Here is a 72,089-nt window from a genome sequence, read left to right on the forward strand (position 1 = left end):
GGGAGGTAGCCGTCCGGCTCTCTCATTTAACAGGACAAAACAGAGGCCCAGAGAAATACCTCGGATAAACGGCTTTTAGCTGTTTACATTTACAGCGAACTTTCTCCAGTCGCGATTGCCTTTTTTTTTTTCAAATTTCCCCCTTTAAAAAAACAAAAGGAGGGCACTTTTGATGATTCAAGCCTAGTATCAGAAGATTTGGAAGGCATCGGCCTTATTTCCCTTTCTGGGTGAACTCAACAGTTAAGACTTTTGGTAACTATACACAAGCGCTACCCTTCTCTTAAAACAAAAGGTTGGGGGTGGGGGAGTTTACCGGGAGAAGCAATCAGAGATAGGACGCCTCCCCCGTGCCCCGCCCCCTCACTCCTGACCACAGTAGCAAACGCCGGCGCTCGCTTTCCTGAACTCGGCCAATTGGCTGCGCCGCTGCGGGCCCTACCGAAGGGGCGGGGCGGCCGTTGCCAGAGAAGCTATTTGCCGGTTACCAACCCGGTTTTGTCCCGATTGCTCCCCGTTGGGCATTCTTCCACTCAGGCCGTTCTAGGAATTCGCCTGCTTCCAGAGTCGCGTCCTTGCCTTCCTTCCTAGCTTTCATCCACTGCACTGCCCCCCGCACCCTGCTCCCTCCCTGCTGGCCCACCCAGGGCTGGAGAGCACAGGTATGCTCGCCAGGGTTTGCACCAACGTTCACCCAACGTCAGCCTTCGGGGCCCCTGCGGCCCGGCGGCGGCCTTACGTCACGGCGGCGTGATGACGCAGTGGTGGAAGCGACGGCCTGCTTTTGGAGGGGAAAATTTGGGCTTGGGCGGCGGAGGGTCGGTTACCGCGGGTGGCTTTAAGGGTCCCGGGTTGGGGCCGTGGCCGTGGCCTTGGTGAGTTACGGAAGTGAAAGCCCCTCGCGTCCACCCAAAATTAACCTCAGCCCCTTTCTGCCTACACCTCCCACTCGCAGCCTGGGCTTGGGAAAGGCAGCGAGGAAGGGTGTGGTCCCTGAACAGCCTGGCAGATCGTCGTGAGGTGGGCTTGTCCAGGACGGAGACGTAATCCAGAAGGCCCTGGTAACGGCAGCGCTTCTTTAGGAAACACTGCCCGTTTACGTATTCGGCTGATTTTGAAGTGCCCCGCTATATAATAAGCCAGACTGTAGTAGGCTCCGGGCCTCCTTTAGTAAAGAATACTTCAGGCCTCGGGAAATCATTTCTTTTCCAGGGTCCTAGATTTCCAGCCTCTATTCTTTAAAGTGTGTGGTTTGGACAAGTCACTAACTTCTCTGGTTTCAGTTGCCTTATTCGTAAAATGAGGGATAAGTCACTTTCGAGTGGTTGTAATAAGATTTAAGTTAACCAATGTCAGGTTTTGAGTAGGTGGTCGGTAAGTGGTGCTTGTTTAGTGAGAAAACCATAGCCAGACTTTGGCTGGTGTTGGGGAGAAAGTATTGCAAAGACAAAGTTTCCCTATCACCTCACACACAGTTAGGTTTCAGGTGTTTTTGGATGAATGAGGGCTTCCTTGATGGTTCAGTGAATGAGGTTCTTGGAGTAGTTTTAAGTACCACTTGGTTGGTTATGGTTTAAGGAATAGACTGCAGAAAGCCTGTCTACTTTTAAAATGAGTTTAATACCCTCCTGCTTACAATAAGATTGTCACGGTCATGTTTGTTATGGTCCTTAACAGCCAGGTATCCATTTTCTTGCTTCTCTTTTTCTTATTTCAAAATTGATGTGTATTAGTAAGGTAGTTTTTGCATCGGAAACTCCCAAAGGTATGAGAAAATGGCTTTGTTTACACCGCTGCTAATCACTGCTTAGTTTGTGCAAATGATTGAGACCCTAGAAGCTGGGTATAGCAATGAGGTTAACAAAACATCTATTCCCTTGGGCACAGTTCTGTTGAAAGTCATTGATCCCCTGGGCCCTGGCTTAGTAGAACTCAGTTTTTTACAACACTGAAGATGATTTGTAATAATTCTGCAAGAATGATTTTTGAAAGAATTATTTTGAAGTTGAGTTGATTCTGTACGGATAACTCTGAGAAGGAAAAAATAATACATTTATTTTTTAAAGGTTTTTTTGATATGGACAGTTTTTGAAGTTTTATTGAACTTGTTACAATGTAGCTTTTGTTTTATGTTTTGTTTTTTTTTTTCGCCATGAGACAAGTGGGATGTTTGCTCCCTGAGGAGGAATTGAACCCATACTGCCTGCTTGGAAGGTGAAGTCTGAATCACTGGACAGCCAGGGAAGTCCTAATACACACTTTTAAACGATTTTCTTCAAACTGGTCTAAGTTAATTTTTGTATTTAACGGAATAAGCAGTCATTTTCTGCAACTTAAATATTGAGCATCCATTCAGATGGTCATGAGTAAATGAGGGGTTACATTTGATCATTTCCATACTGATCTTTTGCTTTTCCTGTATTCTAATTCCTTCATTGTTTTCTGTGGGGTTTTGTTTGTTTGTTTTAATCACCAGCAGGAGCAACTTTTGATTTTTTCAAAAATTTTTGTTGCAATTTCATCTCTCTTGAGAGTATTTCTACTCTCCTCCATATGCCTAGTCTGTTTTCCAAAACACCACTGGGTTTATCTTTAAAAGATGCACTTCTGATCTGGCATTCTCCTGCTTAAAATTATTTAATGGTCTGTCTGAACCTTTTGGAAAAGAAACTCAAGCTCTTGAACTTTGCATAGAATTACTGCTTTCATGTGTCCAGTCAGTCTCATCATTTGCCAAGTGCCCTTTCAAATCATGTTCTGTCATGATTCCTTGTTCTTGCTGGTACTTTACTCTCTATCTGGAATGCCTTTTTCTTTTCCCTCCCAGCCTCAGATGTGTTCTGCTGGACTCTACTGCAGATTCACCTCTGGGAAGTCTCCCAGGATCCTGCTCGTTGCTTTCAGGGTACCCAGTGAGTCCCTTATAACCTTTAGCACACTGGATTTTAGTTGTCTGCTCTCGGTCTTCTCTGGGGCTTCCTAGGTGATGCTAGTGGTAAAGAACCTGACTGTCAATGCAGGAGACATGACACATGGGTTCAAGCCCTGGGCCAGGAAGATCCCCTGGAGAAGAGCCTGGCAACCCACTCCAGTATTCTTGCCTGGAGAATCCCATGGACAGAGGGACCTGGCAGGCTGCAGTCCATAGGTTCGCAGAGTCGGAAACAACTGAAGTGACTTAGCACGCTCACAGTCTTCTCTCGATTTAGACTTGCCTGTGCCTTCAAGGAGCTCAGTCTTACTCATCCTTTATTTCCTTGTACAGAACAGTTTTCATTTTTAAAATATAAACTGAATTTATAAGAGTATTGTTAAAATACTTATAAAAGAGAAGTTTGTATGTTACTTTCAGCTGTGTAAATTCTTACATTTTATTATCTGCTGGCTTTTGCTTCAAAACTGAGTTCCACCACTTCCTTACTTATAAACTTGAGCAAGCTGTTTAACCTTTCTAAAACTTGGTTTCTTCATGTGTAGCTTTGGGATGTTAATAGAAACTGTGTAGGATTTTTGTGAGGTGATGTTATAAGGTTATAAGTTAATGCTCTGTTGATAAATGGCAGCATGTCCTCATGCTGTTCATGTGTTGAAGGGAAAGAAAATGTTTTATTTTATCTGATAAAAGGATACTGATTAGTTAGGGTGAAATGGTACTCTGAAGACTTTGGTCCAGTCTTCTGGGTAATTAAGTTCTCTATGAGGCCCGCTTGATCCCTTAAGTGTTTCAGGTTGAATAATAAATTATTTGCTCACCATCACTTATATATTGGATTCTAACCTATGCCTCTCACTGTATTATGTAATTTTTGAGGGTAAAGAGTGATGAGTATATTGCCCTAACAGATTTAGTAGCCATTTAAAAATTTTATCCTTTATAGAGCAATTAAATTCTAAACAGTATAATTCTGAAAATATTATTAGATGTTTAGGATTCTTGGTGGACTGAATCAGTCAGAGGAATATTTTGAGAAGGAGGGAGGACTTGGGCCTTGAAAATATGTATGTATTCTTTATTTACAAATCAGACACTCATCCTGTCAACTTTTTTCTTGATATTATCCAATCTGCAACCCTTTTATTTTCAAATTCCTTTATTCATTGGACAGAAGCATTAGCTAATTTTCAAAGTTAATCTCTCTATATTTAAAAAATGTTTTTTTTTTTTTTTCAATTTTGATAGCTTTCACTCATAAGATCTGTTTTCCATCTCTGGCTATTTTTACCCTGCCTAATCCCAAATATCTTTTTTTTTTGCTATGGAGTCCAAAAAGCTATACAATTACATCTCTAGTAAACTTTTGACTAGTGTTTAGTGAGGGAAATGAGTAGCATTTCTGTATCTACTTGGTGTTCTTTGCTGAATATTTCGTAGTGAATATTTCAGTATAAACTGCATGCTTTTGTTCGACCCTAATGGGAACTAGTTTTCCAAGGGTTAGTATTTGGCAAAACAAAATGAAATATGCAAGATTCATATACTTTTCTCTTCAAAGAGATAGTTTTGAATGCATATTTGAAGCTGATTAGTTTGTATAGAACAATATAGGTGCTATGGAACATCATGGACTGTGATCTTTCCTTTCTGTGATCGTGGCAGCATCATGGTCCCTGAACAGCCATTGCTCAAATGCTTGTTGTTGGCCAAAATGGAACATAGTTTAGTGAATGTAGCTGGGTTGCCAGAAACCCATGACCACTCCTGGAAAAGGCTTTAAATATATGCCTTTTGGATAGAAGACTGAAAGTCATTTCTATATAAGAAATTTAATTCTTTAAAAATGTTTTAAAATTGGTGTTCTTTAGGGATTTGATCATTAAAAGTGTGTGTGCAGAATATGTGTCTTTGTTTCACCATGAGCAAATTGGACAAAAGTTTAATACATTTGTAAATTGGCATTTATTCTACACAATTGATAACATTTCCTTCTGAAATATCTGCTTTTTTTCCATGCAAGAATACGTTTGATGCACCAAGAAGATAGCTTTTTTTATAAAGGCAAGACTTTTTATGTTAAAGAAAATTATTACATTTTTCAGCATACAAATGTTTCTGCTCATAGTATTATAACAACACAAAAATAGTGGAGTACCTTGGAACCTCTCAACCATATTTTGAGAAGTTCCTGTATTCCTATATATTATAAGTGAATAATCCTATATTCGTTTCCCACAAAGCTAAGCAAGAACTCATTTAAAGTACTAATACCAAGCTGAATATTTTTTTTAATATTTCTTTTTCTTTACTTATTTGGCTGCCTTGGGTCTTAGTTGCCACATGTAGGGTCTTCGTTGCTGCATGCAGGATCTTTAATTGAGGCATTTGGGATCTGGTTCCCTGACCAGAGATTGAACCCAAGCCCCCTGCATTGAGAGTGTGGAATCTTAGCCACTGGACACAAGGGAGTTCTCAAACTGAATCTTACCTCATAAAATGTTTTCAATAAATTAAGGATCCTTATCCTCTTATACTGATTTGTAAACTTTTGTTTTAAATATATGAACTATTGTTCTTTTAGTGATCCCCTAAAAAGATGAATCCGGAGAAGGCAATGGCAGCCCACTCCAGTACTCTTGCCTGGAAAATCCCACGGACAGAGGAGCCTGGTAGGCTGCAGTCCATGGGGTCACTAGAGTTGGACACGACTGAGCGACTTCACTTTCACTTTTCACTTTCATGCATTGGAGAAGGAAATGGCAACCCACTCCAGTGTTCTTGCCTGGAGAATCCCAGGGATGGGAAGCCTGGTGGGCTGCCGTCTATGGGGTCGCACAGAGTCGGATACGACTAAAGTGACATAGCAGCAGCAGCAGCAAAAGATGAATCAAGGGGTGAATAGTTATAAAAAGCGTCAGTCTTGATTCATCATATTTGTAAATTATGCCAAGCCTTGAGCCCTATCCTTCAGTTATTGCTTAACTTTTACAAGGCTTATAGGTGCTGAAGATTCTAGTAAAGAAGAAATTTTTCTTGAGATTCCGTTGTACAGAGAGACAGATATTTAAACAAGTTAATGGACAAAAGATAAGTACCAAAACTGAGCAAATGAGTAGATGATGATTTCCTTGATTGCAGTGACTTATCCAAGCATATTCATTTTCATCTTTAGGTTTGGTTTTTCATTTGATTTTGTATATTCGTGAAAGTGAAGTCTCTAAGTTGTGTCTGACTCTTTGCGACTCTGTGGACTGAGGCCCACGAGGCTCCTCTATCCAGGGATTCTCCAGGCAAGAATACTGGAGTGGGTTGCCATTTTCTTCTTCAGGGGATCTTCCCAAACCAGGGATCGAACTCTGGTCTCCCACATTGTGGGCAGACTCTTTACTGTCTGAGCCACCAGGGAATGCCTGTATATTAGTATTTAAAAATTTTTTCTGGACTGCCAATAGCTCAAAATATTGTTATGTCTTAATAACAGATGTTGCATATTTGTAGCAGTCACGTAGATCATCTTAGACTATATGTATCTTATTCTGCATTTCCATTTGACATGAGTTGCTAGTGTTTAAAAAATATGAGCATGCTTTCATTGGCCTATATCCTAAATATCTCTCTGATATATAGAACCTTCAGACAAAAAAGAGATGCATTTTTTACAGACATTTTAAATGATTTCTGAATTGCTAATTAAATATTGTGAATACTTTTCAACCTTTAATTTCACATCTATCTAGAGATCTGAAAATTCTTGAACATATGTATTTTATGATACAGAAAATTAAAAATAAATTACGAGGAAAAGTATCTCTGCAAAAATGCAGAAGACCTTAAGTATGATGTTTGATTTTGTATAAACAGAATTAGGGAGACACATTTCCATATATTAGAATTAAGAAAATACAGTCTTAATGATTGCCAAAGCACTAATTCATTAATTAAAATGAAATAGCTTTGAAGAAAGTCATAAATGTCATAAATTTAAAATTCACATTTTAAAATGACATCTCCAAATTTGAGAGAAAACAATTAGATTATTTAGTAAGACTTAGATGTAGTATCATCTGTCCATTCAGTATCACCAAAGAATATCCTAGATTGAACTTTTTAAAAAAATAGGATTTATTTATAGAAATAAGTGAATTTAATGTTGAAAAGTCTACTTAAAAAAAAAAAAACCTTTATCTTTGCAGCTACTGTTGCCAAATACTTTCAAAAGTATCTTAAATTTTTACTGTTATAGGCATGAATAACATTCATTTCTTATTGAATAGATCTAATGAAAAAGGTCAGTTTTCATTCCAATCCCAAAGAAAGGCAATGCCAAAGAATGTTCAAACTACTGCACAATTGCACTCATCTCACACGCTAGTAAAGTAATGCTCAAAATTCTTGAAGCCAGGCTTCAGCAATACATGAACCATGAACTTCTAGATGTTCAAGCTGGTTTTAGAAAAGGCAGAGGAACCGGAGATTAAATTGCCAATATCCTCTGGATCATGGAAAAAGCAAGAGAGTTCCAGAAAAACATCTATTTCTGCTTTATTGACTATGCCAAAGCCTTTGACTGTGTGGATCACAATAAATTGTGGAAAATTCTGAAAGAGATGGGAATACTGGACCACTTGACCTGCCTCTTGAGAAACCTATATGCAGGTCAGGAAGCAACAGTTAGAACTGGACATGGAACAATAGACTGGTTCCAAATAGGAAAAGGAGTACGTCAAGGCTGTATATTGTCACCCTGCTTATTTAACTTCTGTGCAGAGTACATTATGAGAAATGCTGGGCTGGAAGAAGCACAAGCTGGAATCAAGATTGCTGGGAGAAATATCAATAACCTCAGATATGCAGATGACACCACCCTTATGGAAGAAAGTGAAGAGGAATTAAAAAAAAAGCCTCTTGATGAAAGTGAAAGAGGAGAGTGAAAAAGTTGGCTTAAAGCTCAACATTCAGAAAACGAAGATCATGGCATCTGGTCCCATCCCTTCATGGGAAATAGATGGGGAACAGTGGAAACAGTGTCAGACTTTATTTTTTTGGGCTCCAAAGTCACTGCAGATGGTGACTGCAGTCATGAAATTAAGACACTTACTCCTTGGAAGAAAAGTTATGACCAACCTAGATAGCATATTGAAAAGCAGAGACATTACTTTGCCAACAAAGATCCATCTAGTCAAGGCTATGGTTTTTCCAGTGGTCATGAATGGATGTGAGAGTTGGACTGTGAAGAAAGCTGAGTGCCGAAGAATTGATGCTTTTGAACTGTGGTGTTGGAGAAGACTCCTGAGAGTCCCTTGGACTGCAAGGAGATCCAACCAGTCCATTCTGAAGGAGATCAGCCCTGGGTGTTCTTTGGAGGGAATGATGCTAAAGCTGAAACTACTTTGGCCACCTCATGTGAAGAATTGACTTATTGGAAAAGACTCTGATGCTGGGAGGGATTGGGGGCAGGAGGAAAAGGGAACGGCAGAGGATGAGATGGCTGGATGGCATCACCAATTCAATGGACGTGAGCTTGAGTGAACTCCGGGAGTTGGTGATGGACAGGGAGGCCTGGTGTGCTGCGACTCATGGGCTCACAAAGAGTCGGACACGACTGAGCGACTGAACTGAACTGAGCTGAATGAAACTGAAATTGATAGTTAATCCATGACTTTTATGTCCATTTTCTAGTCTGTTTGGATCAAGATATTATTTTAATACTTCAAGAAATAGACTAATAGTAATCTATACATTCTTGTGAGCATGTAGAAAATAGTGACTTTTTGGAAACTGGCAGTTGGCAATTGTTGAATGATTGTGCTATGCAATTTTGATACAACTTTAAATTAGTATCACAACAAGTAGCAGCTACAATTTGAGTTTTGTCTGTGAAATATTTTTCTTTTAGGCATCTTTAGGATTTTTATCTTATAGGGTAATAACAGAAAAAAAGAATCTACTGAAATGTTTAATAATGAAAATATTTCCTAGGTTTCAGCTTATGTGGAGAACTTGCTGTGGAAGCCACCGATAAATCCATTTAATTTATGGAGGAGACTGCAAATGATGGAAGTCATTCAGAAGAACTCTTTTCCCATTTTGAAAGTAGATCAGAGAAAGAAGGTTTACCACAGGATGCCAGTGAAAGTCATCTCAGCTGGTATTCTCAACAATAGCAGGGGATAACTTAATTTTCTTGATTTCAGGGTTTCATATTTTGTCCATATTGTAAACTATTTCAAATGTAGCATTCTTTCAAGAATATCATCTAACAGTCTAGTAATTAATATTTAATTTGATTACAAAGTACTCATGTAGCAGAATGTGGCTGTTTTAAAATTTTAATGACAGCAATTAAAATTGAAAACATTACCTATAAAAATTTATAAAGTATATACCTTTTTACCTAAGATAAATGAAAATATAAATACCATGTAATATTGGAAATATAGTTAATGAGTACTAATTCACTGTCATTTGGTATATTGCTATCTAAAAGATACCTGTCATACTTTGCTTCTTTGGTATGGGGATGCGCTTGTTTTTTGTATGACTCATTGCTCCCCAAAGTGACAATCTTAAAATACTGTGATTGTTGCTATGGATGATATAGTGCAGCTTTTAGTTATAAATGAAAATAATGTTTGGTCATATATAATTATTTTTGATTTTCTGTACATGGTTTTTAATAATGATAATTGTCTTTTATAGCCAGCATCTTCCTTAGGCCCATCATTTGAAGCCAGTGGTGCTTAAGAATACAATGTATTTCGTAGAGACATAGCCTCTAAGATGCCTTTCATTATTGTTGAGCCATTATATTATGTTCCATAGAAGAAAAGTGGTGTCAATTAAAGAAAGACACAGTGCTTTCTTGTAATGCTTGGAATTTTATTTATAAATACTGTAAAAGCCTCTTCAAACTTATACATAGATTTTTGTCGAAATGATTCTGCTCATATAAAGATTAAATGAAATAAATTAGTGAAAGTATTCTCAAAGCTTCTTTATACTCAAAATCCAACTTCTTTGAGTCACTTTTTAACTCAGAGTTCTCTCTGCTATTAGGAGTATTAGTGAAAGGGTATTTCTTAGGTGCATCTATATCTGAAATGAAAATTATTGGTGATGGGCTCTTACTTACAGTATACAGAAGGCCTACCTTGGAATCTTGCTTCCAGAATGTTGCTTAACATTCTTACTTCAACAACTCCTTCAAGCCCTCTATGTGATGCTTCTTTGCTAGAGGTTTAAAAATTGCTGTATCCCATCTCTGGGATATTCCTCATACTATTTGATGCTCATTCTATAAGTTTTGGACATGTACAGGAGAGACAGCTCAAGACGGCTTCCAGACTGACAAAGATTATTAAGAAGCATCCCTATTTTGGGATGTAAAAGTATGAACTTCTTGTCTCCCCCCAGAAATGTATTTTATAGTGAAAGCAAATATAATCAGTTTCATTTTAAATGATAATGTTTTATAAAACCAGATGTGAAGAATTTTTAGGTGTCTGGAGCAGTGTTTTTTGTGTTTCATTTGTTTAGCTTACACATTCTTCTGGAGGAATTTTTTTGTGAAAAACAATAGATTTCAAGAAAGGATTGGGAATAAGGGCTAGAAAGTCAGATCTTTTGTTTTTGGACTAGGGAGAAGGGAGGGAAGAAAAAAAAGACACACATTCACATAAATCATTTTACAAACTGGAGAAGAGATGTTGAATAATTACCAAATAGTAGAGTGATATATTGCTGTTGGTAGTCTTCATATTTTATATATCTTAACATTTTAGAAACTGTCTTACCATTTATAGTTAAGTGTAGAAAAAATATGGAAGTATAGAAAAAATGTATACATTTTCAGTGACAATTTAGTGTTAAATTTTGCAGAGCAATTTATGGAACTGTAATACTTAATCAGGCTATGCTTAGTTTGCACAAAAAAGTAAAACAAATTTATGTAACAGTTTTAACTTAAATTTTCTTTGTGCATAGCCTAAAGCAGGACATCCAAAATGAGAAGACCGAATTGGAAGCATTGTTTAAGGAAGCCGAGTTAGCAACTTGTTCTGCAGAATTACTTCTGCCATTGTTTAAGGACACCATTGAAGAGATTAGTTTTGAAAATGTGAGTACTTGACTAGTGAACATCTAATAAAATGAGGAGCTAGGATAATACTCAGAATGCATTAACTGAGGTCTCATATTCTTACAGTAATTATGCTCATACACTGGTATTTGATATAAAAAAATGCAAGTTTATCAGTGTTCTTTTTTCCTATGTCATTAATTGCAATTCTTTCTGTCAAAGATAATCTCAGGAATGCACTTGATGAGAGGCCAGGCTAGAAATTGTGTACCTCGGTGCTTGACTTACGTGGAGTTGAACTAGAGCCAAGAACTAGAACAAGAGTGAATTTAAAATATTCTGAGAGATGAAATATATTTTCTGTACTACCATGTGGATTAAAAACCTCTATTCTAAAATTACAGTGTATTAAAGTTTGAGTTAAGGGCAAATTGTATAATATTAGTTGTATTATAATAAATTCCTAAAATACTTTAGGGTTTAAGCCCTTATTTTGATTTCATTTTACTTTAGTATACCATGTAACAAATACTATTCACTACTCCAGTACTCTTGCCTGGAAAATCCCATGGATGGAGGAGCCTAGAAGGCTGCAGTCCATGGGGTCACTGAGGGTCAGACACGACTGAGCAACTTCACTTTCACTTTTCACTTTCATGCATTGGAAAAGGAAATGGCAACCCACTCCATTGTTCTTGCCTGGAGAATCCCAGGGACGTGGGAGCCTGGTGGACTGCCGTCTGTGGGGTCGCACAGAGTCAGACAAGACTGAAGTGACTTAGCAGCAGCAGCTATAAACTTGGCAAATTTTACTATTTCTATGTGCAAAAGAGGGCCTCCCTGGAGGCTCAGTGGTAAAGAACCTACCTGCCAATACAGGAGACCTGTGTTCGATCCCTGGGTAAGGAAGATCCCCTGGAGTAGGAAATGGCAACCCACTCCAGTATTCTTGCCTGGGAAATCCCATGGACAAAGGAGCTTGGCGGGCTACAGTCCATGGGGTCACAAAGAGTTGGATATGACTTAGTGACTAAACAACAACAACAACATATGCAAAAGAATGATTTTCTTTACTGGGAAAAAATATTCTTTGCTAATAGTAGCATTACGTTTTAGAGTCTCTTAATGCAATGTCTTAAAATGTGTTTGTGGCTCTTATATTTTGTCAGGCTAATCTTTCTGCATCCAATTTGAAGATTTCTAAACAGACAGAAATATTAACAATAGAATTAGACACTTAAAAGTGTAAAACAAACTTTAGAACATCTTCTTAGAAAGACAGAATACCAACAAGTAGGAAATGCTAAGCACTATTTCAATAGTGGTATTTCTCACTTGAAGGGTATATTGGTTCTTGAACTGTAGAAATTAAAATATTGGTATATTTGAAATGGAAATGATTCTTGAATTTTTGTTTGAAATGGCAATCATTAACCCCCACTTTCAGTGTTTCATGAGTAGTTTTACATGAAAGCAGCATATTTTATAGAAAACACATTTTTATTTTCAATCTCAAGAACTTTCATTATTTGTTTCACTTGATTTCAGTTACTATAAAAAACTCTTGGGATTTAAGCTCTTGTATTCATTTTATTTATGCATTCATATATTCTTTTCTTAACGGTTTTATTGAGATCTAATTCACATACTATACATTTCACTGGTACAAAGTGTGCAATTCAGTGATTTTTGGTATATTCACAGAATTGTGTAGTCATCACCATCAGCTTTGGACCATTTTCATAACTACAAATAGAAAACCTTAGCCCTTTAGAATTTTGCTTCTCATCCCCATCTACCCCTTCTTTGTCCATTATCTGCTTTTTCTGTGTCTGTGGATTTGCTAATTTCACATACTTTTTATCAAGTGAGTAAAAGTCGCTCAGTTGTGTCCCACTCTTTGCAACCCCATGGATTATATAGTCCATAGAATTCTCCAGGCCAGAATACTGGAGTGGGTAGCTTTTCCCTTCTCCAGGGGTCTTCCCAATCCAGGGATCAAACCCAGGTCTCCCACATTGCAGGCAGATTCTTTACCAGCTGAGCCACAAGGGAAGCCCAAGAATACTGGAGTGGGTAGCCTATCCCTTCTCCAGTGGATCTTCCTGACCCAGGAATTGAAGCAGGGTCTCCTGCATTGCAGGCAGATTCTTTACCAACTAAGCTATCAGGGAAGCCCTGATATTTTATATAAATAGAATCATATGGTATGTGTGACCCTCAAAGTGAATAAACATTTTCTGCATCCTCATTTAAAATATCTACATGGAATTCTTTTATTGATTTGCTATAATTCTTTAAAACATTTCTTTTTGGTAGACTTTAGGCTGCTTATAATTTTTACCTGTTTATAAACAGCATTGTGAGCCTCCTTTGTATACAAGGTTCTTGTGATTTTTATGTCATTGGCTTGTACTTTATGAGGCATTATTTAGAAATTAATTTTATAAATTGTGGACAAAAATTGATTTGGAACACTTAAGCAAAAATCTTTCTGGTTTTTAACTTTAAAGCTGAACTGTGCATGGTAGTTGTCCATATTAATTTCTTTGGAAGGCAGCTGTAATCACCACTATATGCTGCACCACATTAATTTCTTAATTTTGATGCTTAATCCACTTTCTGCTATTGTGTAGAGAAATATAGCTTGTGAACACTGATTTATAACTTCTTTTTTCCACAGAGAGGGGAAAGTTTATCCAACTTGTTAGAGAAACTAACTGATAATGAAAGTGAAAACATTGTAAGTCTTTTATACTTGGGAGTCTAGTTTTCTGAATTTTTTTGTTTATATGCTGGTCAGTTTTATAAAATTAGCCAACATTACCCAAGTTGTGATATTTCTAACTTTAACATTATATTTATTGAAGAATCTTAAGAACAAGGTACTTGAAAAGGAGACCTATATCCAAGAACTTTCTTCTTTGTTTCAGAATGAAAAGGTAAGCAAATTTTGAGCTTAATTCATCATATTTTCTTAATATTGACTCCTTCTTTCCCTTCTTTCCATGCTGGCCTCCTATTTATCCTTATAAATAGACACAAAGTTTTTTAGGTTATTTGGACATTTTCCCCAGTTTTATGTATCAAATATAACATCTTAATTTTTTAAAGTTTTTTCTTTTTAGATTTTTATGATGCTTCATTCAGGGTACTTGGCATAAGTCAGGGACCTATGTATAAATATATATTTCAGTTTTAGTATAAATTAAGGTATTTCTGTGTTTGTAGGATCATTTTAGACATATCCATGATTTTACTTAGGATGATAGATAGGAACTTGTAACAGGAGATAATTAGGAATTATTAAAAAGAGGAGTAGAAAACATCCCCTTGATTTTATATAAAATCCATTCGTAATGGGAGTGTTGTACTTTGCTCTTTAGTAAATTTTTAGATCATATGCAAGTACTGTAAAGTTTAATAATGTAGAGAAATACATCAAATAACACATTTTTGTTTTGTTTTCTCTTATAGGCAAATGCTTTGAAAGCAAGCCGTTTCTCACAATCAGTGAAAGTAGTACATGAACGACTGCAGTCCCAAATTCATAAAAAGGAAGCAGAGAATGAGAAATTAAAAGAACACATAAAGGTTATAAATACTCATCCATTTTTATAGTTTTAAGTGCTAACAGTAATGAATGACAATATAGTCTTAATTCTGGTTTTGAAAGAATTCAATTTAAGTGTTGCCATGGGAAATCCATATTTGAGGCAAATCTTAACATTTCTGGTCTTTCTAAAGATTTGGCTCCAGATCCTAATATGAAAATGCTCTCTCTCTGTAGTACCGATCTAGGAAGGATTTGTATAAGATTGAATTACTTAAAAAAATCTCTATTCTTAAATTATATTTATTTGGAAAAGCTATTAAATATAAGAGAAAATTAAAATAACTTAAAAATAGTGAAGCTATTAATATTTGGTATACAGTCATCCCTTTTATGTGCCTATAATATACTTAAATACTCTTGCACTTATTTAATGAGACAATAATGTTTATTATATTGATTTTGTTGCTAATAATAATAACATTAAGATCAGGTAACCTAGCATTGGTGTTTAGATAATCAAATAACCTGTTATACAGCTTTTTTAGTAGGGTAATTAAGAGGAATTCTCTGGTTTAAACTGCATAGTTTAAATATTCTTGTGGAAGCCTCACAGTCACTTTGAGGTGAGAGTTTGAGGTTGCTGTGGTATGACACAAGCTAACTGCATCTACTGTCATTTTTGCTAAAGGAAAAGAAGCAATGTGGCCACTTTTGAAAGAGAAGTGTAGAAAGACAAACCCCATTGAGTGTGAGGACTTCTGTGCTGGATTTCTGTTTGCTTTTATCTTCCTGATCATGGCAGATGCCTGTAGCCCAGGCACTTGTTTTTCACAACTGCATATCAGGGTTGTTTTTCCTTTTTTCCTTCAGTGGCAAAAAGCTTTTGCCCATGAAAGAGACATTAAGCAGACTTATGTGAGACATAAACTTTGTCTTTTGTCTGCCTTTAGGTGCTTTTTAGCACTTTCCCCCAGAGATTCCCTGTGTTCTTTGCGTCTGTGTCTTAGGGCACTGGAGATGAACTAGAGTTGGAATTGTACTGCTCTGTCATGGTAAATATAAGAGAATACATGTAATTTAATATCTCAGATTATCTACTACAATTTTTTTTTTTTTTTTTTTTTTTAAATTATGTCCTTAAATAGCAGTCGGGGAAGTTCTTGAAAATATTTTCTTTAGTTTAAAAATGAAATAGTAAACATTTTTTTGAGTTAAATTTGACAGTTCCTTTTTATATTCATATTAAATATATGAATTTATATATTTATATATATATGGATTTTATATATATAAACATTTTTTGAGTTAAATTTGACAGTTCCTTTTTATATTCATATTAAATACATGAATTTATATATTTATATATATATGAATTCATATATATATGTGAATTTATATATGAATTTTATATTCATATTAAATATATGATATTTAGAAGAGCAAATATAAGCTATAAAATCCTAAGATTTTGCCATCACATTCACCTGTCTAATACTTTGAGTTCACATTCTCTTACAAAATTCTATTATTTAGAAATAATTAGAAGAAGTTGAATTAGCTCATGGATTTTTTTTACATTCCTTCTAACACAGTTTTGAAATTTATTTAGGGTTGACAAGTTTTGTTGTTTTTTTTTAATGAATGCATGCACAGTGAACTAACTCCGTTTGCCAACATAAATCTCATTTTTTTTTAGTATTGTTGATGACTCAACAATTATATTGGGTCTTTTAAATTTTTTAGTTACATTATAATTCCTTGAGAACTACCTTAAAGATACTTTGAACTCATTTTTCTTTCTAGATCTTTAAAATATGTCAATTAGAGTTAGAAGATTTTCACATTTTAGAGGAGACAGGATAATTATCTTTATAATATACTGCAAGTATAATTCTTTGGAAAGAGGAAAAGGCAAATAGTTGGTTTAAAATATATATCCATTCATTTGGCAAATGACTGTGACGGGGTTATTTTGAAACTATAAAAATAATTTCATAGTTTCAGCACACTTCCTAATAGTGGTTGAGCATGGGATTTGATAATCTAGTAAAAAAGTCTTGTGGATCCATGTTCAAAGAAACTCTGTTTTACCCTTAGTGGTAAGTGTGCCTGTCATTCATGATGTGGTGATGACACCCTGTGGTTTCTTAGAGAAAGTACAGCTGTTTTTCTTGGGTTGGGAAGGGTTCTTCCTTTCTCTAAAGCTGACTTAACTATATTGCAGTTTGTTTTCCTTGTTTACTTGTTAAAATGGGGTTTTTTAGTTTATAGAGATTTTAAAAGACAATTTAAGAATGTTTTGCTTCTTCTCTTAGTTTGTGAAGTTACTTTCCAAAGAGATCAAGCCTTTAGATCTTGTTTAAGATGTATCTCTTAAACTCAGTTTTACTGAAAATTAAGTGTAGTTTTTTGTTGATCATAGGTAGAAAAGCTCCATCTTTTACTGTAACTCCTTTGTTTTTTTTTTTATTAAAATGATTGTCCAGGAAATGGAAGACTAAAACTTAAAGTCTTTAATAATTTTGCATTCTTTTCTGAAACACACAACTTTTAAGAAACGTAGAAACGTTAAAACCTTAAGTCTTTAAGTTCTTAGTACTCAGATGCTTTAAAATACAAAGTAACAAAGTGAGCAATGTATTTTCTTAATGTTTGGTTATTTGGAACTGATTCCAGATTTCTTCCTGTTTCTAAAGTGTGTGATTTAAGGGCCATATGGGGTATAAATTACGAAATAGGGAAGTCTCACAATTTTTGATTTATTCACAACAGTGTGTTTCTTCTTGCTGTATCTGTGGTTCATTGTATTAGGCTTATGGCCTTCTAGGTGGACTAGGAATTCATTGATCCACTAAACAATAAAATCCATGTGAGCAAAAAAAAATAAAATAAAATACAAAGTTTTAAGATAATTTGAAATTAAAACTTGAGTTATCACACTAAATCATATTCATCATCGACCCAACCTAATATTCTGTGTTTAGTTATATCCCCAAGAGATATGTAAGGAAAGTTATGTCAATTAACATTATCAGACTCAGTGGATAAAAACATGCCTTACCTTTGGGTAAAAAGATAACCAAACATCTTTTTACCCTTAATGACTCCTACTGATCTGGTAGTCCTTTCTGGAACCCTGTGTGGTCTTAGAATAATAGCTTCACTAAACTTACTACTTACTGGGCAAAGTAGTACTTTTATTGTCTTGATGTAACTCTTTGAAATGTCAAGACTTCCCCCTTAATTCTAGTAAATTAAAATATAGCAAATAAGTTTTTGTTTATACTCTTCATAATCTATAGATTTTGATTATATATCCTTTAAGCATTTATAATTTGAACTAGAGTCCTAATATATTTGGGGAGCTACTGATTCCTTTGAGCTTTATGTACCTACTGTTTGAATTGTCTCTGGCTTAATTACATTGTTTTTTTTTTTTTTGATTTGCAGTAACTAGTGAGTGCTATATATAATATTCTAGATGTGAAATTAAAAAATTCTAGTTAATCAAAAAGGTTTTCAGGGAATTAGTGTTTCTGCCATAATCACCAGTATTAGCTTCTTAGTAAGAGTAGTATTAGCTTTATATAGGTTTATACATTTTAAATTTGCACTGTATAACTGGTTACAAATAAACATTGGTGAAATCACCTTTCTTCACTGTTTTGCTTTTTACTAAACTTATTAGTCTTTTTCATAAATTCTGTGTGGGAGATTACTTACATATTTTAACAATGTTTATGTCAACATTGACATTCTAAAATAACTACCACTGATATTTTTTAGAGCTTAGAAACCCAAATATCAGAATGGAATTTGCAGTTGAAAAAGAATAAGTATGAGGCTGTAGCAATGAAAGAATCAAGTAGGCAAAAAACTATTGCTCTAAAAAAGGCATCTAAAATTTACAAACAAAGGATTGAACATTTTACTGGAGACATGGAAAACCTTACTTCCCAAATTAGAGAGCAGGTGAGTTATATACATTCTTCCTTAAAGAATTGTTTTATGTACTTAGTTTATGTACTTAACTTCATAACACTTAGTATAATTATCTTGTTAGAAAAACTTTACTCATACTAATTTTGCTTTCGTCTTTATTTTGAAAGATTACATAAAGTGACAGATTTGCATTTTGATTTACATCAGCGTTTCCTTGGGACTTTGTTTAAAGGATGTGTAAGTTCCAAAGCACCTGTGATTACATTGGCTTGTACCACTTCATACATGTTCACCCTTGGAAATTTACATTGCATATTAACGTTAAATTAAAGTACGTTAACAAAGGCTCTGAGAAGGCCTTCAACGTCAAGGAGGGTATTGAATTCAGAGTTTTCCACCACTTAGTTAGCTGCAGAATTCTTTTATTCACGAAGTAACTCTTGGAACTGATTCTGAGGAATGCTGCTGCTGCTGCTAAGTCGCTTCAGTCGTGTCCGACTCTGTGCGACCCCACAGACGGCAGTCCACTAGGCTCCTCTGTTCCCGGGATTCTCCAGGCAAGAATACTGGAGTGGGTTGCCATTTCCTTGTCCAATGCATGAAAGTGAAAAGTGAAAGTGAAGTCACTCAGTTGTGCCTGACTCTTAGTGACCCCATGGACTTGAGCCTACCAGGCTCCTCTGTCCATGGGAATCTAAGGAATACCAGTTTGGGAAATGCTGATTAGTATTATTAGACCATATGACTTTATTCAGTAATTCACTTCACTTAAACTCTATAATATATTTAAATACATGTGCTGATGTAAACCCACCATGTGAAAGTTATCTTTGGGTTTATTAACAAAGTTGAAAATTGACTTAGTGCTTTGTTTTTGATGAATTGTGTTTATTCAGTTACCAAGTAATAAAATATTTACTCTTTTTAAGTATCATTGGTATCCCAAATCTTAAGAACTTAGATACGAATGAAATGAAAACAGACTTGCATAAATGGTCATATAAACAAAACAACCTAATGTTTTATAAGCTCAACTGTGAACATTTTAAAACTCTTAATATTTAACCTACATTCAGAAGAATTTAATTAGATAAAAGACTTGAGGACTAAGTGCAAAATCTGTAAGGCTGAAGGCCTAGCTGAAAATATTCCTGTGTGTTAAAAACTAATTGAGTCATTAACATTCTTGGGATTTTCTTTTAACTAGCACGATGTCACTCTTGCCCCAGATCATAGTATAGGAAGACTTTGCCACTTGTTAACCTGGTGACTTTGGGTAAGGTACTTAACCTCTCTAAGCTTTAGGCTCTTTATCTATCAAATAGGGGATAATAATACTGCCTGTCTCCTATAGGAATAAATGAGAAAATATATGTCAAAGCACAGTGTCTGTCAGACTGCATTTTTGCCACATTAACCTCCTTTCTATTCCTCTAATGTGGGTATTGTGTTTGTTTCACTGTTCTATGCTGTTGCCTCTGGCTGTAATGTTCTTCTCAGGTTCTATAATAGCTGATTCTTTTAAAAATCACTCTGGTATCTTTTTACTTGATATCTCTTCACACGGGCCTTCCTTGACTGCTCCTTTTGAAATAGCCCCACAACAGTTAATCACATCAATGTCTTAAATTTTTTTCTTAGCACTTATTTTATAGGCAAAATTTCTAAATATCTTAATTTATATTCTAATATAATTGCCAAACATATCCTTCATAGTGCATATTAACATTCATTTACATGTAATATAAAAACAGAATACTAGTCTTTTTTAAATACATTAAAAAGATTACTGTAAAAATGTAAAAAAAAAAGTCTCGCATATAGTAAATATTGAATAAACACTTGTTCAGTGGTAGGAAAGAAGGAAGCACCCAATAAATGTAAACTGCTCATATCACTACTTCTAAGTCTTTTGATTAGTAATTATTGGCACCCTTGTCATTCTAGTGAATTTGTCTTTCTTTAGAGAGGGGTACAATGGCTACAGCTCTTTAGGTGAATTTGTAAAGAGTAGATTCATTTGACAGTTATTTGTTGAGAGTCAGTAGAGTGATCTATACAGAATAGCTTGACATAGAACTATCATATGACCCAGAAGTTTCATTCCTGTATATTTATCCAAAAAGGCCCAAAAACCCAAAAAGCTAATTTAAAAAGATATGTAGCCTAAAGTTCATAACAACATTATTTATGATAACCAAGATATGAAAACAACTGCTGCTGCTGCTAAGTCGCTTCAGTCGTGTCCGACTCTGTGCGACCCCATAGACGGCAGCCCACCAGGCTCCCACGTCCCTGGGATTCTCCAGGCAAGAACACTGGAGTGGGTTGCCATTTCCTTCTCCAGTGCGTGAAAGTGAAAACTTAAAGTGAAATCTCTCAGTCGTGTCCGACTCTTAGTGACCCCATGGACTGCAGCCTACCAGGCTCCTCCATCAATGGGATTTTCCAGGCAGGAATACTGGAGTGGGGTGCCATTGCCTTCTCCAGTGAAAACAACTAAGTATCCATTAACAGATGACTGTATAGAGAAGATGTAGTGTATACACACACAGGAATATTCCTCAGCCATAAAAATGAACTTTTGCCATTTGCAACAACAGGGCTGGACTTGAAGGATGTTCTAAGTGAAAGAAGTCAGAGAAAGACAAGAATTCAGTAAATATAAAGGGAATTATCTTCAGTAATTATGAAACATTTTTTTAAAATAGGTGTGTTAACATCCTTAAAATGTTGTTAGAACTGTTATTATATGCATATAAAGTAATAGTGTTATAAAGTCATTATTAAAATTTACTTTAAAGTTTTCCTGCATTCAGATTTGTACACTGAAATTTTCTGTAACAAAAGTTCCATAACTTATAGGATGAGTGTTTCCTTGTTAATAATGTATTTGTTTTTAGAACAAAACTAGTGTTATTAAATTACAAGATGAGTACTTTATGTATTTTTTAGGAAGCCAAGTTGTCTGAAACAGTTTCAGCTTCCAATGCCTGGAAAAGTCATTATGAGAAAATAGTAATAGAGAAAACTGAGTTGGAAGTTCAGATCGAAACAATGAAAAAGTAAGAAAAAAAAGAGTCTTTTTACTATTTTATAAGAAATGTTTTCAGTTCTTTCCTCTTTGAGTAGTTTATATATGGTTCCTATGAATTACGTATGGTAAAGCTATTGTCTGATTTGCTATGTTTGCTATTTATAATTTATAAACTTTTCTTACTCTAAAAATACAATTAAAAATTATTACCCATTAAAATGCATTTTTATTCACAAATTATTGATCCTTAAGTTGTCTTAAATGCATAACAAAGAAAATCTGAGTAAAAATATGTATGTTTTATATTTTGTTATTTATTATTAATAAGTTAATAAAGAACTATATATTTGCTTTTGAATGTTTCACTTTTTGTATATTTTCTTCAATTTTTTCATTGAAAAGTAGTATTATTTGCTTCTAAAGATTGTTTATTATCTCACTTGATACTTTTATTTAACTCTAACTCTTTCCCCAAATTGTGCGTATGTGTGTATGCATGTATGAATGACAGAAAGACAGTCCTACCTGTGGATCATAGTTTAGATGTTTTACTGACTAGCCAAGGGAATATTGTGTAATTTTTCATTAGTGTCATCAATGGATAATTATTTCTAATCATTACTCAGGTAGAAGTAACCTTATAGATTATGGTTTCCTATTTCCTTTGTTCTGAGTGTGATTAACTTTTGAAACTGTACTTTACAAAGAATAACTTCAGAAGTACACTTAAGATATATGTTGTTTGAATGAAAATTTCTATGGTTTTTATAAAGGCAAATCATTAATCTTTTGGAAGATCTGAAGAAAATGGAAGAGCATGGAAAAATTTCATGTGAAGAAATTCTTAGAAAACTTCACTCAATTGAATATGAAAATGAAACTCTGAATCTTGAGAATACAAAATTAAAGGTATTATGTGTTTGTGTGTATGTATATCATGTTGTATAATGACAACTTAGTCCTTTGTAGAAGTAGCTTGAAGTAACAACATTTTTAGAAGTAAAGTTGTATCATTTATCTTTTATGTTTCTCAGAGTTTTAGAATATCATTATAATAAGCAATTCTAAAACTATATCTTTGTATCTTTACATACATATATATGGACAATACTTATATATTTGAATGTTTACAGTTGTATACACAGATACATGTAAAAATTATTTTCAGTAGTACTGAATAACATTTATGAAGCTGAATAACTATCTCTTTGTCTCAACCTAAGAGAATTTATTTATTCTCCAAAAATACATTAACTTTAACACATAAGATTATTTCTAGGTGTCATGGTTATGGTAGGATATAGCCTCAGGCTTGGTCCATTTGAAACCAGAAAGTATATTTTTGGCTGCTTCATAACTGGAAAGAATTTTCCAACTTAATCAAATCTGAGGGACAATTGAGTTTTTATGTACCAGAGAAAAGATGTAGAAGATTTTATACTTCCTGAGAAAAAGGATATTTGAGTTCCCACTCATAGATATGTATAAGCTGATGAGACCTGACTAAAGAGGATGACATCATTTTCAGTTCCTTAATACTGTTTTTGGAGAACAGTAAATAGAAGACAGAAAAAAATCTGTTTATGGGGAAAAAAAGGCGAAAATTGGCAGTTCAAAACCCGAGTGGCATCAGAGAACTGAGCTACTTTTAGGCTCTCTACCCTGCCATTCAAATGGGTGATGGGGCTCCATCCATTATATTTCCAAGATTCAAACAACAGGATGGAGGGAAACAAAAGATGAATTCTCTCTCCCCTTTTCCCCATTTCCTCCTCTTTATGGAGACTTCCTGAAAGTTCCATACCATTTGATTCGTCTCCTTATTTAGGTATTAATATATGGCTTCCTCTGGGCTTCCCTGGTGGCTCAGAGGTTAAAACGTCTGCCTGCAATGTGGGAGACCCATGTTCGATCCCTGAGTTGGGAAGATCCCCTGGAGAAGGAAATGGCAACCCACTCCAGTACTCTTGCCTGGAGAATCCCATGGAGGGAGGAGCCTGGTAGGCTACAGTCCATGAGGTCGTAAAGAGTGGGACACGACTGAGCTACTTCACTTTCACTTTCACTTTCACTTTATGGCTTCCTCTAGTTACAAGGGAGACTAGATAATGGAGCCTCCTAGTGATCCTGCTGCTACTACTGCTAAGTCGCTTCAGTCGTGTCTGACTCTGTGCGACCCCATAGACGGAAGCCCACCGAGCTCCCCCGTCCCTGGGATTCTCCAGGCAAGAGTACTGGAGTGGGTTGCCATTTCCTTCTCCAATGCATGAAAGTGAAAAGTGAAAGTGAAGTCTCTCAGTCATGTCCAACTCTTAGCGACCTCATGGACTGCAGCCTGCCAGGTTCCTCCCTCCATGGGATTTTCCAGGCAAGAGTACTGGAGTGGGGTGCCCTTGCCTTCTCCAAGTGATCCTGAGCTCTAGCCAAATATGAATACTCCTTATTTCCTGCAGTTTGTTCATATTTTCCTCTATCCCTATAGTCTTACTATTTTTACAGTTTGGAATTTTTTTTCTCAAGTATTTAAATCCTACCTTTTCTTTAAAGTTCAGTTTAAATGCTCCTTCCTCCCAAAGTCTCCTCAATTAGGATAAATCTTTCCTCACAAACTCCCATCTTTTATGCAGAGGATGCCTAGGGGAGGTGTGACATATAGTTAGTTCTCATTCAATATTTATCGAACAATTCTTTTTTTTCCTATTATTTTGATTGGAAGATAATTACTTTACAATATTGTGATGGATTTTGCCGTACATCAACATGAATCAGCCACAGGTATACATGTGTCCCCCTATCCAGAATCCCTTTGCACCTCTCTTCCCACCCCATCCCTCTGGGTTGTCCCAGAACACCAGCTTTGGGTGCCCTGCTTCATGCCTTGAACTTGCACTGGTCATCTGTTTTACATATGGTAATGTATTTGCATGTTTCAGTGGTATTCTCTCAAATCATCCCACCCTTGCCTTCTCCCACTGAGTCCAAAATTCTGTTCTTTACATCTGTGTCTTCTTTGCTGCCATTCAGGTAGGATCATTGGTACCATCTTTCTAAATTCTGTATACATGTGTTAATATACGTATTTGCGTGTGAGTATAATTTGTCTTTCTCTTTCTGACTTGCTTCACTCTGTATAATAGGCTCTAGTTCATCCAGGTTCCTCATTAGAACTGACTCAAATACGTTCCTTTTTATAGCTGAGTAATATTCCATTGTGTATATGTACCACAACTTCCTTATCCATTCATCTACCAATGGACATCTAGGTTGCTTCCATATCCTAGCTATTGTAAATAGTGCTGCAGTGAACATTGGGGTACTGAGATGTGTCTGAAATGTGTCTCTTTCAGTTCTTGTTTCCTCTGGGTGTATGCCTAGCAGTGGAATTGCTGGGTTGTATGGCAGTTCTGTTTGCAATTTTTTAAGAAATCTCCACACTGTTCTCCATAGTGGCTGTACTAGTTTACATTCCCACCAACAGTGAAAGAGGGTTCACTTTTCTCTACAACCTCTCCAGCATTTATTGTTTGTGAACTTTTTGATGATTCAATTCTGACCGGCATGAGATGATACCTCATTGTGGTTTTAATTTGCATTTTTCTAATAATGAGTGAAGTTGAGCATCTTTTCTTAGGTTTATTAATCATCTGTATGTCTTCTTTAGAGAAATGTTTATTTAGGTTTTTTGCCCATTTTTTTGATTGGGTTGTTCATTTTTCTGGTATTGAGCTGTATGAATTGCTTGTATATTTTGGAGATTAATTCTTTGTCAATTGTTTTGTTTGCTATTATTTCTCCCATTCTGAGGGCTGTCTTTTCACCTTGCTTATAGTTTCATTTGTTGTGCAAAAGCTTTTAAGTTTAATTAGGTCCCATTTGTTTATTTTTGTTTTTATTTCCATTACTCTGGGAGGTGGGTTATAGTGGTTCTTGCTGAGATTTATGTCGGAGAGTGTTGTGCCTATGTTTTCCTCTAAGAGTTTTATAGTCTCTGGTCTTACATTTAGGTCTTTAACCCATTTTGAATGTATTTTTGTGTACGGTGTTAGAAAGTGTTCTAGTCTCATTCTTTTGTAGGTATGTCAGTTCAGTCACCCAGTTGTGTCCGACTCCCTGTGACCCCATGAATTGCAGTACACCAGGCCTCCCTGTCCCTCACCAACTCCCAGAGTTCACTCAAACTCACGTCCATTGAGTCGATGATGCCATCTAGCCATCTCATCCTCTGTCCTCCCCTTTTCCTCCTGCCCCCAATCCCTCCCAGCATCAGAGTCTTTTCCAATGAGTCAACTCTTCGCATGAGGTGGCCAAAGTACTGGAGTTTCAGCTTTAGCATCATTCCTTCCAAAGAACACCCAGGGCTGATCTCCTTCAGAATGGACTGGTTGGATCTCCTTGCAGTCCAAGGGACTCTCAAGAGTCTTCTCCAACACCACAGTTCAAAAGCATCAATTCTTTGGTGCTCAGCCTTCTTCACAGTCCAACTCTCACATCCATACATGACCACTGGAAAAACCCATAGCCTTGACTAGACGGACCTTTGTTGGAAAAGTAATGTCTCTGCTTTTGAATATGCTATCTAGGTTGGTCATAACTTTCCCTCCAAGGAGTAAGCGTCTTTTAATTTCATGACTGCAGTCACCATCTGCACTGATTTTGGAGCCCAAAAAAATAAAGTCTGACACTGTTTCCCCATCTATTTGCCATGAAGTGATGGGACCAGATGCCATGATCTTTGTTTTCTGAATGTTGAGCTTTAAGCCAACTTTTTCACTCTCCTCTTTCACTTTTATCAAGAGGCTTTTTAGTTCCTCTTCACTTTCTGCCATAAGGGTGGTGTCATCTGCATATCTGAGGTTATTGATATTTCTCCCGGCCATCTTGATTCCAGCTTGTGCTTCTTCCAGCCCAGCGCTTCTCATGATGTACTCTGCATATAAGTTAAATAAGCAGGATGTGACAATATATAGCCTTGACGTATCCTTTTCCTGTTTGGAACCAGTCTGTTGTTCCATGTCCAGTTCTAACTGTTGCTTCTTGACCTGCATACAGATTTCTCAAGAGGCAGGTGAGGTGGTCTGGTATTCCCATCTCTTTCAGAATTTTCCACAGTTTATTGTGATCCACACAGTCAAAGGCTTTGGCATAGTCAATAAAGCAGAAATAGATGTTTTTCTGGAACTCTCTTGCTTTTTCCATGATCCAGCGGATGTTGGCAATTTGATCTCTGGTTCCTCTGCCTTTTCTAAAACCAGCTTGAACATCTGGAAGTTCACGATTCACATATTGCTGAAGCCTGGCTTGGAGAATTTTGAGCATCACTTTACTAGTGTGTGAGATGAGTGCAATTGTGCGGTAGTTTGAGCATTCTTTGTCATTGCCTTTCTTTGGGATTGGAATGAAAACTGACCTTTTCCAGTCCTGTGGCCACTGCTGAGTTTTCCAAATTTGCTGGCATATTGAGTGCAGCACTTTCACAGCATCATCTTTCAGGATTTGGAATAGCTCAACTGGAATTCCATCACCTCCACTAGCTTTGTTTGTAGTGATGCTTTCTAAGGCCCACTTTACTTCACATTCCAGGATGTCTGGCTCTCGGTTGGTAATAGTAGAGTAGTTCCTATAAAAATGTAAGTCATCTTCAGACCATGCCACTGCTCTTGGTTAATAGAGTAAACATCTACAAGGCATTATACTATCTGACCTCTGACATTGCCTCTCTGACCTTATCTTCTTCCACACTTCCCTTTTTCTTGCTTTCTGCTACATTGGCCTTCTTTCTGTTTTCCTCTAACTGACCAGGTTTTCTCCCACTATGGCCTCTTCCCTCAAAGGGCAGCACATCCTTTTGGTGTTTACTCCAGAGTCTCTTTTTCAGGAGGCCTTCCTGGTAGCCCGTTCTCATCTTGTCCTTACTATCTTGCTATCATGTATGATATATCTTTCATCTTGTTGTTGTTTTCTTTGTCTGTATACTCCTTGTTTTTGTCTGTCTATACATGGAGTACATTAAGCTCATGATGGAAGGGGTTTTTGCTTTTTATGTTCACTACTAAAAGACTATATCCAGTGCTTAGGGCATTTGTAATAACTGGTCAGGATATTTTTTTCATGTATTTTTCATCATTTACATTTCTGCCTTTTGGAATTACCTACTAATTATCCTTTACATGTCTTTTTTTTTTCAAAATTATTATATAAGGGTTCTCTCTATATTAGGATATTAATCTTTTGTCATAATCCTTTACTTTATTGCACATTTTGTTAGCCTGTTTAATACTTTGAGGGGCTCTGAAATTTTGGAGATACACATGAACCTATGTATGTATATGTGTATGTGTGTGTATGTATATATATATATATATATATATATATATTTTTTTTTCCCTTTACAGCTTCCTTTTGGAGTCTCTCACATTTCTGCACATCTTGGGAGCAGCATACTGACTATGATCCAGAAACAGACTTATCTTTTCAAGGATGTTTGTATAGCGAACATCCTTGGAAGATAGTAGTGTTTCCTTCTACCAAACAGGCTTACTGCCTGTTATAAAAGATTTGGGTTCCCTAAATTTGGAGTTGCTTCTCTGTGTGTCTCCCTATGTGTACAGGTGTCATCAGCCCTCTTGGTATTGCTTTGGAGGAAGTGAGGCTTAGGAAACTAACACAAACACTGATATAAGACTCACCCAGGAGTCTTGTGTCTTCTGCTAGTATCCATGAGACTATGCTAGGCTAACTGGTAGTCTTGGAGGGTAAAAATTTCAGACTCTTACAGTTCTTGATATCGTCTTTTGATTTTATGCTTAGTTAGGTTTTTACTATTCTAAAATTAAATCAGATTTTACCTGAATCTTCTGTGAAAAAAAGTGTAAGCTTAATTTTTTTTAATATTTAACACATTAAAATAAATGTATAATTGACCAATGTAAAAATCATGTTTGCTGAAGGTGTATTGTTAACCTGTTTTTTCCTAATGAATGATTTTCTTATTACCATTATGGTGATCCATATTTTCCCCGTTTATTTAAAAATCCAATCTTTGTCATATAATAAATATAATCTTAATGTATTTTTTTTTCTATTCCATAGACCCCTGTATTATATAGAGAGGGGTCAGACACAACTTGGTCACTGAACAACAGCATACATTTTAATATGTAATAAGTACTGAGATTCTCTACTTAGTATCCTTTAAAATTTTTATTAGTCTCTTCTATTTTTCCACATGAATTTTAAGTTAATTTTCTCATATTCCTCTTCCCCTCAACTGTTTTGGTTGTAATTATAGTAAAGTTGTATTGATTTGTAAAAAACTGATATGTCAATAGTATTGAGTCTCCCTTCCAGGAAAGTGGGCTTTCTATTGTTCAAGTCTTTTATGTCAATACATTTTTAAAGTTTAAAAATATGTTTTTAATAAATAACTTTTTGAAATTCTTAATTTTAATGGTAATTATATGCAGTCAGAAATAAGTTAATTTTATTAGCTTCGTTGATAAATGAATTAATTTTTAATGCATCAAAGTACAAATGAATTCTAATGATTTATAAAATCTATTTATATATTCCTTAATAGACTACACTTGCTACTTTGAAGGATGAGATTGCCTCTGTTGAAAATGAACTCTTAGAATTGCAAGAAGTAGAAAAACAACAGAAAACCCTTATTGAAGTTTATAAAACTCAGGTAACCATTGCATTTATTTTAATGTTTGTTAAACTTGGTAGATAATTTAAACACTGTATTTGTTTATGGTTTAAAAAAGCAGAACTGAGGAAAGGTGGAGTTATTGTGATAAAATATGATTTATCTCAAAATATTTCTTAAGGTCCCAAATTCATAAAATGATTCCTCTTATTCCTAATTTGAATGCGCTGTTTATATTGGATATTCCTAAAAGTGATCTAAAATTAATTGCATAGGTGTAATGGAACTTATAGTAATCTTGTTAGTTAATTTTAGTTATATTTGTCATCTTGTATTGTTAATGGTATTGATTTAGAATAATGACTCCATTCAAGGGTCATTAAAGCACAATATTTCCTCTTTGCATCTTAATAAAGTATAATTCAGATTTATTCTCATGAAATACCTGGAAAAGAACATATGTATTGAATAGAGCATGTGTTAATTGGTAATTTATAGAAAAGCTTACGATTTAGAAATACAGTATTTAAGAAAAACTTCATTTGAAAGATGAGACATATGCAGGTCCTTGAATGATGGGTAACAAATTGGTCAACAAGGACCTTATTTTCATGAAGGAGAGTGTTTGAATCGAAGGATAATGAACTAAAGGTTAAAGCTGAAGGAGGGAAATAATGTAGGTAAGTAGGAAGGACTCCATTCCCATGGTTTAGATGGGAAACTGGAGTTGAGACTAAAATTCAGTTAGAATATTCCAGTTATCCCTGCTAGAGCTAAGAGTGGAGGCTGTGATGGACTGTGTGATGCCTCACTGAAAATATCATCTGGGTCTTCCAGCTGGTTGTTCTGATTTAACCCTCCATGAAGAATACTGTGAATGAGTATATTCTTGGCTCTGGGTCTTGTAAAAAGTGCTTAGGTTTTTTGTTTTTTATTTAACAGATTTTGATGTGTAGAGTGAAATAGTTGCTTTGGGAGCTAGTTTGGACCAGAGACCAATTCTTTAAAGTTACATTGACCTGCTAATGAAGGTCTCTCTCTAAAGTTCAGAGCTCAGGTGAAGATTCTAGAAGTATTATGGGAAAAGACAGGTAAATCACACAAGGATTATGGATTAGAGTAGAGCACTGAGTGATTCTTGTATTTAAAGAAGGAATAACATTAGATAAACATACTGATGGTACTAATAGGGTAATGATAATGGGTTTAAAATAGAAATTTTAAAATTTAAATTCACAGTTTTAGCTTTTTATTTCATATAATGGTCCTAATAAGAAAATAATGCATATTACTGTAATATATTTTATTTTCAGATACAAAAGGTGCAAGAAGCAGCTGAAATGGTAAAAAGCAGATGCAAAAATTTGCTACAAGAAAATAGCCTAATAACAAAAAAAACAAAAATAAAAAATTAAAAAGGTTAGTTTGACATTTTAAATAATAAAATGTTTTATTTATGTTTTGTACTGTATGAATTTTATATGAATTCTTTTATATAAATTTTATATAAATTCTTTCATTTTCTTTAGTTTAGACTTAGGAATTATCTGTTCTCGATTTCTGTGGCAATTTGTTTTCTAAGTAAGTAATGTGTCTTCCAGACCTGAAATGTGTTAATATATTTTAAAATTTTTTCCTAAATATTTAAAAAATAACATAAATGTTTAATTTTTCTGATACAAGAGGAGACTTAAGTAGCATCAAAAAATGGTTATCACTGAGCTTCATGCAAAGTTGACTATCTTTCATTTTTAATCTCACCTTTTTTATTCTGATACTAAATCTTTTGTGTAAAAAAACAAAATATTCTCTTCTAAATGCTTTTTTGGAAGAAAAGTAACATTAAAAGCAAAAAGAACCCTTTTCTTTTTTTTTTCCCCCAAAACAAAATCATTTCCTTTTTTTTTCACCCTATTGCAAAAGAATGAGGGGAAGGTCAGTGTTGGCAAGTTATGATGTTTTTGTGAATATTTTTAAGTTTTTAAATGAAATCGCATCCTTTTTTGGGTCTTCTCACATTGCTTTTGGTAAGGAAGCAGTGAAACTTTTAGGACGCTGACATCCCTGACTCCCAGCTAGGGAGGTCATGGGATGTTACTGGTTAGTTGAGTGTAATAAGGTGACTGTCTCTGGGTTGTCCCCACATCTTGGAATTGAGAAGTCTGAGTAAGACACCAGTGTGAAGAAGAGGTCAGTCAGAGCAGGCTTCTCTGCTGGTTAAAAGAGAGAAAGGTAGCCCATCAGATGTGCAACTTACTACTTTTCACCTATTTTTAGTAGACCACAGAAGAAATCATTTCATACCTCTTGGTTACTTTTTCTCATGAGACATACCAATGCAAATGCCTCCTCTTTTATAGGCAACTTTTATAAATAAAAGTCCATTTTAGAAAACCTGTTCAAAAGGCTGAAGAGGCTGGAGCCTGTGCAGGGTTTTCAGATACTATGAGGTCACAGTGTTTTCTTACTGGTATTAAACCAGATAAGCTATTTTTTAAAGTGAAATGCTTCCTTTTTCTTGTCCATGCTTCCTTTTTCTTGTCCACTGTTTTAAGTTTCTTGTCTTTGTCATGGGCTCTTAGATGTTTGGGGACCCAGAGGCAGGCATTTTTCTAATTTTATCATTTGTCGTCCAGAAGGCCTGATGTTGCATAGTAGCTCTCGGTATTCCCTGTCTTGGGGAAAAGTCTAGCTTTTGTTTTTCTTCCCTATGAACATCCCAGGTGCCCTGTGTCTTGTTATTTCCTCTAAATTATCAGTTCAAGCAATTTTTATGGTTGCTTCTTGTCACATCTCTACAAAAGTGCCACCGTGAGGAATTGTAGCAGCCCAGAGATAATATAGGTACAGTTAGATTTATTCTTAGTAACATAGTAACATTAATGATCAAATTATAGTCTCCTGAATACTACTGATATTAGGTATTTTGAATTTACATACAGCAAACCTCACTAATTCTGACTAAGCTGAGTGCAGCAAGGCTGCTTTATTCAAAATATCTGAGTTACCAAATTTTGGACAAAATTCTATAGTTACTTCAGACTGATGGCTGGACAGCAGAAGACTACTGTACCAGCTTTCTTAGTAATGTCTGTGCTTGCATATAATGACAGGACAGTGTCAAAAGTTTACTTTCCTAAGTAATTTAAACATTTGCCCTGCAAGCTAATATCACCATATTCATTTACTCAACAAACTTTTTGTACACTAATTAAAGTCCAACCTACTTTTGTGTTCTATATTCTAATTTAACGGGTGGGCTTCCCTGGTGGCTCAGATGGTAAAGAATTAACCTGTCATGCAGGAGTCTCAGGTTCAATCCCTGGGTCGAGTAGATCCCCTGGGGAAGGGATTGGCAGAATGTGCCTGGAGAATTCCATGGACAGAGGAGCCTGGCGGCAGTCTGTGGGGTCATAAAAAGTCAGATATGACTGAGAAAGTTTCACTTTTCATTCTTATTTAGCACAGTCAAACTTAAAGTTTATTCTTATTTATTTGGTTAAATCTCTTTTTATAAACTCTTATACCTAAAATATTTATTATATTACAGGCATATGTAGTATTTAAGATAGTAAAAACATGGATGCTGAATGTGTGATCTTGCACTTATTTCCCTAATGCTACAACTCAGATGAGAGGCCAGATGGAGTCTCATCTGAAGGAGTTAGAACGTGTCCGCGGTTCCTTGACGGCGGTGGAACAGAGGCTTCAGGAGTGTCAGGAGAGTCTGCAGCACCACAAGGGGAAGTGTGCAGACCAGGCACACACCGTTAGGGAGCTTCAGGGCCAGGTGTCCAGCCATCATTTTGATTTTCGTTAGATGTGTTAAATGCTTTGGAATAATTTCGCCAGTTGAGGGCACTCCTGTCAGGGGTTGATTATTTTACTCTTATCTAAATAAGTTGATAAAATGTCAGTTTCTTGTGAATACTGTGATTATTTTGTAAACTCTTCTTGTTAGTATTTTATAATGAAAAATGGTAGTTAAAATTGCTAATTTTTAGTTTATTCATACAAATCTGTATTTAAACATTTGAGGATAGTAATAGCATGAGAGAAGGAGCAAAGCTATGCTTACATGTATATTTTTGATGTCAGGATAAGATAAATTATTGAAATTTACCATATAAAAATTAGAATTTATTTCTGTTAGAATTATGTGCAAGTTTATTTGGATTATTCTCAATTTTTTAAACATATACTTTTTCACTGCATCAGAAGAGAGAGATCATGGGTTTCATATAGCCGTCTCTTAATTAAATGCCTAACATAGTAAACACTTAATAAATATTTTTTAATCTTTTTTTTCAAAGAAGCATATCCAAAGGTGGTGGCACATCTTTTTATTTGCAAAATAATTTTAGGAAGAATTCCCTATCTTCCAAATTAATCTGGATTTAATATTGAAAATCATCCTCTTTTTAAAAGAACTCAAACAAAACTTTGCTGAGTTTATCTCTGAGAAGAGATCTTTCTAGGAAAGTGTCAAATCACACTAACTGAAATATGAGAAAAAATTTTTTTTCAAGACTGCATTATTTAAATGTAGCTTTTTTTTAAAAATTTTTTTTGAAGGTCAAAGGTCTAAAGGGTTTTATTTTTATTTTTAAATTTTTATTGAAATACAGTTGATTCACAATGTGTTAGTTTCTCATATATGTGTATATATATATATAGATAGATAGATATAGATATAGACAGAGAGAGAGATAGTTCCACACATTATATAGCAGATCCTTGTTATCTAGTTTATATATAGTAGTGTGTATGTTTAAACCATAATCCTAATTTATTCTTCTCCCCCACTTCCCCTTTGATAATCATAAGTTTGTTTTCTGTGTCTGTGAGTCTATTTCTGCTTTGTAAATAAATTAATTTCTATTATTTTTTTTAGATTCCACATATATTATATGATATTTGTCTTCCTTCTGTTTGACTTACTTCATTTAGTATCATAATCTCTAGGTCCATCCATAATGCTGCAAGTGGCATTATTTCATTTTTTAATGCCTGAGTAATATTTCATTGTATATACTTAGTATATCTTCTTTATTCATTCATCTATCAATGGACCCTTAATTAGGTTGCTTCCACGACTTGGTTATTATAACTAGTGCTGCTGTGAATGTAGGGGTGCATGTATATTTTCAAATGATAATGTTCTCTGGATATAGGCCCAGGAGTGGATGGCTGGGTCATATGATAGTCCTGTTTTTAGCTTTTATTTATTTATTTATTTTTTAAATTTTACTTTATTTTTTAAATTTTACAATATTGTATTAGTTTTGCCAAATATCAAAATGAATCCGCCACAGGTATACCTGTGTTCCCCATCCTGAACCCTCCTCCCTCCTCCCTCCCCATACCCTCCCTCTGGGTCAAGCAGTGGGAAAAATATTGTTTTGGTGTAGGCAAGTGTATCTTTGGTTGATTTGCTTATCTGTTTTGTTTTGCTTCTCACAAATATGTTTTTTATTCAATAGTTACAACTTCACAGATATTCAATTATTAATCACTGTCTGTAGGTGATTATCAGAAAACTGTAAGAGTAATCCTAAGTATCCAACAATAGGAGGTTACTGTTTAAAATCTTCACATTTACTTAACAAAATACATGTTCTTTTGCAATAAAACATTACTCAGAATGTTTTAATTGCCATCTTTCAGTAACAATTTTAGTAAATAATTTTCCATGAGGCAACAATAGTTTTTTAAAAAAATCCAGGAATTTAAGAATTTGTTTTTTAACAATGTAATATTTCTTGGTGTCTCTCTGTGTAGGGGTAATAATATTTATACCATCTTCTTTTTTATAATTGTTCTAGCAGTAAACTATGTAGATTTCTCTGGAAGTCACTTATGAAGAAAATAACCAAGAAAACTTTTTTCTCTTTTAGGTTGACGAAAATCATAATCTTCTGACAAAGCTTTCTCTGGAAGAGGAAAATTATCTTATTCAGTTAAAGTGTGAAAACCTTAAACAGTAAGTATTAAATTGACTTAAAGTTGGTATTACATTTTTTTCTACACACTATAATTTTAAAATATATGTCTTCTGTAAAAAGAAAATTAGAACAGATGGATGCAGAAAATAAAGAGCTTGAAAAGAAGCTGGCAAACCAAGAAGAATGTCTTAAGCACAGCAATCTTAAATTTAAAGAGAAATCTGCAGAATATACAGCACTGGCCAGACAGCTGGAAGCTGCTTTAGAAGAAGGAAGACAAAAGGTACAGATGGCCTTTATTTAGAAACATTTTAATTAGATTACCAAAGAGTCATCTTTTTAAACAGACGATATCTCATCTTGCCAAACCTACAGTTATTGTTTTTATCCTGATGACAGGGTGAAGGGAGCACTTACATTTTTGTTTTTTATCTACTTTTCCCTTTTGGAGCTAAACAGATATGTTACTGGTCTGGAGTTACTTCACTAAATAAATGGTGATGTGGCAGGGTAAAGGGCAGGAATGGAAAACACTTTATAGGAATCGCCCTTCTTTTTTTTAAATGAAACCAAAGCAAATATGCAAGTTACTGAACCTTTTGGTTTTGATTGAGATTCAGTGAGCTATAAAGCTCAACTCCCTTTTGGCAAATGTTGTAAAAATAAATATGGACAAGAATTAATTTCCAGTTAAATCCATATGATAAGCATTTAATAAATATCTCACTGTCTGTTGAGAAGCATTCTGTTAGTGCTTCTGATACACAGATGAGTAAGAACTGGCCTCAGCTCTCAGGACACTCACAGTTCAGTAGGGAAACAACGTGTGAACAGATAGTATCATCCAGCAAGTAGTTGCTACAATGTAGGGAAGACACAAGGGGCACTGCCAGGTGGATTAGTTCAATCTGGAGATGTGGAGAAATGATTCAGGAAGATCTCAAAGAAGAGGTAAATTTATCAAATAATTTGAAAATGTAATCTTGAAAGACACAACGTGGGCTTTGGAATTCACAAGAGGTGGATTTTAATTCTGGCCCTGACACATTATATCCCAACCCAGGGCAAGCTACTTTCCAAACTTTAGTTTCTTAATTGGTAAAATGGGGAAGATGAGTTTCCTCATAGGATTGAATGACACTGGAAAGAGATTGTCTATACCCTGATGACTCTCAGAAGTATATCTCTGCCACAGACTTCTTTATTTCCTGACATCTAAATTCGTATGCTCTGCTATTTATCTCCTCTTAACATTTTTAGGCAACTCAGGCTTTACATGTCCAACACCAGACTTTGAATGTCTCTCTGAACTCTTCCACCTGTGGTCTTTCGCAATCCTGTTAAAGGCAATTCCACAAGAGTGAGAGAACTTCTGATACCCTTGAACTCTTAAGTGTCACACAGATATATTTTGGTATTTTTTAACCTCTGGGAAAGCTATTCAAGTTGACTTTGAAAGACGTATCGTTGAATGAAAGCTGAGTAGTAAAATGTACTGCCAATGATAGAAATGTAATCCAGGTTTCTCAGTCCCAGCCTGTGGGAGGAGAAGTGACTTTAGCCTGGGTTCAGACTACATGAACCTTGGAAATGCTGGATGCTGTCAGATTTCTTCTCAGAAGTATTTAGAGTCCTCAGAGATGTGTCTGCCCTCTCCTTTCCTTCCTGCTGCGGTGAAATGTGGAGCTACTGCCGCGTGAAGAGTGCCGTCACTGCCCTGTCACTGTTGTCCACACTGCAGGGCATTGTAAAGGACATGGGTACTTGTCCTGGGGGCTCTTTCTCCCAAAGCTTCAAATGCTGTTAGAATTCTTCTCTCACAATCACCCTTGGAATTTGTGCACAAGAAATCTTTGTAAATAACTTTATAATAACTTAGAACTTAGTCCGTGGGAGTTAGGTTAGAGGACAGTCCTCATACTAGCTCCTTGCTCCTGAACTAGTCTCTGCCTCCACTTTCATTCTTGTGGTTCCAACTCACCTTTCCTGCAAATAGGTTCCCATGTATCTGAATCCTTGGATAACATCGCTAAGCTAGACTTTCTGCTGAAATAAACCATCAGAGAAATACGAAAACTCAAATTCAGACCATTTTGGAAGTGAATGAATGAAAAACCAATCTAGTGTGTGTGTGTGTGTGTGTGTGTGTGTGTGTGTGTGTGTGTGAATATCATCTACCCTGCCCCCAATTCTCTCCATCCAAGTCTATAATCAGCATCGATTGTGAACTTTCTATGTCCCACCACCACTTTGGATGCCATGATAAATACTGTAAAAACATGGCAGTTAATCTCAGCAGATTGTGGAAATATAGTATTGGGGAAAACCTGCCTACGTCACATCTGTGGTAATATATACACGTCTTCCACTTCAAGCTACTTTTTCAGATACTTCCATACCAAACAGGAGAATGCATGCTTATGCTATATGTGTTTCTCAAGATAGAACACCCTTAAACACTTTGTAGTTAAGTTGTCTAATATCCAAATAATATCTATTTGGAAAGAAGAGATACAGTATAATTATGTCAAGGCTTTAAATTATATCTTAAAGAAAGCACATTTAGCTCTTTTATTCTTTCAATTAAAATTACAGGTTTCTGAAGAAATAGAGAAAATGTCATCTAGAGAAAAGGCTTTACAAGTCAAAATAGTAGATCTGGAAAATGAGCTTAGAAAGAAAAATGAAGAACAAAATCAACTTGTTTGCAAAATGAACAGCGTAAGTATTAGTATGGCTTAATGTATTTTCATTAAAAATAAGTGAGCATTTAACATTCTTAGCATGGAGTTTTAGTTAAACAGTTAACATACAAAGTGAAGGGAATCAAGGCTATTACTTTACTAATAGTACTAAAAGTAACAAATAATATAAATCATAAAAATAAAAATGTCAGCATTTGGCCAAGGAATTATTATCCTGTATCCTTGGTAGCTTCTATTACATTTCCCCCAAAGTCTCATCAGGCCCTTTCTCTGCATATTATTTTTACATGACAGATGCTTAATGAAAGTTACAAATATCATTTACTTGTTTTCTTTCTATTATGAATTTTTCATTTTTAAGATAAACACTATGATAGATTTTGATAGTATTAAATAATGAATATTATATTTTAGGAAGTTATAAGTTGATGATTTAGATGTTTTAGTTATATCTGCTTATGAGGTGGATGCTTGGGTCTACTCAGTCATAAAATGAAAATACCAAATTGGCTATGTTTAGTTAGTCTTCTAATGTTTTCTCCTAACTATTCATGAAATGGTTGGTGTAATATACTATGAAAACTAGCACAAGTTGTGATTGACTTAGTTGAAAATTATCTACTAAACAGTGACATAGGAAATAATAATACTTTTATTTTTTCCAGGAGCCAGACTCCATGATAACTATTTTTTCATTCCTAAGAATGTAGACCATTGAAAACCTGAAAGGTTCAAAAGTTAGATATTTTAGCCATCATTATTAGTTTAATTTTATTACCATCAAAAGTTTCATGGCAATTTAATCAGAACAAAACATTTCTCATCTTTAGTTTAGCACAGGCCTTCGCTTTATTTCAGAATATTTTTTAGTCACTGTCAGAGTTTCTGTTATATTGTAAAATGTGCGATATTCTGTGTGTAATTGAAACTTCTAAAAAATGAGTATATTAAAATAAGGTATGTGTGTTATAATATTCCTAGTACTTGGTTAAAGCTGCTAAAATAAGTAAATTTAAGATCTGATGTTTAGTTAAGCTTGATGATTTTTACAGTGGTAAAAATTTAGAATTCTGACCTTGGATTAAGACATTGCTGAAAAATGGGTTTATTTCTGTCCCTTCCCGGGAGCAGTTCAGTTGGCAGTTTCAGATACTTGTTTTATACACACGCCTTAGCTCCATCTGAATTGTAAGCACCCTGAGAGGCTGTCTCATAGTTAATTGTATGCTGCTGTCTTCCATAGTGCCCGCCCCACAGCAGCAGGCCTCTTCAGATTTTCTGCCCAGTGGTTCAGGGGGAGAGAGAGGGAATAGATACGCAGACCCAAGGGTGACCCTCAGCGGCCTACTCTAGATCAAGAAGCCTGAAATGTCTTTGGAATATATTATATACTTACATTTTAAAATCTATGTTCATTTTGCATTCTACCTTATGTGTATTTGTATTAATATTTTTCCCTCCAAGGTGTTGAGTAAAATCAATGTTTCTCAAAGATCCATTATAGTCATTCTATGACTTTGTAGACTTCAGCCTGGCGAGTTGTTTTATACCACCCACTATACTTTCCTTGGGGGCATTGCTCAGTTTCAGAAGGTATCTGGTGTCATTGAACACCTGGTAGGAAGGATATAAAAGATTTTTCTTCTCATGGTTCCTACATTTTAGTTGGAAGGTAGGTGATATTTGTAGCCTGTCTATCTAAAATATTTTCAGTGAACAGATCTATTTGGGAATTTACACACAACTGAATATTTTAAAAATACGTTACATTTTAAATGTTTTCCTCAAAGACCACATATGATATTGAGTTCATTTTGTTTTTAAAAGATTCCAAAAATAAAATGTTCATATTATCAAAACTAGAATTCTGTCTAGTTTATAGACAGCAAAAATAGTTTTGCTATTTTAAGATAGCAAAAGTAGTCAGCCTTTTAGGCAAAGAAAATGACAAAAACTAGTATTAAAATATGCCATGTTAAATGTAATAGAAATTGTGACAGTTTTAAGTAAAATCTATTTAAGTTAATCATATAAAATATATAATAATTTGGAGCGAAGTGGGTGTGTATTACAACAAACTGTCACAGAGATCAACCATGTGTGTGCTCTATTCTAGATTTTAAAGAAAAGTGAGCTCTAAAGTTTTTTCTTTTAAAAAATTAAAAACCATGTATTCAATTAGTGTGTATATAAATTTTTATATTATGACTATCCTTTGATATTAATGTCATTATTAACTATTTTTATTTCTTTTTTTTATTTAGAAAGCACAACATCAGGAAGTATGTTTGAAAGAAATACAACATAGTCTTGAAAAGTCAGAGAATCAAAATGAGAGTATTAAGAATTATTTACAGTTTCTTAAAACCTCTTATGTAACAATGTTTGGATAAATTTTTGGCTTTACTTTCTATAAACAATAGATTTTTACTATGAGTAAAAAGTAATTAGGTAAAAATTAAATAAATATGTTATCTGTTGCTATACTTTATGATTTATGAGTGGTGCTATTAAGCTTTTATGTAAAGATTTTTGAAACATAATTTATTATCCAATTGAAATTTTAAAACAAGATACATGTTAGTATTCCTTTTTTGCTGGATAGTCTTCACTTAACTCTGGTTAATATCTATTTAATTTATTTTGGTTTCTAGAATATTTTATACACAGAAAAGAAGCTAGAATCATTCTTTGTGACTATAGCCACCATTCAAATGAATTTGTAATAAACCTTGGCCAATTATAAGCCAAATACATGATTTTAAATAATGTATGTAATTGTTTTACATTATATAGTGCTATATGTGTATATATTAATATAATAAAAGAAAATACTCTGAATATTATTTTTAATAATGATATAATTGCATACTTTCTAAAGTTGCCAAATGTCTCAGTGTACTTAATATTGTTTCAAATATATGCTAAAATGCCATTATAATTTCTGTCAGGTTTTAAATATAGAATTTTAAGTCATGGCTTTATTAAATGCCAGCTGACAGTGACAGATGAAAACACGGTGGTATGCATTCTTTATAAAGAATAGGTCTTTAGTCTCTCCTGTGAATTTATAGTCTCTTTTTGTTCATCTTATGTTAGTGATTGATATTATTAGTGTAGACATTCTGAAACCCCTGAGTTAACTGAGAGATTAAAGAGGAGTGATTTTTCCTACCCCTTCCCATGGCCAACTCACATGGGATGATCAAAATAAACACTTTTAATACCAAGAAGCTTTAGTGTGAGATCTTTGTTATTGGAATGGAGTAGAAGAGACACCAAGAAGATGTTCTCTCTAATCTCCTACCCTATGTGTCAAGTCAGGATACTCTACAAGGGGACAGATATAATTGACAAAGAATCAAGTAATAGTGACTCCTCTCAGAGAATGACTTGAGAGGTGTTTATTTAAAGGACACTCAGGTCTCAAATGATCATTCAAAGCAGCAAGTTGTGTACTACACAGTCCAGCCTATGAACTGAGCTCAGTCTCTCCAAGATGTTTTATCTATTTCTCTAACTAGAAATGAGGGCCTGCTTTTCTCTGATCCCCTCACTCCTAAGACTGCTGTTATCATCTGCAGGGGCTTACTTCCCAGTGACCCAATTGCTTCATAGTATTTTTCAAAAATACAATAATTTCAGAAACTGGCCACATTTTTTGCCTAACAATTGCTAACAATATTAGTGTTGCCTTTTAATTTTAAATCATAGTACTTGTGTTACATGCTTGACCCTTGTGATTCTTTCTTCATCTCCTTAAGCAAAGGCAGCCTTAAGAAATACTCTCATGAAAGAAAAAAAAATACTCTCAAGAAAGAAAACGAAGGTTTTTGAGTATTTTTCACTAGACTTTGAACTCTTAAAGAACAGAACTGTATCTTATTGACGTTTTCTTATTTCTCTTTCAGCTACAACACAAGACCTGGTATATAGACACTTAGTTGATGTTTGTGGATAGGTAGATGGATATTAAAAGAGGGAGATATTCATATTCCTGTTTTAAATATGAAAAGTATAAGAGGAATTACTCCTGTGGCTGTGGTATAAAACTCTTTGAGTTTTAAAGTTGGTATTTGAACTCGAGTCTTCTGACTCCAGAATCTCTGTACAATACTTTTTTCCTGTTGTAAGCAGTGACAGCAGCATTAGCCCAGTGGCATCATTGCTATCGGAGAAGGTAATGGCACCCCACTCCAGTACTCTTGCCTGGAAAATCCCATGGACGGAGGAGCCTGGTAGGCTGCAGTCCATGGGGTTGCTAATTTATTGAGCACTAATCTATGCCAAAGTTCTGACTCTGATACTTGTATTAATTCATTTTCCCTTTATCTAATGAGATAGGTGCTATTAATTACATTTACTTTTCAGGAAACCAAAACACAGAAAAGCAACTCACTCAAGGTCACACAGCTAGTAAGTAGCAGGTATCCAGAATCTCTTCTCTTGGCTATGACCATACTATCTTCATGTATATTTCATAAGTAAAGGTAATGGTTTCTTGTAACAATCATGCATTACTTCATCTATGAATACTTTCTCTTTTAAACATTTTTAATTTTATCAAAGAAATTTGTGCATATGGTATTTAAAAGTTGGTCCCCGCCATATTTTGGCTAGACTATGGAAGGAAAAGACCCTAAGGTTGGTACTTGGATGTACTGGCACAGAATAACAAAGGAAATTTACCAGAACTAGAACTTCAGCAATCTCCCTGCTTAACGTTTCCATGTGAAACATTAAGCACAGACATTGGATTTTTCTGGCATGTGAACCAAACTCAGTGTCAGGGAGGCTCACAGTCAGTCCCTGGGAATCCCCAAGTGGTGTCTGCTTCCAGCTTCTCATCATCCCAGACGGGGAAAGAAAGCCCTTGTTCCCACAGTACTAATAGGCTGGCAGGATTTTCTGTTTATCCTTGATATTCAGGATCTCATGACTCTTAAGTTCTAAATATTTCCTTCCATTATTTGTGTGATTATTACCTCTCTACATATTCCTCCCCTCTTCCTTATTTTGTCTGCTGGATCTGACCTCCACACCACTTGCCTTTTCCCTCAGGGTATCTGTTACAGGACTGTTGTGAGGCATTTCTTCCATCTGATGTTTCTAACCGCTTATATGGTTCTCAGGGGCAGTCATTCTCTTTTGCTGTTGGATACTGAATTTCTAAATAAGAAGTCTTGAGTTTTAGTTCCTAAAAATTTTGGATGTTTTTTTTGTATTTTGCACTGTAATTCCATTCTATTTTCATTAAAATTCTCTTGTTTCTTCCATTGGTTCTACTGCAGTAGGCATCTCCTGTTTCTGTTCTGTTGGCCATCTTTCTTTCAGAGCACTGTGAGTGAGTTTTAATTTTCCTTGCCCACTCATGGTTGTGGTGGCCGCCATGCTTGCCAGCAGCCTGCCTTGCATATTTCTGGGGAAGCAGGAAACAGTGGTGGAAGGCACCATGGCTTCAGTGCTCGTGGCCTGCAGTGCGGTGCTGTGAGAAACCATCCTGCTCCCAGACTTTTCCAGTCCCAAGCATCAGTGCTTTCCCAGCTACCAGCATTGGAAGCTTGGTGCTCCACTGAAGAGTCTGCTTCAAGGTTTTCTGGGGTCAGCAAGTTTGTTGCAGAAACAATGAGTGAAGTTCCCTTTGGAGGAGAACCACGGGCAGCATCTCTACCAGGAACAATGTGCAGCACTTTAAAGAAGGAATTCAGCCTGTGTGTGAGCTTTGTTCATGATTTTTATTTTTAGGGTAAAATAACTCTTGGAGTTTTGTATTAGGTATGATTAGCTTTTCATAATCAAAACAAGCATTTATGTATACAAATGTCTCTACATTTGTGTATATAAGTTCACATATGTTGGTATGAGCATGGAGGAAGGTGTAGAAAAGCCTACATGCCTTGGTAGGGTTGGAGGAAATAGTAATAACTTTTCACTTATTCTGATAAGATTATATTTCAATTGTTTTTTTCTAATTAGATTTAAAAAAATTCAAACAGTAGAGGACAGGCTTGATATGTATAAAGTGGAAGAAAAGTAGACTTGATAAGAGGTTATGGTCTGACATCGAATCCTGGAATTTGATTTTCAGAGGTGGACTAATTTTGGACAAGGAGAAAGTAGAGAGAAGCTTGATTGAGGAGGAGCTGGGGGGAGTCGCTGGAGTCCAGAGTGTTGAGCTGAGAGATCTTGAGTGTTTAGCTATCTGGGATGTGGAGAGCTTTGGAATAGAGCTGAAGAATAAGTAACTAACCCGGTTAAATGGGAGCAGATGTGTAATGACTCTGGTAAGGAGTGAAGTTTCTGGTTGCATTTAGAATATAATTCAAAGTCCTCAATGTGACTTTTGAGACCGGCCCCCCTCCTCAACCCCTCAGACCACTCCTAACCCATTTGCCCAGTTGTACTTGGTTTCCTTGAAAGCTGAGTTCTTTCCTTCTCATCCTTAAATGCTCTCTGTCACTCTTGGCCTGACCAAATCCTACTGATTCTCTCATATACTTTCTTATTATTTTCTTTCATAATTGACAATTATTTGCATAATTATATGTTTCATTTTTGTCTTACTAGATTTTAAACTTCATGAGGATTTACTGTTCTATAGTCTACAGCTAACAAGGTGCCTGGCACATGGCAGGCACTAAGTACATATTTGTTGGATGGATAGATAGATTATGGGGTAATAATATTGCTCCTAGTTCTGAGCTTCAAAGTAGGGACAGAGGATTTGGCTACTAAAGGGAAATTGTATGTAGTCTAGGAGAATGAGTAGCTTTCACTTCTGAGAGCTGCCAGGGAAGCAGTTTCCTGGGTGAGGGGTCAAGTTATCTTTCAGGCAGAGGTAGAGACAGAAGAGATTTAGGATGTAGAAACCTTGTTTATAATCTGATACGCATGTGTCCCAGAGGCCACAGTGGAAAATGGAGGGAGCAGGTACTGGAAGTCAGGAAGATAGAATGGGTTCTACTTACAGCTGTTTGCTTCAGATAATTTAACAGGAATTTCTTTTTTTCTTGTCTAAGAATTAATAAAAATCCCATACATTGTCTTCTTTTCTTTTGATGCTACTGAACTGGGAAGTTGATTAAATCCCAAGTGTATCTTAGTAGTTTTGATTTATTTAACATTATAACCAGTTGCAGTACTTTCAGATAACACATACACACACATGCACACATTTGCACAAATATTTAAAAATAAATAACATTGTCCTTAAAATTTAAGATTTCTTTAAAATCACAAAGTTTAGTCTTATTTTTAAAAATAACTTTAGTATCTTCTTATATAGGTTTAGTTTGGAGTCGGCACTGGAGGTAAGAGCAACTGTTAGGAATCTTCTATATCTAGTTTGTTATTAGATAAAGTTAACATTGACAGTTGTTTATGGCCAAAGCTAAAAAAATTAAACCTATAATTAACTGTCATACATTACTGACTAGAAACAGTTTAATTATATACTATGAATGCTTTTGGCAAGCTTAAAGTTTATTTTTTGCAGCTTTTTTTTGTAAAATAGGTATCTTTCCCTATTATTCAAAACAATTAACTCAATTAAAAAAAAGAATTAACTACAGAGGGCATGTAAAGCCAGGGCAGTAAGACATGGTCCTTAAAATAATGATTTCATTTTAATAATTAAATTTCTTGAGTAATAAAATAACAAAACCTCTTGACTGTTACCTGACTGTAATATTGGCTAAACCTATTCTTATTTTTAAAAGGTTTGTTTTCACCTCTACAGATAAAACACTTAATTACCTTAAAATTTCATAAATTTTCATTTCTATTCTAGAAGTTTAACTTTTACTATTTTGAACTTATTTGAAAAAAAAAATATTTTTTCACCTTATCAATACTACCCATGAACCTGAACACTATCAGAAGTTAAAGCGTTTCAAGAAATAATTTGAATTTCAAATGAGGTGATTTATGCTAAAACTCTAAGCATAACACTTGAGGGTAAAATAGACAAAAGATTTTTATACTTTCTTTTATCTGCCCAACAATTAAAGAGCTGTTACCAATTAATAAAATATAAATGCCTGTCAGATGAAATAGCCACAGGAAAAAAACAAACAACTCAGAAGAATCACTAATGACCGATAAACATGTTTATAGGATGTTCAGATTTTATTAGTAAAGAAATATAAATGAAAATTAATCTTTTATTCCCCTCAGTTCAGTTCAGTTCAGTCGCTCAGTCATGTCCAACTCTTTGCGACCCCATGAATCGCAGCACTCCAGGCCTCCCTCTCCATTACCAACTCCTGGACTTTATTCAAACTCATAGCCATTGAGTCGGTGACGCCATCCAGCCATTTCATCCTCTGTCGTCCCCTTCTGCTCCTGCCCCCAATCCCTCCCAGCATCAGGATCTTTTCCAATGAGTCAACTCTTAGCATGAGGTGGCCAAAGTATTGGAGTTTCAGCTTCAACATCAGTCCTTCCAATGAACACCCAGGACTGATCTTCAGAATGGACTGGTTGGACCTCTTTGCAGTCCAAGCGACTCTCAAGAGTCTTCTCCAACACCACAGTTCAAAAGCATCAATTCTTCGGCGCTCAGCTTTCTTCACAGTCCAACTCTCACATCCATACATGGCCACTGGAAAAACCATAGCCTTGACTAGACAGACTTTTGTTGGCAAAGTAATGTCTGCTTTTTAATATGCTATCTAGGTTGGTTATAACTTTCCTTCCAAGGAGTAAGTGTCTTTTATTTTGTGGCTGCAGTCACCATCTGCAGTGATTTTGGAGCCCCCCAAAATAAAATCTGACACTGTTTCTGCTGTTTTCCCGTCTATTTGCCATGAAGTGATGGGACGAGATACTATGATCTTAAGTTTTCTGAATGTTGAGTTAGGCCAACTTTTTCACTCTCATCTTTCATCAAGAAGCTCTTTAGTTCCTCTTCACTTTCTGCCATAAGGATGCTGTCATCTGCATATCTGAGGTTATTGATATTTCTCCTGGCAATCTGGATTCCAGCTTGTGCTTCTTCCAGCCCAGCATTTCTCATGATGTACTCTGCATAGAAGTTAAATAAGCAGGGTGACAATATACAGCCTTGACATACTCTTTTTCCTATTTTCGGTTGTTCCATGTCCAGTTCTAACTGTTGCTTCCTGACCTGCATATAGGTTTCTCAAGAGGCAGGTCAGGTGGTCTGGTGTTCCCATCTCTTTCAGAATTTTCCACGGTTTATTGTGATCCACGCAGTCAAAGGCTTTGGCATAGTTAATAAAGCAGAAATACATGTTTTTCTGGAACTCTCTTGCTTTTTCCATGATCCATCAGATGTTGGCAATTTGCTCTCTGGTTCCTCTGCATTTTCTAAAACCAGCTTGAACATCTGGAAGTTCACAGTTCATGTATTGCTGAAGCCTGGCTTGGAGAATTTTGAGCATTACTTTACTAACGTTCGTGAGATGAGTGCAATTGTGCGGTGATTTGAGCATTCTTTGGCATTGCCTTTCTTTGGGATTGGAATGAAAACTGACCTTTTCTAATCCTGTGGCCACTGCTGAGTTTTCCAAATTTGCTGGCATATTGAGTGCAGCACTTTCACAGCATCATCTTTCAGGATTTGAAATAGCTCCAGTGGAATTCCATCACCTCCACTAGCTTTGTTCATAGTGATGCTTACTAAGGCCCACTTGATTTCACATTCCAGGATGTCTGGCTCTAGGTCAGTGATCACACCATCATGATTATCTGGGTCGTGAAGATCTTTTTTGTACAGTTCTTCTGTGTATTCTTGCCACCTCTTCTTAATATCTTCTGCTTCTGTTAGGTCCCTACTATTTCTGTCCTTTATCGAGCCCATCTTTGCATGAAATGTTCCCTTGGTATCTCTAATTTTCTTGAAGAGATCTCTAGTCTTTCCCATTTTGTTTTTTTCCTCTATTTCTTTGCATTGATCACTGAGGAAGGCTTTCTTATCTCTCCTTGCTATTCTTTATAACTCTGCATTCAGATGCTTATATCTTTCCTTTTACTCCTTTGCTTTTCACTTCTCTTCTTTTCACAGCTATTTGTAAGGCCTCCCCAGGCAGCCATTTTGCTTTTTGAATTTCTTTTCCATGGGGATGCTCTTGATCCCTGTCTCCTGTACAATATCACAAACCTCTGACCATAGTTCATCAGGCACTCTATCTATCAGATCTAGTCCCTTAAATCTATTTCTCACTTCCACTGTATGATCATAAGGAATTTGATTTAGGTCATACCTGAATGGTCTAGTGTTTTTTCCTAGTCTCTTCAGTTTAAGTCTGAATTTGGCAATAAGGAGTTCGTGATCTGAGCCACAGTCAGCTCCTGGTCTTGTTTTTGCTGACTGTATAGAGCTTCTCCATCTTTGGCTGCAAAGAATAGAATCAATCTGATTTCAGTGTTGACCATCTGGTGATGTCCATGTGTAGAGTCTTCTCTTGTGATGTTGGAAGAGGGTGTTCGCTATGACCAGTCTGATCTCTTGAGAAAACTCTATTAGCCTTTGCCCTGCTTCATTCTGTACTCCAAGGCCAAATTTGCCTGTTACTCCATATGTTTCTTGACTTCCTCTTTTGCATTCTATTCCCCTATAATGAAAAGGACATCTTTTGGGGGTGTTAATTCTAAAAGGTCTTGTAGGTCTTCATAGAACCATTCAGCTTCTTCAGCGTTACTGGTTGGGGCATAGGCTTGGATTACCATGATATTGAATGGTTTGCCTTGGAAACGAACAGAGATCATTCTGTTGTTTTTAAGATTGCACCCAAGTACTGCATTTTGGACTCTTTTGTTGACCATGAGGGCTACTCCATTTCTTCTAAGGGATTCCTGCCCACAGTAGTAGATATAATGGTCATCTGAGTCAAATTCACCCATTCCAGTCCATTTTAGTTCACTGATTCCTAGAATGTCAATGTTCACTCTTGCCATTTCCTGTTTGACCATTTCCAATTTGCCTTGATTCATGGACTTGACATTCCAGGTTCCTATGCAATATTGCTCTTTACAGCATCTGACCTTGCTTCTATCACAGAAGTACACCCACAGCTGGGTATTGTTTTTGCTTTGGCTCCATCCCTTCATTCTTTCTGGAGTTATTTCTCCACTGATCTCCAGTAGCATATTGGGCACCTACTGACCTGGGGAGTTCTTCTTTCAGTATCCTATCATGTTGCCTTTTCATACTGTTCATGGGGTTCTCAAGGCAAGAATACTGAAGTGGTTTGCCATTCCCTTCTCCAGTGGACCACATTCTGTCAGACCACTCCACCATGTCCTGTCCATCTTGGATGGCCCCACATGGCATGGCTTAGTTTCATTGAGTTAGACAAAGCTGTGGTCCATGTGATCATATTGGCTAGTTTTCTGTGATTATGGTTTCAATGTGTCTGCCCTCTGATCCCCTGTCACAACACCTACTGTCTTACTTGGGTTTCTCTTATCTTGTTTGTGGGGTATCTCTTCATGGCTGCTCCAGCAAAGCACAGCTGCTGCTCCTTACCTTGGACGAGGGGTATCTCCTCAGGGCCACCCCTCCTGACCTTGAATGTGGAGCAGCTCTTCTTGGCCCTCTTGCGCCTGTGTACCTGCTGCTCCTTGGACGTGGGGTTTAGATTGGGTAAAATGAGAATGATCATATACTACCAATAGCTTACTGTTCCCCTATCCCTGGATATATCATAATATATTATTTATTGCTCCATTGTTGGATAGTTATGTTGTTTCCACATTTCTGCAGTGAATATCATTCATTATGTACAATTCGTTGTCTGCATCAAGTTATTACTTTAAGATAAATGCCTATATATGAATTGTTGTATCAAATGCCATGGAAAATTTCAAGGTTATTGAAACAGAATTGTTCATGCCATTTGGTACAATAATTTGCAATTTAGCCATTTATCATGAAGTATAGTTAAGTGCTGGGAAAACTGTTAAATGACATTCCATTGCTCAGCCATTGCCTGGTACCTAGTGAAAACAGTTCTGTCATTCAGCATCCAAATGAGTATGAATTTGGTCATCTCTCAGTTTAGTTATGTCTGTCAAGTAGGAATGTGAATATGCTTTGAAAATTTATAGAGTTCTGAAACTGTAAATATTAGTATTTGTTACTAATTTGAGAAGTGCTGTATTTTTTATTTCTCATTAATATTTAGTTGTTAGCAGTTTAGTAGTACCTGAAGCTGGTGTTTATTCTCCCATATCTCTATTTATTTTACTATCCATCTGTGTTAAAATTTTCTTACGTCGTTGAAAGTCAGTTGTAGATAGTATGAAATTAATTCCAGATATTAATTTTCACTGAAGATAGTTATATAAAACATTTTCTACTTTGTGAATTGTTTTTGCCTGTCACTTTTTAAAATTGTGACTTGCTGATCAGGATTTTTGGTTTTTGAATTCTTCATTAGGTTTATTAAGATGTGAATTAATAAATATTTTTAAATAAATATTAATAATACTTGTGGTTATGAGCAGTTCAGTCATATTTCAACTTTCAGTCATATTTCAGTTTCCCCACTTATTTTGAAACTGCCTAAGTACAATTTTTTTTAAATTGAAGTGTAATTGACCTACAATACTGTGTCAGTTCCAAGCATACAACTTAGTGTTTTCTATTTCTATACATGATTATCAAAATAAATCCAGTTACCATCTGTCACCCTACAGAATTAGTACCGTATTATTAACTATATTCCCCATGTTGTATATTTCATCCCTGTGACTCACTTATTTTGTAACTGGAAGTTTATCCATTTTAATCAAATTTTTTTTTAACTTTACAATATTGTATTGGTTATTGTGTTAGGATTCTCCAGAGAAACAATATATATGGCATTGGCTCATGTGATTATGGAGTCTGAGACATTCCATGATCTGATGTCTGTAAGTTGGAGTCCTGGGAATACTGGTGGCATTCCTCAAAGGCCTGAGAGCCAGTGTATAGTTTATAGTCTTGAGTATAAAGGCCTGAAATCCAGGAGTGCTGAGGGCAAAGAAGATTGATGTCCCCACTTATTGTGGTCAGGCAAAGAGCCAGTGAATCCTCCCTTCCTCCACCTTTCTTCTATTCCAGCCCTCAGTAGATTGGATGAAACCCACCTGCACTGGGAATCTGCTTTATACATGCTTTGTATATGAAATTTCCCTCTAAGCACTTGTTATATGTATTCAACAAGGTTTGGTATATTTTTTTATTATCATTCAGTTTTAAATGACTATAGATGTCTATTTGATTTAATATTTAATCAATGGATGATTATGAATATAGTTCTAATTTTTAGGCAGTTGGTTATTTTCTAATTATCTAATTTCCTAATACATGGAAATGTTTCAGATATCTTTCTATAACTGATTTCCAGTTAAAGTTTTTATGATGAGAGACTATACCATGAACAGTTTCAGTCTTTTGATGTTCATTTAGATTTGTTTTAGATCAACTTAGTTGATAGCATTTTTCAGGTCTTCTTACAGTCTTACTGTTTTTTGTCTACTTGTTTCAATTACTGAAAGAGTTGTATTAAAGTTCCCAACTATAATTTTAAATTTGCCTGTTTTTCCTTTCAGTTTTATCAGTTTTTGCTTTATACATTTTGAAGCTCTATTGTTAAGTTAGGACTGTTATGTCTTGGTGAATTGACCCTTAGTACCATATAATGTCTCTCTTTATCTTGGATAATATTCCTTATTCTAAAGTCTACCTTGTTTCATATTAATAGAACCACTTCAGTTTTCTTTTAATTTGTGATCGAATGCTATATTTACTTTTAATACTTTTATTTTAGGCCATCTATGCTTTTATATTTAAAGAAATTTCCTTATAAACAGAATGCTTTTTAATTGAGGTGTTTAGGCAATTTTCATTTACTGTAATTAATAATATGGTTGAATTTAAATCTACCATCTTGCTAATTGTTTTCTAATTGTACCATTTGTTATTTTAGTTTCCTTTTCCCTCATTTGGATTAATAAAATGTCATTATTCATTGTATCTATACTATTGGGTTATTAATTATATTTCCCTTTTTATTTTTAGCATGTTTAAGACATACATCTTTAAGTCCTCACAGTCTACTTTCGTGTAATAACACAACACTTCACATATAATGTAAGAACTTTAACACTGTATAATTTCATTGGCTCTCTCCCATCTGTGTTGCTATTATCATATCACATTTTACTCCTATATTTGCTATAAACCTCATAATATATTGTTACTGTATTTTCTTTAACAGTTATCTTTCAAAGTGATTAAAAATAAGAAAAACTGTGTTTTATGTTTACCCTCATTCTTACCATTTATGGCATTTTTTGCTTCTTTTTGATCCATTGTTTCTAATCATATTGCTTATGTCTGCAAAACCCTTTAATGTGTTTTGCAGTAGAAGTCTGTTGGAAATAAATTCTCCCACTTTATCTTTTTCTGGAAAAAACTAGTCTTCATTTTGAAAAATATTTTCACTTTCATAGAATTTTAGATTGACTTTTAAACAAAAGTTTAAAAAGTTCATTTCTCTAACAAAATTCATTGTCTTCTGACTTCCATAACTCCTGACAAGAAGTACATTGTCAACCCTATCTTTATCTCTGTTTTGATTCTTTCCTTGCTTTTTTCCCCCACCTTATTACTTTCAACATTTTGTCTTTGATTTCCTATAATTTAACTATTATATGTCTAGGTTTTTTCCTTTTTATTTTATTTTTCTTATCCTCCTTAGAGTTCTCTAAGCATCTTAGATCTTGGAGAGTTTTGTCTTCTATTAGTTTTAGCCACTGCATTTTCAAATGTTTCTCCTGCTTTGTTCTCTCTCCTCATTCTAGGACTCTAATTTCTTATATATTAGACTTTGGATATTGTCTCACAGCTCTTGGATACTCTGTCCTCTCTTTCTCTCCCTTTCTTTCTGCTTTTCTTTCTTTCTCTCTCTCTTTCCCTCTCTCTTTGTTCTATCTCTTTCCCTTTTTGTTTCAGTCTGGATAATTTCTGTTGATCCTTTCAGTTCACTGATTGTTTTCCTTGGTTAGGTCTAGTCTGTTATAAACCTTTTGAAGAAGTTCTTTATCTCTGATATCAGGCTTTTTATTTACAACATATCTATTTACCTTTTATAGTTTCTATTTTTCTGCTGAAATTTCCCATTTGTTGACACATATTGTCTACGATTTTCATTAATTCCTTTAACACAGTAACCATAGCTACTTTTAAGTTGCTTTCTAATAATTTGAACATTTGTGTGTATGTGTTAGTTGCTTAGTTGTGTCTGACTCTTTGTGACCTCTTTGTGAGTTTATTCTTATATATAATTTTATTAACTTTTACAATTCTAAATCTATGGATAACTTTTTTTAGTGTTTTCAGTTCAGTTCAGTTCAGATGCTCAGTTGTGTCCGACTCTTTGTGACCCCATGAATTACAGCACGCCAGGCCTCCTTGTCCATCACCAACTCCCGGAGTTTACTCAGACTCACGTCCGTCGAGTCAGTGATGCCATCCATCCATCTCATCCTCTGTCATCCCCTTGTCCTCCTGCCCCCAATTCCTCCCAGCATCAGTCTTTTCCAATGAGTCAACTCTTTGCATGAAGTGGCCAAAGTATTGGAGTTTCAGCTTTAGCATCATTCCTTCCAAAGAACACCCAGGACTGATCTCCTTTAGAATGGACTGGTTGGATCTCCTTGCAGTCCAAGGGACTCTCAAGAGTCTTCTTCAACACCACAGTTCAAAAGCATCAATTCTTTGGCACTCAGCTTTCTTCACGGTCCAACTCTCATATCCATACATGACCACAGGAAAAACCATAGCCTTGAATAGACAGACCTTAGTTGGCAAAGTAATGTCTCTACTTTTGAATATGCTGTTTAGGTTGGTCATAACTTTCCTTCCAAGGAGTAAGCGTCTTTTAACTTCATGGCTGCAATCACCATCTGCAGTGATTTTGGAGCCCCCAAATATAAAGTCTGACACTGTTTCCACTGTTTCCCCATCTATTTCCCATGAAGTGATGGGACCAGATGCCATGATCTTCGTTTTCTGAATGTTGAGCTTTAAGCCAACTTTTTCACTCTCCTCTTTCACTATTGTCAAGAGGCTTTTTAGTTCCCCTTCACTTTCTGCCATAAGGGCGGTGTTGTCTGCCTATCTGAGGTTATTGATATTTCTCCTGGCAATCTTGATTCCAGTTGTGCTTCTTCCAGCCCAGCATTTCTCATGATGTACTCTGCAGATAAGTTAAATAAGCAGGGTGACAATATACAGCCTTGACGTACTCCTTTTCCTATTTGGAACCAATCTGTTTTTCCATGTCCAGTTCTAACTGTTGCTTCCTGACCTGCATATAGGTTTCTCAAGAGGCAGGTCAGGTGGTCTGGTATTCCCATCTCTTTCAGAATTTTCCACAGTTTATTGTGATCCACACAGTCAAAGGCTTTGGCATAGTTAATAAAGCAGAAATACATGTTTTTCTGAAACTCCTTGCTTTTTCGATGATTCAGCAGATGTTGGCAATTTGCTTTCTGGTTCCTCTGCCTTTTCTAAAATCAGCTTGAACATCTGGAAGTTCACGGTTCATGTATTGCTGAAGCCTGGCTTGGAGAATTTTGAGCATTACTTTACTAGCGTGTGAGATGAGTGCAGTTGTGCGGTAGTTTGAGCATTCTTTGGCATTGCCTTTTTTTGGGATTGGAATGAAAACTGACCTTTTCCAGTCCTGTGGCCACTGCTGAGTTTTCCAACTTTGCTGGCATATTGAGTGCAGCACTTTCACAGCATCATCTTTCAGGATTTGAAATAACTGGAATTCCATCACCTCCACTAGCTTTGTTCATAGTGATGCTTTCTAAGGCCACTTGACTTCACATTCCAGGATGTTTGGCTCTAGGTGAGTGATCATACTATTGTGATTATCTTGGTCTTGAAGATCTTTTTTTGTGTAGTTCTTCTGTGTATTTTTGCCACCTCTTCTTAATATCTTCTGCTTCTGTTAGGTCCCTACCATTTCTGTCCTTTATCGAGCCCATCTTTGCATGAAATGTTCCCTTGGTATCTCTAATTCTCTTGAAGAGATCTCTAGTCTTTCCCCTTCTGTTTTAGTATTTTACAGATGATAAGTGCAGATTCTTTATACAGTTCTCAGAAAACCTCTTGCTTTATTTAAAATGTAAATTTTTATCTAGTTCACAAATGTTTTATTTAATTTATAAATAATTAATCCAATAATAAATTGAGAGTTTACTGTGATAGCTGGCGATGTGAACGACTATTAGAATGTATTTACACATTAGAGTTTAATTGATTCACTGTGATGTCCTTTTATGGGATGATAAATATGTAAAGAAAGCAGTAGCCTATGATAATGGCATTAATTCCTGCAAGAAGTAGATTATAATTAGATAGTATAATCACTATAATCCTCAGTTGGGGGTAACTGGAATGGCTGGGAAAATAAGATTCTCTAAGCTAAATTATAGTCATCAGGTTGGTACTGATGGTGGAAATGTTATAAATGATAGGCTGCTGTGTGTGTATTAGTGAGCATCAGCCAAGAAGGACTGTGTTTACTATGCTGCTGCTGCTGCTGCTAAGTTGCTTCAGTCTAGTCCAACTCTGTGCGACCCCAGAGACGGCAGCCCACTAGGGTCTTCTGTCCCTGGGATTCTCCAGGCAAGAACACTGGAGTGGGTTACCATTTCCTTCTCCAAATCATGAAAGTGGAAAGTGAAAATTGAAAGTGAAAGTGAAGTCACTCAGTCGTGTCCGACTCTTCGTGACCCCATGGACTGCAGCCTACCAGGCTCCTCCATCCATAAGATTCTCCAGGCAAGAGTACTGGAGTGGGGTGCCATTGTTTACTGTAGGAAATGGTAAAGGCTGTGCCGCCATGATAAAGCTTTATGAGGCTGCAATAACTTTCTAATCCTAAGAAAATCATTAAAGGCAAAAGGATCCAGTTATGATCCTTGATTATTATTATTATTATTATGATCCAGTTATGATTATTGGCAGTGTTCAACTGCCAATAATGAGGCAATTCTGTAACCATATACTTTAGTTCATGATTTTGTATTCCCAAGTAAAGGGAGACATTTTTACTAGAAGAAAAAAAATAAAGTTACCTATCACATGTTATTGGATTGATAAGAGTAAAGAGTGAGGTGTATTGTAAGATGGAGTGCATTTAATGTTTAACTATTATTAAGGTAATGGGGACAGTTTCTTAACTCTCAGTTCAGTTCAGTTCAATCACTTAGTCGTGTCCAGCTTTTTGCGACCCCATGAACTGCAGCATGCCAGACTCCCCTGTCCATCACCAACTCCCAGAGCTTGATCAAACTCATGTCCATCGACTCAGTGATGCCATCCAACCATCTCATCCTCTGTCATCCCTTTCTCCTCCTGCCTTCAGTCTTTCCTAGCATCAGGGTCTTTTCCAATGAGTCAGTTCTTCACATCAGGTGGCCAAAGTATTGGAGCTCCAGCTTTAGCATCAGTCCTTCCAATGAATATTCAGGACTGATTTCCTTTAGGATTGACTGATTTGATCTCCTTTCAGTCCAAGGGACTCTCAAGAGTCATCTCCAACACCACAGTTCAAAAGCATCATTTTTTTAGTGCTCAGCTTTCTTTATGGTCCAACTCTCATTCTTAACCCTAGTTCCCAATTAATTTAAGTATTTATATCTGTCAGTATAAGTTTTGTTTTCTTCAGACTGCTTATACATATTTCTTTGTAAAATTATTTCTAAGTATTTTGGAGTTTTTGTGTAGAATCAGAATTGTTAGCTTCTAACTACTAGCTAATAATATATATGAATGCTATCATTTTAATCTTGTTTTCAGTTATATTACAAATTAATTCTGTTTTCCAATGGATACTCTGGCCTTTTCTAAATAGACAGTAAAAGATTATAATTAGCAGTATTAGTATTAACACTGTACTTTAGTTAAGTATCACTTGTGTTTAAAATGTCTTTTTACCAATGATTTATTTATAGCAGGATACAAATAAAATCCACATATTGCATTTGGTGGATGTGTCTCCTGAGTCTTTAATAGTTCTATTCCTTAATTTTTCATTTATTTATGGAACATTTACATTTATTTATGGAATACATGGATTATTTACACTAGAGAATTTCTTACAGTCTGTACTTGGCTGATTATATTCTCATGACATTATTTAATATGTTTCTTCATCTCCTGTCTTTCCCGTAAACCAGTAATTTGGTCCAAAATCTTGACTGCATTCAGTTTTAAATATTTCTGGCAAAAATACTTTGTTGGTGGTGCTGTATGCTTTCAACTGCGTCACATTAGGAGCAATGCAATGTCTGGGTGTCCTACTATTATTAACATTAAAATGGACCAGTGGATTCAGATGATGTCAGACAAAGTCATTCACTAAAAAAGAATTACATCAACTTTTTACCAAATGCTTTTAAGCAGGCATCGATGATCATTGCCAAGTCTGTTATTTTATTAAGAAATTTTAATATGGTAATTTTCAAATTCTATTATTCCTCTGCATTTATTCATTATTCATTTTCTATTAAAAAATCTTTAGCTTCTCAACTGTTTAATTATCCTGAAGGAAAGCTGAAATGCTTGATTCAATTTTTAGAGTAATGAGTGAGTGCCTGCTGCTGCTGCTAAGTTGCTTCAGTCGTGTCCGACTCTGTGTGACCCCATAGATGACAGCCCACCAGGGTCCCCCGTCCCTGGGATTCTCCAGACAAGAACATTGGAGTGGGTTGCCATTTCCTTCTCCAGTGCATGAAAGTGAAAAGTGAAAGTGAAGTTGCTCAGTTGTGTTCGACTCTTCGTGACCCCATGGACTGAAGCCTACCGGGCTCCTCCATCCATGGGATTTTCCAGGCCAAGAGTACTGGAGTGGGGTGCCATTGCCTTCTCCGTATTAGTGAGTGCCTAGTAGCCTCAAAAAGTGACAAATAAGGTTTTGGGTTTTTTAGTATATTCTTACAGATTTTATGTGTATATATATATATATATATATATGTGTATATATATATATATATGCATGCTAAGTTGTTTCAGTTATGTATAACTCTTTGCGACTCTGTGGACCATAGCCCACCAGGCTCCTCTGTCCAGGGATTCTCCAGGCAAGAATACTGGAGTGGATGCCATGCCCTCCTCCAGGGATCTTTCTGACTCAGGGGTCGAATCCCATATCTTTTATGTATCCTGAGTTGGCAGGTGGAATTTTTACCACTAGTGCCACTTGGGAAGCCCATCGAGAGAGAGAGATATATATATATATATATATATATATATATATATATGTGTGTGTGTGTGTGTGTGTGTGTGTGTCTATATATATATATGTTCATATATATGTATGTTTATGTGTCTATCTATATGTATATATATAATATGTCTATGTATGTTTCTCTCTGTATCTCTCTCTCTCTCGCTCTCTCTCTCTCTCTCTCTATATATATATACACACTGAGCAACCAGGGACCCCTGGTGGCTCAGTGGTAATTAATCCACCTGCTAATGCAGGAGATTCGATCCTTGGATCAAATCCTTGGGTTCGATCCTTGGATCAGGAAGATCTTCTGGAGAAGCAAATGGCAACCCACTCCAGTATTCTTGCCTCGGAAATCCCATGGACAGAGGAGCCTGGTGGGCTACTGTCCATGGGGGTCACAAAAGTGTCAGATACAATTTAGCAACTAAACTACAATGTCTATTTTAACCCATCACAGTAACTTATTTTTATTTTGTTTAAAAAAAAAACAACTCTTTTTACTATAATAGTGAGTGAGGTCTGGGTAGGTACGTGTGTGCCTGATTTGCATTTTTTAGTTTGTATTTTTCTTATTTCATATATGCGATTCTAAAAGATTTTCTTGCTTTCACTTTTATATATAATAAAATATGGTCTTTGTAATTTCTGATATTGAGAATTTATTATCTTTTTTTTACTTCATTATTAATTTTTCCAAATCTTCATTATTGTGTCCATTTTATCTGTCATGGAGTAATTCTGATATATATTAAAGTCTCTCACTCCATGTGTGTTGCTGTTCATTTTTCCTTCTACATGAAATACTTTTTTCTACATAATTTAATGTTGTTATTTAATGTTATCCCTTTTCCTTCATAGGTATCAAATTGTGCCTATTTCATTGGTTTTTTTGTTTCAATGACTCTTCATGGAAACAAGGAATTTGCTTCTTTTTCCAGCCTCTCCCTTTCTCAGTCTTTGATAATTTAGTCTGGGGTTGTAAATTCCATCATTCACTGGTTTTAAATAGAGTAATATAAAATTACTTTAAAAATAAAAATTAATGTTATAAAATAATCATTTGAATTTATATTTTTATATTTTAACTGATTTCATATGAATCCACACCTAGCCTGGAAACCCTGAGGCTGGCAATAAAACCATGTTAAAGAGACTTTTAAATTGCTATGAAAAAGATGAGGGAAATGCTCTCTCCTTTTATTAACAAGTAAACTGACATTCAATAAGGAATTTGAGGCTTCTTGATTTTTAAGATAGATTAAAAAAAAAACTAACTCAGAATAACATGCAATCATTTCAGTTTTTGTTTGTTTTTAAGACATTAATTCTAGATCTACATTGGGCCTTACTCTTTTGAAACTTGTTCTTATCATATATGAGGCTACTTTTCAAGTTTCAGTCAGGGTAATTCTTTTTCAGTTTCTTCAATGATTGTTGATCTCACACATTTTTAAACTTAATTTTATCATTAATAATTTATGAAGATAACAAATGTTTAATTAAAAATAGAGGGTACTGAAGAATATGATGTGAAAAGTATTACTTCAGCTGATTCTCATCCCAAATTCCACTCCCCAAAGCAGCCACTGATAATAGTTGCCTAATCATACCATTTAACCTTCAAAAGTAGCCTAATTCTCAAGTAGTTTAGTCTAAGAAAGAAAAAGAATCTGGTTCTTTTACATAGCAAGAATTAATTTTCAATATTTTAAAATTTTAGTAATCCACAAAGCTAGAGATTACTGAATAATATTTAACATGTTTGTTAATGCTGAAGTGGCTAAGTAAAAATTTTTCTGCAATTTATTTCCTTTATCTCTTTTGAGTAAGAGCATAAGCTACCCTTTTTAAAAAGATGTTTTTCAATATTTCTAATGTATATAGAAAGTTTTACTTGGCATTACTATCAACATAAAATCACTGTAAAATTGTAGTAACTTAAGTTCTATTTTAAAAAATGAAAGTATAATTTGGCAGTGGCCTTTTATATGTTTTTCACTTAATGCAGTCCTTTTAAGGCCATATATTCCAGTATCCAAGTTTTAAAGTAGTTTGTATACACCCAAGAGGCAAAGCCATGACTTTAATCATTTCCTCACCAGAACTTCAATTATGCCAAGCACTTTTTAATTATGCTGCAGCCCACAGTCTATTCTTAGTCAAAAGCCTGACTTGTACACAGGCAGTATATTCCTCTGTGGCAAGATTCAACTTACCACTTTGCAACCCCACCCATGAAAAAGATCTGTGAATTAAAAGCTACTAAATTAAGTGTGTATTTTTAACAGCCTCAATTTTAAAGTCAATTTTGGCATGACAGTAGAAGATATTTTTTTGAAGTACAAAAATGCTATGTTGGCATTTCATGGTATTTTCAGAATGCAGTTTGTTTTTCAGGTTGTCTCTTTACAAAGTTAGTTTCTTCTAACTTTTTTTTTTTTCCCCTAAAGGGAATATATATGGTCATCTAGTCCCATCACTTTTATTTTTGCATTATTTAAGAAAGAAGACTTTGAACATGAAAGAACAATTATAGAAAAGGGACTTCCATGTGAGGACAGGGCTGTAGGGTAGCAGGAAAGATCTGGAGGCCCAGAGGTCTGCAGGGGAAGCCCAGAGCTGACATGTAGCTGGACTTAGCATTTCATGCACAGATCAAAGCCTGAAATAAGTCCAAAATTAAGAGAAAAGTAAACTACATAGAATTATTGTGATTTTTTCACTCCTTAGTAATGGAAAATCTATTTTTCCCAGTGAGTGTAAATAGAAAACAAAGTCATTTCAGGACAAGCTTGTATAATGTTTATATAACATAATCATTTAAAAAATAGTTAATGAGGATCTGTTCCATGTAAGACCCTGTGCTGCTTTTGTCATAATGTAGCTTCAATAATTTACTGCTTCCATTTCCCCTAAAGTCAGGAACAAGACAAGGGTGCCCACTTTCACCACTATTATTCAACATAGTTTTGTTGGAAGTTTTGGCCACAGCAATCAGAGCAGAAAAAGAAATGAATCCAAACTGGAAAAGAAGAAGTAAAACTCTCACTGTTTGCAGATGGCACGATCCTCTACATAGAAAACCCTAAAGACTCCACCAGAAAATTACTAGAGCTTATCAATGAACATAGTAAAGTTGCAGGATATAAAATCAACACACGGATATCCCTTGCATTCCTATACACTAATAATGAGAAAATAGAGAAATTAAGGAAACAATTCCATTCACCATTGCAACAAAAAAAAAAATAAAATACTTAGGAATATATCTACCTAAAGAAACTAAAGACCTATATATAGAAAACTATAAAACACTGGTGAAAGAAATCAAAGAGGACACTAACAGATGGAGAAATATACCATGTTCATGGATTGGAAGAATCAATAGAGTGAAAATGAGTATACTACCCAAAGCAACCTATAGATTCAATGCAATCCCTATCAAGCTACCAAGGGTATTTTTCACAGAGCTAGAACAAATAATTTCACAATTTGTATGGAAATACAAAAAACCTCGAATAGCCAAAGCAACCTTGAGAAAGAAGAATGGAATGGGAGAAATCATCATGCCCGACTTCAGGCTCTACTACAAAGCCACAGTCATCAAGACAGTATGGTACTGACACAAAGACAGAAATATAGATCAATGGAACAAAATAGAAAGCCCAGAGATAAATCCACACACCTATGGACACCTTATCTTTGACAAAGGAGGCAAGAATATACAATAGAGAAAAGACAATCTGTTTAACAAGTGGTGCTGGTAAAACTGGTCAACCACTTGTAAAAGAATGAAACTAGAACACTTTCTAACACCATACATAAAAATAAACTCAAAATGGATTAAAGATCTAAATGTAAGAGCAGAAACTACAAAACTCCTAGAGGATAACATAGGCAAAACACTCTCTGACATAAATCACAGCAGGATCTTCTATGACCCACCTCCCAGATTATTGGAAATAAAAGCAAAAATAAACAAATGGGACCTAATTAAAATTAAAAGCTTTTGCACAACAAAGGAAGCTATAAGCAAGGTGAAAAGACAGCCTTCACAATGGGAAAAAATAATAGCAAATGAAGTAACTGACAATTAATCTCCAAAATATACAAGCAACTCTTTCAGCTCAACTCCAGAAAAATAAACGACCCAATCAAAAAATGGGCCAAAGAACTAAACAGACATTTCTCCAAAGAAGACATACAGATGGCTAACAAACACATGAAAAGATGCTCAACGTCACTCATTATCAGAGAAATGCAAATCAAAACCACTATGAGGTACCATTTCACGCCAGTCAGAATGGCTGCGATCTAAAAGTCTACAAGCAATAAATGCTGGAGAGGGTGTGGACAAAAGGGAACCCTCTTACACTGTTGGTGGGAATGCAAACTAGTACAGCTACTATGGAGAATAGGGTGGAGATTCCTTAAAAAACTGGAAATAGAACTGCCATATGACCCAGCAATCCCACTGCTGGGCATACACACCGAGGAAACCAGAATTGAAAGAGACACATGTACCCCAATGTTCATCTCAGCCCTGTTTATAATAGCCAGGACATGGAAGCAACCTAGATGTCCATCAGCAGATGAATGGATAAGAAAGCTGTGGTACATATACACAATGGAGTATTACTCAGCCATTAAAAGGAATACATTTGAATCAGTTCGAATGAGGTGGATGAAACTGGAGCCTATTATACAGAGTGAAGTAAGCCAGAAAGGAAAAACACCAATACAGTATACTAACGCATATATATGGAATTTAGAAATATGATAACAATAACCCTGTGTACGAGACAGCAAAAGAGACACTGATGTATGGAATAGTCTTATGGACTCTGTGGGAGAGGGAGAGGGTGGGAAGATTTGGGAGAATGGCACTGAAACATGTAACATATCATGTATGAAACGAGATGCCAGTCCAGGTTCAATGCACGATACTGGATGCTTGGGGCTAGTGCACTGGGACGACCCAGAGGGATGATATGGGGAGGGAGGAGGGTTCAGGATGGGGAGCACGTGTATACCTGTGATGGATTCATTTTGATATTTGGCAAAAGTAATACAATTACGTAAAGTTTAAAAATAAAATAAAATAAAAACAAAAACAAAATCTGAACTTGAAAAACATACCAGAATCTTGTGGGCTCCATAAACACAGTCTTCCTTGTTTTTTCTTGCCTTCATCCACCACAAAGGCAGGAATATCTAAAAACTCAATTACCCAGCCTGCCTTTCAGTTAGAAGCTGCATGATGGGATTCTGGCCACTGCGGTGTAAAGGGAAGGCTGTTGGTGCCACATGGTTTCTTTCTGCCAAAGGGCACTGGAAATGCTACTGTCGTCACTAAAGGCGACAGAACTGAAAGCCAGGAGGCTGGGTCCTTAGAGGTATCCTGGGCCACTATACTAGCTGTGGTCTGCCTGCTCTGGGACTTCTTGTGATGTGACATGAAGGAAGCCCAGTTCAGTTCAGTCGCTCAGTCGTGTCTAACTCTTTGTGACCCCATGAATTGCAGCACACCAGGCTTCCCTGTCCATCACCAACTCCTGGAGTTCACTCAAACTCCTGTCCATTGAGTCGGTGATGCCATCCAGCCATCTCATCCTCTGTCATCCCCTTCTCCTCCTGCCCCCAATCCCTCCCAGCATCAGAGTCTTTTCCAATGAGTCAACTCTTCGCATGAGGTGGACAAAGTACTGGAGTTTCAGCTTCAGCATCATTCCTTCCAAAGAACACCCAGGACTGATGTCCTTTAGAATGGACTGGTTGGATCTCTTTGCAGTCCAAGGGACTCTCAAGAGTCTTCTCCAACACCACAGTTCAAAAGCATCAATTCTTCGGCGCTCAGCTTTCTTCACAGTCCAACTCTCACATCCATACATGACCACTGGAAAAACCATATCCTTGACTAGATGGACCTTTGTAGGCAAAGTAATGTCTCTGCTTTTGAATATGCTATCTAGGTTGGTCATAACTTTCCTTCCAAGGAGTAAGCATCTTTTAATTTCATGGCTGCAATCACCATCTGCAGTGATTTTGGAGCCCAAAAATTTAAAGGCTGACACTGTTTCCACTGAAGCCCATCCTCGTTTAAATCACCATTGGCTGAGGTTCCTATTACTCTTAGCTGTATGCTTACTCTTGAAAGTGAAAGTGAAAGCGAAGTCTCTCAGTCGTGTTCAACTCTTTGGGACCCCATGGACTATAGCCCACCAGGTTCCTCCATCCATGGGATTCTCCAGGTAAGAATACTGCAGTGGGTTGCCATTTCCTTCTCCAGGGTATCTTCCTAACCCAGGGATTGAACCCAGTTTTCCTGCATTGCAGGCAGATACTTTAACCTCTGAGCCACCAGGGTTAGCTGTATGCATTACTAAATGACTCAAGAATAACTTAATTTGGCAATAAGCATGACAATGGGCTTCCCTGGTGGTGCTAGTGGTAAAGAATCCACCTGCCACTGCAGGCTAGATGAGATGTGTGTTTGATCCCTGAGTCAGGAAGATTCCCTGGAGGGGGGCATGGCAAACCACTCCAGTATTCTTGCCTGGAGAACCCCATGGACAGAGAAGTCTGGCAGACTACAGTCCATAGAGTAGCAAACAGTCGGACACAACTGAAGCGACTTAGGACGTATGCATGACAGTGGTATTCATATTCCTAATTGCGGTGGTCAGTCTCCAAGATGGCCCACAGTGATCCCAGCCTTCCTTCACAACCTTGTGCAGTGCCCTGCCACACTCTGCCAGGGTCACTGCTACAGTAAAAATTATAAATTTAGCAATAACTTTAAGATCATTTATATTTACTTTTTATAGAATGTCACATTTTTCTTCTTACGTATGACATGTGTTCTGGTCAATTACAATACATATCTCTTATTAAAATTGGAAAATAAAGAAAAAATAAGTTCTAAAACCTACTTACATAATACTATATGCCAGGCTCTCTTCTATATTCTTCAACTTGATTAACTCACCTTTTTTCTTCAAATAATTTTTTGAGATATTGTATAACCCACTTTGCATTTGGAGAAACTGATGTAGAGAGGGTAAAAATCCTGCCCAAGGCTACACACCCCATAAGTGGTAGGGCTGAGATTTGAACCTATAGATAGGCTGGTTCTAGCTTTTGTGATCCTCTCACCACATAAATGGAGAAGGCGATGGCACCCCACTCCAGTACTCTTGCCTGGAAAATCCCATGGACGGAGGAGCCTGGTGGGCTGCAGTCCATGGGGTCGCGAAGAGTCGGACACGACTGAGTGACTTCACTTTCATTTTTCACTTTCATGCATTGGAGAAGGAAATGGCGACCCACTCTGGTGTTCTTGCCTGGAGAATCCCAGGGATGGGGGAGCCTGGTGGGCTGCCGTCTATGGGGTCACACAGAGTCGGACACGACTGAAGTGACTTAGCAGCAGCAGCAGCACCACGTAAAAGTCACCTGCAATCCCGCTAACCAGACGAAACCGGCCTCTTTTCTATAGATCTGCTTAAACAGGTGCAATGCATTAGTTGCTTACTTCTTTAGTGTAACAGGTCAGTTCCTGCTGGCATTCTCAGTTCCTTAAGCATCATTGCCTCTCGAGTTTTTCACACTTATGTCAATGCTGAATGTCATCTGTATTCTGCTGGTGATGCTGACTCTGTCAGCCACTGTTCACTCAGCCAATGAGGGCCAATAGAGGGGATACAGGGCAGAAAAATGGTTGGAAAGATTGGAGGAGCAAAAAAGAGAGGTATTAATTTTACCTAAAGAAGAGTAACTTTGGCAGCCACTAACATGCTGAAACAGGAGAAGCAGGATGGAAGATGCTGCTACCCAGACCCAGGGACAATCATGTGCCCTTGAGGCTGCAGGGAGCAGGGAGTTGTGCAGCATTAGAAATGAAGCTAAGCAGACTCTATTACAATATGCCAGCAAATTTGGAAAACTCAGCAGTGGCCATAGGACTGGAAAACGTCAGTTTTCATTCCAATCCCAAAGAAAGGCAATGCCAAAGAATGCTCAAACTACTGTACAATTGCACTCATCTCACATGCTAGAAAAGTAATGCTCAAAATTCTCCAAGCCAGGCTTCAAAAGTATGTGAACCGTCAACTTCCAGATGTTCAAGCGGGTTTTAGAAAAGGCAGAGGAACCAGAGATCAAATTGCCAACATCTGTTGGATCATCAAAAAAGCAAGAGAATTCCAGAAAAAACATCTGCTTTACTGACTATGCCAAAGACTTTAACTGTGTGGATCACAACAAACTATGGAAAATTCTTAAAGAGATGGTAATACCAGACCACCTGACCTGCCTTCTGAGAAATCTGTGTGCAGGTCAGGAAGCGAGTTAGAACTGGACATGGAACAGCAGACTGGTTCCAAATTGGGAAAGGAGTATGTCAAGGCTGTATATTGTCACCCTGCTTATTTAACTTATCTGCAGAGTACATCATGAGAAATGCCAGGCTGGATGAAGCTCACGCTGGAATCAAGATTGCTGGGAGAAATATCAGTAACCTCAGATATGCAGATGACACCACCCTTATGGCAGAAAGTGAAGAAGAACTAAAGAGCTTCTTGATGAAAGTGAAAGAGGAGAGTGAAAAAGTTGGCTTAAAACTCAACATTCAGAAAACTAGGATCACAGCACCTGGTTCCATCACTTAATGGCAAATGGATGGGGAAACAGTGACAGACTTTATTTATTTGGGCTCCAAAATCACTGCAGATGGTGACTGCAGCCATGAAATTAAAAGACGCTTACTCCTTGGGAGAAAAGTTATAACCAACCTAGACAACATATTAAAAAGCAGAGATTATTTTGCCATCTAGTCAAAGGTTCATCTAGTCAAAACTATGGTTTTTCCAGTAGTCATATATGGATGTGAGAGTTGGACTATAAAGAAAGCTGAGCGCCAAAGAATTGATGCTTTTAAACTGTGGTGTTGGAGAAGACTCTTGAGAGTCCCTTGAACTGCAAGGAGATCCAACCAGTCCATTCTAAAGGAGATCAGTCCTGAATATTCATTGGAAGGACTGACGCTGAAGCTGAAACTCCAATACTTTGGCCACCTGATATGAAGAACTAATTCATTGGAAAAGACCCTGATGCTGGGAATGATTGAAGGCAGGAGGAGAAGGGGACAACAGAGGATGAGATGGTTCAATGTCATCACTGTCTCAATGGACATGAGTTTGAGTAAAATCTAGGAGTTGGTGATCAACAGGGAGGCCTGGCATGCTGCAGTCCATGGGGTAGCAAAGAGTCGTACACAACTGAGTGACTGAACTGAACTGAACTGAGACTCTCTTACATCCTATAGTGGGAAGCATTTTATTACGCTTGTGCAAGCCATCAGGGTTATGTTTCAGTCACAGTGATTGATAGGCTAACTTCAAAACAATGGCATCAGGAACCTTTCTAGTCTTCCTTTGCTATGTGTTTAGGATAGGAAATTTTCTAAATTGTCCTTTGACCTGGTTGAAAATAAAATGTAGTTAAAATCAAAAATGAAAAATAAAACATCCTGAAGATGTTACAGGAGTCTGGGAACCCTCCTTTTCAAACTGTGTTGCTTGTCAGGGGCTAAGGCTTACCTGCTGCTGCTGCTGTTTGTGCGTGCTACCTCCAGGAGAAGAGAAATCCTTCTTTCCACTCTGCCAGGAAGGATGGAAAGATGAGTATGCAGATATGTCCAGTCACCGAGGGACAACAGCTCAAGCCACAGCTGAGACTAAGCTCAGGGCTAGAGATGTGGGGGAAAGGAGGGTGCAGGTGACCAAGAAATTGATAAAATTTCTGACTCCCTACAATGCCAAGAAGCATAGAAATGTGGAAATGCAACCATGTGGAATGGCCAACAAGCAGACCAGTCCTTAAAACATTTTTCTTCCCTTAACACGTTTTTTGTGTTGTTAAATATTCTTCCCACAATTAATGGCTGCATCATGTTCTTTGTTAATTACTAATGCTCTAGTTGTTAAGTTTATTGCTGTCTTTTTTAGTGTTAATTTTCCTTATTTTCTTTGAAATTTTAGTTTGAGAGTTTATCTTATGTGAGTGGTTCACCCTCCTCCCCTCCAAGCTTCCATTTTATCAATTTCTCTGTCACCTGCACCCTCCTTTTCCCCACATCTCCAGCCCTGGGCTTGGTCTCAGTTGTGGCTTGAGCTCTTGTCCCTCGGTGACTGGACATATCAGAGACCTAGTCGTCGAGCTGGCAAAGAGTAACACTGTCCTTGCCTCCAGCTTTAGAAAGGATGCCTTGCTCTGTCACCCCACACAAGTCCAACTCTGTGCTGCCTGAAGCTTTGGCTCCTGCATATTGCCACAGATTCTCTCATCCTGCTTTTGAATATAATTATGGATTTTCTTTATATTAAAAACTATCGTTGCTCTGTTCCCAGTAGAGGGAGGAACGTGTAGCACAAATGCACAGTGTCCCAGCAATGGTAAATGTCAGTACATTTTGCTGATTTACTTGGATTTTCTAGGTAATAATATTACACAAGAAAAACAAGAACTGGAGTCACAATTTAGTCAGTACTCACTACACTCTGCCATGCACTTTATCTACATGTCAGGACTTGGAAGTGGGCAAAGAGGATTACTGGTGTCTTTTAGTGGAGGGCTGGCCATTGGCCAGGTGACCCTCAGGATGTTTTCTGATTCCAGGAATGTGCACTTTCAACTGACTTTATTTTGACTAGATTATTTTACAAGTCCAGAGAGGTAGCTGTTAAATGGTGAAAAAAAATAGCAATGCAATGTGTGTTCATAACAAGGTAAATGTATTTTGACTGGTAAATTATAAAGCTTAAGTCAAATGCTCATTTGAAAACAGGTCTTACCATCTTATTGGTTCCCTGAAAAGTTGAAGAGTTGAATAAAATCTTTGCTATATGTCCATTTTATACTTATATAAGAGTCATAATTTTATTGTTTTGAAAATTATGCTTTAGCATATGTATCTTCTAATAGGCACAACCTGAGAAAAAGGTATTATTCACATTTAATAGATGAGAAAACTGAGACTCAGATCAAATGGCTTACCCACTTAGTGTCAATTTAACTAGTAAGTGGTCAAACTGGAATTTAAATACCACATTTACTGTCTTCAAGATATATGCTCTTATATATTATTGCCTACCATGGAAAAACTCCATTTGATGACAAATGAGTTTTTTAAAACAATATATTAACATTAAACAGTATCTAAGTGTTTGCCATGTGCCATGCATTGAATTACATGTTTATGTGGATGAACTAGTTTAATCAAGATGGGAAAACTGAACCTACAGAGGTTCAATAATTTGCTCAAGATTTTCCATGCTATTTCTGTTTTTATCTCTTCTTTTTCCTAATGCAGTAGTACTCAGCATTAGTTTGAGTGTCTAAAACTGTCCAGGGTTTAAATAGAGGTATTTGGAAAATAGAGCTCAGCTGAAGGTCAAATCATAATAGGAGCTTAGCATATTGAGAAACCATCCCAGCAGTAAGTAAATGATTTTTGCATGGACTCACTAAATCAGTAAGCTCTGTCTGGTACTGCCAAACAGTAATGTTTATAAAAGTCAGTATTTGCTACGGAAATGTTCTCTTTCTATGATTTAGAATATTTGGATGACCTAGTAATATTTTTTAAGTAAACTTCCTCATCCCTTTGCCCACAGAGGCAGACAAGGTGGCTTAAAACCCATTCACAGTCTTTCAGTGTTGCTTTCTTCTACACAATGGCTTGAAAGCTAAATACCTTTCTAACAGTCTTTCCACTACTGATGACCCAATTCTTGCCAATAATATATAAATCATTGGATTAAACGTGGAAACTGCATTTTAAAGGAATAAACTAAGCTTCTCTGGTTCAGAAGGGAGATGAACCATGAGGTGGGCTAGCAACCATCTCTTAAGCATTTGGAGAAAAGCCACCTGCCAAGAAAGGTGGAGCAGAAAGATACGAGATCTGACCCTGGGTTCTTGATGGAATCAGGGAGTTCATGTACCAGCCCTCTACAGCCTTACATGAGAGATCTTATTACATAAAAAATTAGCCCCTTAACTATTCAATCACTTTCAGTTGGTTTTCATTGCTGTTGTTGTTATTATTATTGCTTGCAGCAGAAAGAGGAAAAAAAATTAGCAATGGGAGGAAATATATATACAAATCATTTGACTTTTTTTCAGTTTTATTGAGGTATACTTGACAAAACTATAAGATTTTAAAATGTTCATCACAATGATTTAATATGTTTATACACTGTGAAAGGATTCCTCCCTAGTTAATTCTTCCTGTCCATCACCTCACATATATATCTCCTTTTTTCTGGTAAGAACATCTAAGTTCTACTCTCTTAGCAAATTTCAATTATACCATACAGTGTCAACAACTATAACTCTCCTAGCAAATTTCAATTATACCATACAGTGTCAACAACTATAATCACCATGCTACACATTAGGTCCTCAGTCCTTATCATCATCTAGCTGAAAATTTTCTTATATAATTGTTTTAAGTCTACAATTTTAGCCTTTTCATAGGAGGAGAGGTTTACTTCTCAAAAGTGAGTAAATGGTATATAAAAGTCATTTTTATTGGTGCAAGTAACTCATCCTTTTCTATATGGATTGCCCTTATCATCTTGATTATTAATGGAGAGAAACACAACCGTTGTAATTTTCTCAAAAGGAGATGGGTAAGTTGTGGGCAGCTGGTTTTGAATGAACATGTCATTTCATCATACAAGCTTTATTGACTATGCTCATTAAGGTCTTGCACCAGTGGAATTTTATATCTGTCAGAATCCATGATCCCATTCAGTTTACATGAAATATAGGTTGACAGCATTAATGCTGCCAGAGGAGAGTCTTCAGAGGACTGCATTTCACCCTCTACAGAAATGTCTTCCTTGATACTGGAGCTATGACATTCCTTTGGCATCATCTCATGGTATGAGGTTTGCCTATGTAGTGAGCCATTTGTTATAAAGTTCCTGGATAAAGAGATAAACTATCATGTATTATTTTTAATTTTTGAGTATATATTACTGCCATTTTAAGAGTTTAGTTACACTCGTTGTTTAGTCGCTCAGTCATGTCTGACTTTTTGTGACCCCGTCATCTTTAGCCCACCAGGCTCCTCTGTCCACAGGGGTTTCCAGGCAGGATGGGTTGCCATTTTTTCTCCAGGAGATATTCCCAACCTAGGGATCAAACCCACGTCTGCTGCTTGGCAGGTGGATCCTTTACCACTGAGCCACCTGGGAAGCCCTTTAGGTATTACTAGGTCTCAGGAAGACAAGCACAAAGCATTATATTGTACTGAACACCTCTTGGTCAGCAGAGAAGGAACTAGGAGCAGTGACCCACATAAAGAGCCTGACTTGGGAGTGGCAAGTAAGCCTAGGATGAGGGCCAGGAGGAGTAAGAGTCTCAGCCCTAATTGCATATGAGTATTCACTAGGTGAGTGGGACACAGTGTTTGAGGAACCTGCTTCACAGAACAGAAGAAAGATAAGACCTCCCCAGCTTTCTTCCACTCCACCCATGAGCTCACGTGTGTCCTGCTTCTCCTTCCTTGCATCACTCCCATCATACTGGAATCACTCTGCCTTCCCCTGTCTGAACCTCGTCCCCCCACCATGCCCTGAACCCTAGCCCTTTGGTGCGTGCTCTGACCTTGCTCAGCATATCATCCCTCCTCTTTCCTCTGTCCTGACTTCATTCCTGATAGCATTTATATGTATCTAAGGTTTGTCAACCCCACACCTTGCTTCTCATCACCATCCTCTCTCCCCTTTCTAAAGCTAGTGTTCTTTATGCATTTTTGAATGTCTATCTCCACTTCTGTACCTCCCACTTTCTCCTTGCAAAGCCTGCCTCTGCCACCATGGCACCACTGCAACTGTTCCAGCCACTCTGGCTTCACCAGCCATCTAGTCATGCACTTGCCAGCTGATGAAATCCAGCCCTTGTTGCCTC

The 72,089-nt window shown here is 36.3% G+C and overlaps 1 protein-coding gene across 1 annotated transcript; it reads left to right on the top strand.

Annotated features, from left to right (window-relative positions):
- The first annotated feature begins 720 nt into the window (after window positions 1-720).
- Window positions 721-41,078, top strand: ODF2L (outer dense fiber of sperm tails 2 like). Its single transcript, XM_070362069.1, is given in 18 exon segments — window positions 721-875; window positions 8,915-9,083; window positions 10,919-11,051; window positions 12,182-12,249; window positions 12,251-12,305; window positions 13,696-13,755; window positions 13,883-13,954; window positions 14,490-14,606; window positions 18,355-18,540; window positions 21,466-21,575; window positions 22,321-22,456; window positions 29,124-29,234; window positions 30,509-30,607; window positions 32,797-32,985; window positions 35,093-35,178; window positions 35,261-35,423; window positions 37,736-37,861; window positions 40,110-41,078. Coding segments are annotated over 17 exon segments (1,953 nt in total). The 5' UTR covers window positions 721-875; window positions 8,915-8,970; the 3' UTR covers window positions 40,239-41,078.
- Window positions 41,079-72,089: the final 31,011 nt, after the last annotated feature.

This window comes from Bos mutus, chromosome 3 (genome assembly GCF_027580195.1).
Source record: "Bos mutus isolate GX-2022 chromosome 3, NWIPB_WYAK_1.1, whole genome shotgun sequence".
In the NCBI taxonomy this organism is placed as follows: domain Eukaryota; kingdom Metazoa; phylum Chordata; class Mammalia; order Artiodactyla; family Bovidae; genus Bos; species Bos mutus.